General features: G+C 42.8%; 1 pseudogene; it reads right to left on the reverse strand.

The window, feature by feature from the left end:
• Positions 1-3,459: 3,459 nt before the first annotated feature.
• On the reverse strand, positions 3,460-27,201 carry LOC145395188 (uncharacterized; annotated as a pseudogene).
• Positions 27,202-72,089: the final 44,888 nt, after the last annotated feature.

Consider the following 72,089-nt stretch of genomic DNA (forward strand, 5'->3'; position numbering starts at 1 on the left):
CTGACAGTTTAATTTTCTAGTTATTATTATTATTATTATTATTATTATTATTATTATCATTATTAATATTATTATTAGTCTGTCACTTTGTTTCTTCGATTTCCATGATACCTATTGAGGATGTACTGTACAGCACCATAACCCTTTTACACTGACCCAGTTTCAGTGAGCATGACCTACTTTTCAAGGTCACAAGTCCAAAAATGTACAAAAATCACGAATCAGATTACTTTACCCCCAAACTATTATAGGTGCATGAACACAGAAGGAAATCCATGATCAAATTTTATTCCAAATATTTGTTTAGAAAAATAATGAAAGTCATTCATGCATGACACTGTGATATTTCGAACACCCTACTTTAAACAAAATTTTCAACTACTCTTTCATACATGAAAAACTAAATAACAAATAAGGCACTTCTTGGTCCTAGAAGTTTTTCTGTATATTTTTGAGTGGCAGTTTGACCAACTGTTTTGAGTCATGACAAAAATATAAATTCAGCAATATTCCCATAACTGACTATCAGTATCTGTCTGACAGTTACTGTCTTATTGTTATTGTTATTTTCATCATCATCATCATCATCATCATCATCATCATCATTGTTATTATTATTATTATTATTATTATTATTATTATTATTATATGGAGAGGATGGAGGGTGAGAGACTGACTAGGGGAGTATATGTGAGTGAGGCGAAGGGGGAGAGGGAGGGGGAGGCCGAGGATGAGATGGAGGGATGGAGTGAAGAGGTATATGAGGGAGGGGGGTGCGTTGGGAGCAGGGCAGTGAAATGGCTGGGGACAGGGCGACGTGGAGGCGATTTGTTTGTGGCCACCTCGTACGGGATTGAGGCGTCTGGCAATAGACAGATAGACAGATAGATTATTTCGTCACTTTTCGTCCTCGATTTTCTTCATACTTATTGAGCACGATGACCCTATTACAATGACCCAGTTTCAGTGACACTGACCTGCTTTTCAAGGTCACAAATCCAAAAATATCGAAAAATCATGAATTTTCAAGCTCAATTTACTCAACATCTATTACAGATACAAGAACATGGAAGGAAATCCAATGATAGAATCCCCATCAGTTTTATGGAAAAAATGTGAAGGTCATTCATGTGTGATATTGCGATATATATATTTTGGAAACCCCACTTTTCAATTATTCTTACACACACACACACACACACATACATACACACACACACACACACACACACACACACACACACACACACACACACACACACACACACACAAGGCGCTTCTTCGCTGTCGAAGTTTTGTCTGGTACTGGACCAGGTCTGTATACTTTTTAGTGGCAGTTTGACCGATGGTTTTTGAATTATTACAAAAAACGAGTTTCACTGATTTTCACCTACTTTTCAAGGTCGCAGGTAAAAAAATCATTAATTTTCAACTCCAGTTTACTCCAAAACTACTATAGACAAATGAACACTACCCCGTCCCTAGTCCTTTGCATACCCAAAAAAGTTACACAATGTATGCAAACATGAACCCTAATCCTATTGAAACATCTAACTATACACAAAAAATCTTTCAACTTATCAGGTCTTCTCCTATGCCGCTTCTGACGACACCCCTGCTCCTCCACACAGTCCACTCCTCTTTTAATGTCTTGATTCTCTTCCTGATACACTTTTTCGGTTGGGAAACTGTCACAATCCTCTTGTACTTCAGCTCCTTGGTCCTCCTCAAAATCCTTGGCTGTGGGAGAGCACGATTCCACAGAGACGTCCCACCTGTACTGTTCTGGCCCATGATACTGCCACAGACGATTCACGTGTACCACCTTATGGCGAGATTTCCTGCCTCCCCGAATCCGGGACGTTTTGTCTGATAGGCGGTCCAACAAAGTGTAAGGCCCATCCCTTGAGCTCTGCAGCTTCGGTGAGTAGTTATATCCTGCCCATTACTGCACATGTGCTGTAATGTGAAGGATTGAAATCGGGCCATCACTCCTCCCCCACTCCACCACCACCACCTATACGTACTACCGGGCATGCCTTCAGGGAAACCCCACTTCAACCCCCTGTCCAGGTCTATCCACGCTTAGTCCTGGACACTTTCTAATGTGCATCCCCCTCCCCGCGATTGCGTACTACTGGGCATGCCTTCAGGAAAACCCCACTTCATCCCCCTGTCCAGGTCTACGCACGTATTGTCATGGACACTTTGTAATAGGCATCCCTCCCCCATTATTAGGTCACATACCTCCTGTCCAAACCTACACAGAATGAAGGTGTTTTATTCATGAGTGCCCATCTCACAGGTCCACCTTCTGTGGTAGGTGGTGGGTAAATGACCGAGGGAAAGCTCCCAGTGAGTGGCCTTGACAAACTTTCATAGGCCAGTAACCTTCTCTCTCTCTCTCTCTCTCTCTCTCTCACTGTTTTTCTCCTTATTTTTTTTCTTATTTCTTCCTATTACCACAGTCAGAATCACTGTACGGCTAAAATTAACGACCAGTAATATCACCATGAATGGAAAAAATAATTAAACAAACTAACTGGCTAAGAACAAGAACAGTAATCTCCCGATTCCCCTAGTTCAACCCTGCCCAGGTCTAAACCGCGTAGACTGGACAGGGTTGAACTAGGTCTCTCTCCCTCTCAGTCTCTCTCCCTTCATTCTGTTTTCTGTCTAATTTCTTATTCTCCAAACTATTACCACTCTTATTACCTGATTTAAGAAACGTCTTTTCATATAAAGGACAAATAAAAAACACAAGTGAAATATTAATCATTAATGTTTTTTTATTTCCTATACTCTCATTCAGCTACACTGGGATCTGTATTTCTCTCACCTGCCCCCCCCCCTCACTAATGATTTTAGGTTATGAAATTTTAACCATTTGTCACTTAGGCTGTCACCTGGCAAAAATAAATAAATCATTTGGAGCACTTTTGTCAGGGCCGCATTAAGGTGTGTGGAGTCCCCTGTGCACAAGGCTATGTGGGGGCCCCGAAAGTGGTAAGGCAAATGCGAGGCCCGAAGGGCCGAAGCCATCTAGGCAGGGGGTCTGGGGGCCGCTTTAGGCCCCCAGAAGCCAACGGTTCTAAGATGCTCCGAGATGCATTATGAGCATTTTAGGGATACTTCTGGACAGGTTTTGGTGTGTGTCACTCAAGAACAAAATGGAAAAAAAGTATGGTATTCTTACTTCCCAGTGCTTTATCCCCTATTACAGCATGCACGCTAGCTAAAGTCTTTAAAAGTAATATCATTTTAAGAAAAACAAACAATTTTCTTGTGTTTAATCAGTGAACAACATAAAATCTTTAATATCTATTTGAACAACACACAATGGAGTAGAGAAACACATCATCTGATAACCAGGATATGAAGCAATTACTGTATAACGGATAATGTTAAAGTAATTACATCACCTGAATCTTAACTAACACTTACTGAACTGAAGCTCACTCAAGACAGTCCTTGGACTTTGCGAGCTTTCTTGTTTGCAAAGTCATGTATGACATCATCAAAACTTATCTGTCGCAAAATGTCATGCTCACTGCTCATCAGTGTGAGGTGGTTGAGGCGTTCTTGTGCCATTGATGTGCGTAGCCTGTTCTTGATTAGCTTTAGCTTGCTAAAGGATCGCTCTCCAGAGCAATTGCTCACCATAAGAACAAGGTAGAGTCTAAGAACAGTCTCTACATTAGGAAAAGTGTCCTGGACCCCTTTCTCTATAATCAACTTGTGCAAGAAGTGTTCATGAGATATTTGGTCTGCCTTGTCGTTTACAAATATCCTGGCAAATTCACTGAATTGGACAAGCTCTATGCCAAGGGTCATGTCCAGGTCTTCACTGTATGTGTTCACAAGCTTTGCAGCAGCTTGTTCAATCTCAACAGCTGTCATGGCATCTAGACTGCGCAGGAAACTGAACAGGGAGCATATTCTCGTATATGCGGCCAATCGTTGTTTCATGGAAACCACAAATTGGTCAATGACAGGCAGGAAATTTTCAACTCGGAATTTCTTGCAGGAGATAGTTGTGCCTCTTTTCCTCGACCATAATCTAGTGGATTCAGTCGTACACTTGGTGGGCGATTGCGTGTCTGCCTGTAAGTTGTTGTCCCTGATTTCTCTGCTCCTTTGGCTTCATATTCACTAAACAAATCACGCTTGTCTTCAATGAACTTGCGGAGATATTATCAGATGTATTCATTTACTGAACAAAAGTTACTTTTTGCTTTCAACTGAAAAGTGTCTTAATAGGATACAATGAATGCATATTATAACAGTAAGTTTGAATAATGGTACGTCGTATACAACAACACATTTTTAGTGGCTCTTTTGTCGTTTTTCTCATTAATGAGGATGTTCAAACGAGGTTCTTTTTATGAAAGTGCCAGGCGCATGTCGTCCAAAAACAAAAGAAAAAAATAGTTTCTTACAGTATGTTCATCTGTGATAAGAACACAACGTTGCAGTTATACGAACTACGTCAATACGATACCCAAGAACTGATGTGGACAACACTAACCTGCTGCAATGAAAGCCAGAACACAAGTGATTGTGTGAACTTCTGAAGCCAAGGATCAGAGCCAGGTCCAGTACAGAAAATGAACGAGAACCGTACGAGATATCAATAATGAAACCATAGAAAACGTAAGAAAATTGGTTATAGCACTAACTTTTAAAAAGTACTTCAGACAATTATAGAAAGAGAAAAATTAGGGAAATCTATGTTTTACTTTCTCATGGCAAGTATACAGTACCAATGCACTGGCTAGCGATACATGCGATAAAGAACAAAAAATCATTCACGGACACACAAAACAAACAAAACAAAACAAACCTAACCTAACCTTGAACAAAAGCCTTAATGTAAGCTTGTTCAAGGTTAAGTTAGGTTAGGTTTGTTTTGTTTTGATTTGATTTGTTTTGTTTTGTTTTGATTTTTGTTTTGATTAATTTTTTTTTTTATTAATGATGGAGTTTTACTCTCTCCAAACATCCAAACTTTTTTTTTGGTGGGGGCCCCCTTGATGTGGGGGCCCCTGTGCACGTGCACCTTGTGCACAGTCCTGGATGCGGGCCTGACTTTTGTGATAGTTGTGAATGATAAATTTCAGTAAAAAACTCTCTCCTCCATCTCTTTCTCTTCTTTTTCCTATTCCCTGCTTTCTACAGTCAAATCACCCTTCAGCTAGAATTTAGTAGCTTTATTATCATTATTATAATTTATTACTATTCATCACTACTGGAAAAATAATTAGTCTCTCTCTCTCTCTCTCTCTCTCTCTCTCTCTCTCTCTCTCTCTCTCTCTCTCACTCTTTCATTGATTTTCTTCCTATTACTATAGTCAAAATCAATATTACAGCTGAATTAACGACCACTAATACTTACCATGATTGGAAAAAAAAATAATTAAACAAATTAAATGGCTAAGAACAGTAATCTCCCTTTGTGAGAGTGTGTGCATCTGTAAAAATCTGACCACAGCTCGAAAGGACCTATGTAGCTCACAGCTGGCAACTGAGGCTCTCAGGATTTATAAAGGCACTGATAAACTCTTGTGTGGCTCCCTTTCATGATGGTACGTCAAGAAACACGCTGTGAGAAGTGTGGCAACAAGATTAACATCAAAACCGCCCATACCTGTGTGAAATGCCCAGGTTGTGAACAATTTATCAACATATTCTATCAGCGTTATCACAGACAGTCCTGTTTACAAGGTGACTTATCATAAACACTGAAGGGTACCTCTTCTCGTTAAACTGTTTCACAGTATCATTGTATGTGACCTTCATGGATTTGAAAAAAAAGCATGTGTCAGGGGGGGATAGACAAGGATTGTGGGGAGTATTAGGAAATACATGGAGTAGATGGGAAGTTGCTGTAGGTCGTGAAGAGTAGGTATGAGGGTGCTAAAGCTGCAATGCATGTGGATAGTGAACTGAGAGAAATTTTTTCTATTTGAAAGTTGGACTGGAACAAGGATGTGTCATGTCTCCATAATTGTTCAGTCCTTATATGGATGGGGTAATAAAGAGATACAAGGTAGGGCAGTGGATGTTGGAGCAGCCCTAGTGAGCGAGGGCAGTGTTTGGAAACTCCCTGTACTGTTGTTTGAAGTTGATACTGTGTTATTAAATGAAGACAAAAAGGAGCTGCCAGACTTGCTGGATGAGTTTGGGAGAGTGGAAAAGGAATGGGAGGGGAGATCAAGGATGAAATGGGGGATGGAGTGAAGAGGTATATATATGAGGGGGGGTAGGGGGGAGCTGGGCTCAGGGTGACATGGAGGCGATTTGTTTGTGCCCACCCCTTATGGGAGTAAGGCATCTTGCAATAGATAGATGGATATAAATTATCAGGAACAAAACTTAAAGCAAAAAAAAAAACACCACTGTTCACAGGCGGAGTAGGGGGGACTTTAAAGCAGTTAAGACGACCCCCATCTCCCTGGAAAGACAACAACTGATGATGATGATGATGATGATGATGATGGTGCCACTGCCTCTACAAGTAGGGGCGACGAACATACGCCTTCATCATCTATACTATCAAGCTTAAGGTCATATTTAAATGGCCTTTTAAAGGAGGTCAGATTTACCCCTCCAGGAGAGTACTCTCAAGACCCTCTAGTGTTCTTAACAGATTTGGCTACATTTTTCAGTCGCCACAATCAAAATGTAATGAGGCAGATGCAAGCACCATCTGTTGGTATATATTTAGTGCTGGCAGTTGTTTTAAGAAGGAAACCTGTTTTAAAGGGGAAGATACAACCAGAACTCACTATATTCACACTCACGAGTTTTCGTTACTCTCAACTTTATAGGACAAACACTGGAGGAGCTGAATCAGTACATATTAAATCATATAGAAATTGTACTGTCGAACACAGAGGAGAGTAGCTTTATTTTAGACTACATCAAATATTTAGAAATAAATATAATAAAAAATTTTGTTCCTCAGTCTACAGGTACATATGTAGAATTCCCCACTGGAGTAAGAGGAAGGAAGCAGATATTTAATCCTCGACCTATAACAGGAATAGATAAAGATGCTTGTATAATACAGTGTTTGGGTGCTCATATTTTCTATTCATAATAAATGGAAGGATATGCAGCGTTGAGTGGATTCATGGGAGAACTGTAGTACTTTAATAAAGTTTCCTCGAGGGAAATAGATTTCTTGGTACTCTCTTGATCAGTTAGAAACTCAAAATCAAATAAGTATTAATATTTATAGCTTGAATGATTAACATCCCTACGAGTTGGCTATAGCCAGAATAGGGAGCAAGAAGTATGAGGACAAAGTAAATTTACTTTTATTAGACAACAACACTGTTGTCTGATAAAAGATTTAAAGAAATTTCTTCAGGCTTTTCTACATAAACGTCAACCTATGAGTCCCTTCTTCTGTGAAGTGTGCTTTTCGGAATTTACTGGGAAGGAGAAGAAGGTTTCACATTCTCAGTACTGCTGCTCTCGACAGAAAGAAGTAATTCCTGACGCGGGTTCCACCATTAAATTTAAAAATTGGTGGAAAACAGTGTCCCCTGATTCTGTGTGCTTCTGTGATTTTGAAGTCCAACTGAAGGATGGGGGTGGTAAGGATCATATTGTCAACACACATCACGCTATAGCATATGACTCTATCATTGTGGATAGAGATGATAATTTAGTAGATTTTTATACACACTGTATGTTGGGCCCGACGCAGCCACACATGTCATTGATAAAGTAACCCTCTCTTATGAGCGGTTACAAATTCACCACAAATTTCCCATCCATATGACAGACGAGGATGAGGAAAGCTCTCAAAGGCAAATAAAGTGTCAGTTATGTGAGTCAGCATTTGTTACGGTTGCGATAAACACAGACACCATCTACATTATAGGCAATTTAACAATTATGTTGGGGATCTGTGTAAAAAATTTAATATGCAGATAACTGTTAACTCTAATAGACTAATCACCATAGCTCATAATTCGTCCTATGATTTGGGGTTAGTCATCAAGGAAATGAAACAAGACCTTCCCATTAACCTGCTTTGCAAACAGTCACTTAAGTTTTTTAAGGTTGATATTGGCAAGCTGAGATTCACCGATAGTTATGGGTTTATGAGTGGGAGTCTTGCTGATTTGGCAAATTCACTAAGGAAATACTTGGACAAATGGATGAATCCTTAAAAGAAATACTAATTTCTGGGAAGCAAGTATTTTAATTTGAATATCTTTCTGAGACTGATAAGCATGAAGATCATAGTTTACCACTCATTGATGCATTTTACAGTTCATTAAAAGGAAGCTGCATTACAGAGGAAGAGTATGATCATGCATCAAAAGTATGGGCAACAGCGGGTTGCTCTAGCTTGAAGAACTATCTCGTGCTTTACCTTAAAGTAGACTGTGGCCTACTAGCTGATACGTTCACAAACTGGCGTAGAACTTTGCAGCAACAATACCATTTATATATAGTTAATTATGTCTCCCTCCCTTCTTTCAGCTTTGATAGCTGGCTGAAATCTTGGGTAGTGTTGGAAAATTATATCGGGCTGCCCCCAAAATAAACACTCGAGTGACTAAAACAGATGTGAAGAGATTTTTAAAAGGTTCTAGAGTTTATACTTTGCATAAACTACAAAGAAAAAGATTCCCACGACGAAACATTGTAGCAGCAGGACCCCGCATTATTCTGACATGTGACCTGGCTGATTTGAGGCACTTACAGGGGGAAAATAACCATGTTCAGTATTTACTGGTATGTGTAGATGTCTTCTCACGTTACATGTTTGTCCATCCCATTCAGTGAAAAACTGGAGCTACTGTAACTAACACTCTTCAAATCATTTTAAGTAAACCAAAAGCACAGGGTTAGGACGGGCTTCCACCATCTGCCCGTGTTCACTCTTCTTATTAAGGTGGACGAATCTACACACACACGCAGGGTTACTCAAGACTTTTCACAGACAGGGGGACAAAATTTTATAACAAAACTCAGGAAACTTACTTTAAGAGGAAGAATATTACTCTGTATAGTGTTTACTCGAGACACAGGCTAGTCTCTGTGAGCGTGCCATAAGAACTCTGAAGCACAAAATTTATCGGTATTTAACCGTATACAACACTTTAAACTACCCACCCATTCTAAGTACGCTGGTAAGCACGTACAATCTCACCCCTCATCGAGGCTGGAAGGGCAAGACGCCTAATGAAATTCACAAGCTAACAGACCCCAGAGACTGGCGAAAGCAGTTTACAATAATGTATGAAAAGCCTATCAAACGTAAAAAAACATTTAGTTCAGACTTGGCTGTAGGGGACTTAGTACGAATAGTAACTTCGTCCAGGAATAAGAGCTTTGCAAAAGGATTTACTAAACAGAATACGGAAGAGATATTTCGCATTACTAAAATACTCAGGAGTAAGTCAGGAATTTATGCCTATTAGCTGGAAGCCTGGGGTGGAGAAGCAATCAAGGGAATATTCTACAGAGAAGAAATAATCCCTACTTTAGCCCCAGAAACCTACCCCATTGAAATAATAAAGAGGCGGAAAAAAAAGACGGGTCTTTGCAGTATTATATTCACTGGAAATCATATCCAAATCGCTTTAACGAGTGGATAGATGCCTCAGAGATGCAGAAAACCACTGATCGCCCGCCATTGTGAATTTATTCAGTTTCTGAAAGAAACCAAACCAAAGCTGAGGAGGAAATTAATTTCCAGGTGTTGCAAACCAGAATTAGACTGCTTATCAGAGATATTTGCGAATTTCTTGAAGAAATACTTAACAAGAGATACAAAGGTAATAAGAAAGCTTCTTCCACATCAGTCTGTAATTCGAAAGATTCCTTTGAAACAAACACCTTTAAAGAGAAAAAGGCAGATCCTTACCTCTACTACTGGGGGGTCAATTCTAAGCATCATGCTATCCATTGCCACTACCATATTAGGGAGTCTTCTTAAATAATGACAGTCAGAGAATTCTGTCTAGTACCAGGTCTCAAGCGGAAACCATTCTTTATGCATCTACCATTCAAAGATCCCAGGAAACTGCTTATCCTAAATCTTCTCATGTAATTGCCCCCATTCAGCCTTCAAATACAGAACATCGTCACTCACTCGAGGACACAATCAAAATACTACTCAAAGCAGAACTCCATCACTATGCTTTTGGAATCTTATCATATTTACGACAACACCCTTTAGTACACCGGGATGATATGGGCTATCTGATGTCTCCAATTCGCAACATTAATATTATAGATGTAATTCAGTACTGGGTAACTCGAAACAACACGTTTGATTCAGGTAAAATAACTGACTTACGAACTTTGGTGAAACTTGTAGATTTACCAGAGGCTTATAGCAAGAATCCAAAGGCAAAGAAAAAACTATACGGGGGTGGGGTCACATCTCATCATAATAAAAAATAAAGGAAAGCTTTAAGAGGTGGGACCCATATTAAGTCTTTCATTACAGCCTGCAGACACAGTCTGCCTTGAGATGTCGAGCAGAATGGATGTCTGTGGGAGAGGCTTGCAAGTCCATGATCGATTAAGGGAAGTTCGTGTGACCCACGCTCTCGCTAGACATACAGTAGGGCCACGATTATCAACTCCCTTTTTGAGACATAACAGACTAGTTGGCAATCTAACAGAGGATTACTATAAACAAGATATAGATTTAGATGTTTCCACTCTAAGTCTGAATGATAAGGATATAGACACTCAACTTCAGTATTATCAACAACAATACCATCGTTATAGAGAGGTGGCTCTGCAATTTTTGTCTGTCAAGTCTTTACTGGATGATCTTCGAGCCATACGACAAGATTTGTAATTTAACTACCTAGAAAAAGAAAAGGGGGAATTCCCACCCAGTTACGACCTTGAAAGAGGTGAGTGAGTGAGTTTGTTGGTTACCACTCCCCATAAAAGGAAGGCTCCAGGAGTTCAGCCACCACACTTCGCTCTTAACACTCGCTCACACTTAAGAGGCTCGGGATGGAGGCTGAGGGTACATTCCTTCAAACAGTGCACGGGGAAATAACTGACGATCAGTATGACGTCAGAGATAATGCTATTTGTCTTATTGTTAATGCAGCGGCAGTACGAAATTACGGCCTTTGTGTGGCAATAGAGAGTTGGCCTGCAGTCCTAAAGGACCTGGGTTCAAATCCCGCTGGGGCAGGGAACAGTTTAACGATATGAATTTCATAAATATCAGACTTTACTGATCTACCAGAAGACCCGCCGACATGTCGTAAAAATACCTCCGCTAATACCAGTACACCAGTCCTGTATGAGACAGCCCTAGCATGTATTCAATATGGACGGTGGGTGTTAGCGCCGAAGTGGTGACATGTAGAGGTGTGCGGTACGTAGGAGGACTACTGGGCCTTGAAAGCAGGCTGTGAAGCCTATGCCGAGAGTCGGTCACATAAAAAAAAAAAAAAAAAAAATTCTGAGAAGTACCCTTATGCTAATTTATATTCCGCTCTAAAATCCCTTTATAATCTTAATAGAGCCCAAGTCAAATCACGCAATAAAGTTGGGTCTGTTAGAATTTTCAAAGGAAGTAACAGACCCTATATAATTACTTTAGTTGCCCATTGGGGTCCTGGCTCTGAACTAGAGACCAGCAAGTCTGCACAAGAGTTAACCCCTTAAGACCGCAATTGTTTCAGGCAGGGTACCTCCCACAACCGCAATTCGGTGGTGTTTTGGCGGCTTTCACCAAGGGCAAATTGACTGTGTTCTGGCTAAAGAGGAAGAATTTACACACCTGACAACGCAATCCTTACCCCCATAGACTAATGGTTACCGCACAATCGCGCGTCAAAGTTCAAAAAAAGTTTATGATACCCCTCGAAAACAATCGAAAACATGAAAATTTTGGTAATTACCTATTATTCTTATTGAAACAGGTAATTTCAAAATGTTTTGTCACACCAACCATGAAAACAGGTGTATGTAGGTGTGGGGAGATTACTGGACTGTGGGGAGATAAAGTAGGCTGTGGAGAGTAGGCCTATAGGTAAGGGGGTTGGAAATAATCAGGTTTTCGCATGAAGAGAAAGCACTTCATTGTGTTCTGTAACATATACCATGAAAACAGGTCTGTATGTAGGTGTGGGGAGATAACTAGTGTGGGGAGTAGGCCTACAAGGCCTTGGTGGTACCTGGGGAGAAAAATTTTGGCAACAACCAAATCCTCTTGTGGAAACCCTCCATTTCAATGGAATTTGTCATACCAGCCATAAAAACAGGTGTGTATGCAGGTGTGGAGAGATAAAACAGGTGTGGGGAGTAGCCCTACAAAGCCTTAAAGTCATTCCAAAACTAACACAGACGCATATAAATGTTTATAACCATCAAGGACATCAAAATAAAGTTGAATAATGCTATAAATGCATGCATAAGAAAGAAAAAAAAAACAATAATTTGTTTCCGATTTCTCTTTTTACTGTCCCAACTTCTCGTTACACATTTATCACACCATTACAATTATCACATTATCATTACACTTCATCACACTTATCATTACAGTTTCGGCAACAACCAAATTCTCTTGTGGAAACTCTCCATTTCATTGGAATTTATCACACCAGCCATGAAAACAGGTGTGTTTGTATGTGTGGGGAGATGAAACAGGTGCGGGGAGTAGCCCTACAAGGCCTCATAGTCTTTCGAAAACTAACACAGACGGACACTACTCAGAGGTGCTAATCTGGGCAGGTAGGGAGAATGAAAAAAAAAAATAATAAGATGCGTCGTATGTAGTACAACATACAGCATTCTCCAACTACGTACGTACAGAAACTGGTAGGTACGAAGTGAGAAATGAACAGAGTTAGGTGTAAAAATCTGGGAAGAAATAGAAATAATATGTATCAGGTACGCACATCAGGCCTGACACTCGGGGGCCTGTTGCGGGTTGGAAGGGTAGTGAGGGACAAGGAGGGAGAGATGGGATGAGGTTGGGGGGGGGACGAGGCTAGCAGGGAGGGAGGAGGGACAAGAGAGGGGTGGGAAGGGACGCAGGTTGTTGTGGGAGGCGAGATGCAGTTGCGTGGAGGGGTGGAAGAGTGATGGGGGACAAGGAGGGCGTGAGGGAGTGGAGTAGAGGGTGGCATGGAGGCGGCCGAGAGGGGGGTACCCCCCCACCGCCTAGGTTGGTCCGATACCCCCTCACACTACATCAGGGGCGAATTCTCATTGGCCTGAAGCCATGTACAGTCGTGGCCATAAATAATCACCTATCCTCCTGTACCCCGTTCCTCAGACTGGCTGTTTATGCGCGGCAAGTCACACTGGAGTAAGAGGGGCTGAGAGGGAGGTGCCAGAGAGAGAAGGGAAGGTGGGTGGGGGGACGAACGATGGTGCTGGGGTGGAGCTAGGGAGAGGAGGAAGGGTAGGTAGGGGAGGGAGAATGAAATGCGAAGTTATGGCCACATACTTTGTCTATTTTCTTTCATTCAGGGCATCATATAAAGGAGTTACTGTTCGGTTGATAAAGCTGCATTACACCTTGTATAGCAGCGTCAGATAACAAGCTTTAGATAGGTGGTGATATCAAGGACTGGCTCGTGAGAGAAATACAGTATACTGACGTGACAGATCAAATATTAGTGCAGAGCCATCGAGACTGTGTGGACCCTGCTTGCCAATGTGTGGAAGCCAGAGAACGACAGGACACAGGCCCGCCTCCTCCAGCACACTAAGGAAGAGTGGGAGCTGTTAAGACGAAATCAGCAAATCATCAACAACCTTGTTTCCTCGGTTTCGCGAAGCCTGCATGAGGATTTTAAAGGCATGAGGCCACTGGACTACTTACTAAGGCATTCCTGGTTGCTTTGGCTTGACCAGTGTTGGTAAACATTGACATAGCTTTATTTGGGGAGTTTGGGTAGGATTTTGTTTCATTTTCCCTCTAACAGATTATAAGAGATACCGTTACCATATCCACCCATGAGCACAGACATCAAAAATACTTCCCTTTTCTGCACAGTTATTTCAAATTGCCTTTTCATATACAGATGTCATTAATTAATTATTGAACTGACATGATGGTGACTGTATAGACAATGTATACTGTAAAGGTGATCATATCTACTGTGGACACAGCCATATCAAAGGATGCATATAATACTTAGTTCCAAAAATTAATTACATGTAAGGGTAGAGGACGTTTCTTACACATACATTACGGAAGTAAAAGCCACCCAGATTCCATTCTGCTTCTGAAGTCAAAATATAAGTATAAACACAAATATCTGGCTCCGCATTGATGTTTGATCTGCCACGTCAGTATATTCCTCATGAGCCAGTCCTTGATATCACCACCTATTTAAAGCTTGTTATCTGACTCCGCTATATAAGGTGTAATGCAGCTTTAATTGCCTAATAGTAACTCCTTTATATCATGCCCTTAATGTAAAAAAATAAACAAATTATGTGGCCACAACCTCCCATTTCATTCTCCCTCCCCTACCTACCCTCCATCCCCTCCCTCACTCCACCTCGGCACCATCACTCGTCCTCCCACCCACCTTCCCTTCTCCCTCTGGCCCTTCGCTCTCAGCCTCTCTTACTCCAGTGTGACTTGCCGCGCATAAAGGAGCCAGTAAGAGCCACGGGATACAGGAGGATAGGTGATTATTTATGGCCACGACTGTACCTGAGGATGTCGAGGAGCCTCTCCCGTGGCATATACTTAAAGAACATCGGGGTTGTTGAAATGTCATCTATGAGCCATTAATCATGAATATTATGCTTTTTGATGTGAGGCATCAAGATGGTCAATCCTAGCCAAACATACATCTTACTAACATTCGTCACTGTCCATTCTTTCATTTTTGCACTCTCTCTTATGTGTGAAGTTTCACTCCAATTGCAGCAGAATTCCTTGAATGCATTTATTTCTCTCACAATGAATTCCCTGACTGCTGTCGTGAAAAAAGCAATGAAAAAATCAACAGCAGTAAATGATGGATCAAGGGAATTCTAGCTACACACGTGCGTTTGTGTCATCAAACACAGGTGCAGCTTCATTCTGAAGTTTGTACTACACCCATTGTTTAAAGCGCTAGTCTCGGCCCCTCCTTCCCCGGCGACAGGTTACAGCTTCGAACCTCCCACGAGCATCCAGAATTTGATTAGTATCGAAGCAGTGTCATTCGCTCACCAAATGTTAAATGATATGAAAATGTTATTTTCATACTCTTAGCTATCATTCGATCTTACTGCTGATTTAATTATGAAAGTAAGTTTGTATTCGCCTGCCTCAGAAAATATAATACAATAATAAATAGCAGAAAAAGCACGTAGCCTACCAGAATGAGAAGGTCGGCTATGAATCAATGTAATTAAGCGAGCTAGTGGGTTATCATATGTCTTACTCCCTAGACACAGGCAGTATTTCAGCGAACCATCTTAGCTTAGTATCTATGAACAGTTCTACAGCTTCAAGGAAAATCCAAGCAGCCAAAAATAATTTGTATGCAGTCAAGATCTTCAAACATTTAAGAAACATCTGAACAGCTAAAACTCATATTCATACTCAAAACTAGATGAAGACGATTGGTGGAGTCTAAGGAATAATGGAAATCACATGTTTTAACATGAAGTAGCTTACATGATATTTCCCCTACATAACCGTCGGTCTCTCTCTCTCTCTCTCTCTCTCTCTCGGGTGTGGAAGGGGGGGGGGGTCAGCCGAGGTATTTTGGCTATCCTCTGTTCATAGGCTTCATGTGCCCCACTAAGTCGACGTGAATCGGCGAGACGGCGAATTCGTGCTTAGAGGTCAAATTATCGCACTACGTGATTATGGCTTTTCCATCAGGGTAATAGCGCATCAGCTTTGCCTCAATACAAAAGCTGTAATGAAGTGGATAAAGAGATGGGAGGTGCATGGCAACCTTCAGGACCAACTTCGATCATAAGTCTTTTGTATTACAGTAGAGTTATACTAATAATGAATAATTGTGAACAATAGCTCCCCATTATATTCCAGTGCTAATAGAAACTGAAAGTAGCTTTCGCTCCCTATGGAAGATTTCGGTGAAAATAGCTACGGTATATACAGTAGCGTAGGAAGGGGGCAGAGGGTGGGAGTGGGTTTGCAACCTTCTCGAGCATGAGTTTTTGGGAGGGTGGCAAATTACATCCTGAGTATATAATAAACGTTCCCATTTTATTTTTTGACGTAGTGTGGGTGACTAATGGAAAGAATCTGCAACGGGTGTAAAAATAGTTAAAATTATTATGCATTATTTCCATGGCCAGGTACCCCTGCACTACATCCACATTACAAGTGGCTGCCAGAGCCAGTGGGCGGCGTCACGCACGGTGGCCGATGTTCACTTCTCTTCTTTTGTTACTTTTTTCACGTCCACACACCTCACACCTGAATAGTCATTATGCCTAGTAAATTCATGACTTACATGCAATACATAATGGTCCGTGATACTTTCCCAGCCAATGTTTGCTGGACTTTGTTTTGGTGTTTCACAAAATATCAGATATCGGTTCAGTGATGCATTGCCCACACTGGGTGTGAGGGTGGGGATATGGAGGTGTGGGTGTGGGTGTGTGGATGTGCGTGTGGGAGTATGGGAGTGTGTGTGTGTGTGTGTGTGTGTGTGTGTGTGTGTGTGTGTGTAATCTCTTGAAACTCTCTGTATGGCACAAGGGCGAAAATTATAGATTAAGGGCATTGGAAATGGGACTTCTCTTGGAATGTGTGTGGAGTGAGTAAAGTGGGTTGAATAAGGAATATTATGAATTGAGAAATTGTTGGTGTGAGGAAGCTTGTTGATAATATACAAATATATAGTTGGCATTGTCATTAACAGAGAATGGATCTTGATAAGGTGGTGAAAAAGTAAATTCGAGTTTGAAAGCGGGCGGAGGTTAGGATGTTGTAATTGTTGTTATTGCAACTCCAGATTCATCTTGTTGCGATCCCAGTGGAAATCGGAAGCTTCTACCGGTCGCATGCATAAGTCTTTAGTTGAGGTTATACTGAAAGACCGTGTTGCAATAGTAATGTGCATGTGATGAATGAATGTGCTGTGGCGAGGAGGGCTGCCTTGCAGTGTGGGCAAAGCAACTTGTTTGTGACTTGTATTTTGTGTCGGTATCGTACCAGGGAACGGTGGTGACCACATCTCAGTCTGACTACTCTCATGATTTTTTTTACTGAGGCGAAGACGCACTTGACAGGTTGGTGATGACTGGCTGAATGCGACATGTCCGAATAACATTGTTGTATTTCAAATAATTACCAAGTAACGTGTCATTACCTGGTAATTATTTGAAATATAAGGATGAAATTCACACATGTTGCATTCAGCCAGTCATCACCAATCTGTCAAGTGCATTTTCGCCTCAATTAAAAAAAAAATACTGAGTATATGTGTTCTCGCGCCTCTCTGGGTAGGGAACTTTCTGAGGCGTGAATGTCTAGTGGTGGTTCACGAACGACGTTGTTTGGCTGAAGGGATTAAAGGGCTATAGTGCCTAACAGCTAGGTGTTTATGCACTGTATGTGTCTGTGATTTACAGTGTTGGGCGATCTATGATCTATATTGTTCGATGGAGAGGGGCTAAGTTGTCAAGATGCTCTATGTTGTGTTGGACAATTGTTCGTTTGTTTATTTTTTGATGGAGGTGATGCAGCATGAAATTGCAAGGGTGGGATGGGCATTGAGCTGACTTAATTCACTGTGTGTCTCTGGTATTCATATGATCTTTGACAATATTTTTGCTTCTTGATGAAAGTGATCTATACTTACGATTTTGATGCATAGTGTACTTATTCTTTAAGGCTTTGTTTTGTGATGATGAAGCTTATCCATGTCAGATTCATGTCAGACCAAAGTATGCATATTACACACACTTTCCAGGTTTAATACATAGTGCGCTGATTTATAATCTTTCTTCTTAACTCTGCTGACTCCCTTTGGCCTCTCTCTCTCTCTCTCTCTCTCTCCACACACACACACACACACACACACACACACACACACACACACACACACACACACACACACACACACACACACACACACCACTGTTCCTCTGAATTCTCTGCTTGCATCTCTCCCCCATTATGACGGAAAAGAGGGACCAGCCTTGCCACACCCTCTCACCCGCTGTGTAATGCAACAGTTAACTGGTAATCTGCCTTTCTTGTTTACGACTGGTTATTTGTTGAAATGTCTTAGCATGTCTTTTTCCAATGCAGTGCCACATTATTTCAAACACAGTGTGTCCAGGCATCTCAGTGGAATGGATATTTGTGAGTTTACGTTTCTTTGGAAGGAACTGACAGGGTTTTGACTTAGCTATGACGGTCACATACAAATCAGTCCTAATTATTCAAAGAACGAAACTTCAATTCCCATCTCCTTATGTAGCTGTTGTTGTTGTTGTTGTTGTTGTTGAGTAACCCTGGTCTGTCTGGACGAGCTGAGCCATGAACCGCAGGCAAGCAATCGTCTCTGCAGGGTTGTTCCATGCAGTGATGGGGTGAAACTAGGATATCTTGCCTTTAGCAGCATTTAGCTTTGCTACACCACTAGCTTTATAGGCAGCAGTTTGTTTAGTACAACTGTTGCCCTTGTAACAATATTTACATATCAAATAATTTATTTTAACACTAGTATACATAATGTTGTTTGCAAACTCAACTTCCGGCGTTGATTTTTTTTAGTGCCATATTTAGTAATAGCAAATACTTTCTTGACAGAAAGGACGGGAGCCCCTCGAAGAACCACCCAGGCTGAATATGCTGCTATAGTCGCGCCAGCAGAGGCAACACCTCTTACGAACGCGGTGGCGGTAAGGGACAGTATTCATTTAGAAGTGTCTGCACTGACTGTCAGGCGAAGGCTGCATAGCCCTGGCATACACCTTAGAAATCCAGCAATGAAGGAACTTAGCACAACAGCACAGAGCGGGGAGGTTAGTTTTTGCTCAACGCTGTTCCCAGGAAAACCTAGACTTTTGGTCACGTGTCATCTTCACGGATGAGAAGTGTTTCTCCTCCACCTCACATGGCAGGGTTCACTGCTGGAGGGGAAACAACACCAAGTATATGATATTACCATTTTTATTACTGATAAAATTCCCTACTCTTATTGCCCCCCTCCAGCCTCTGTCTTTGTTGCAGTCATCTTTTTTCTGTCCACCTCTATTACAATAGTTAACCGATATTCAGACCTTCATGTATGGAACAGGTCAATTATAAAACTGTCTTCCGCAGTCTGCAAACCTCTCCGTCCTTCAACTCCAGTCTTTTAAAGACAGTATGGTCCGACACCTAAGAGAATCAGGATTTCATATTTTGGTCTTATCCTGTTCGGATTGCCCAAGAAAAAGACATGATTCCTTCTAGTCTTTGCCTTTGTTTTCTTTGCACAAAGACATTAGCACCAAAAAAAGTTTGATGAATCAATTCTAAATAATATAAGGTCAGGCAGGGGGACATGTTATCAACTAGTATTGTCAAATGGCTGTAATAAAAAATAAAAAAAAGTAAATATATATATATTCCACATGCAGATATGAGAGGGTCAACATTTGTGAGGAGACACGATCGGGTCACGTTACCAGTAACATCTGGGGGATACCTGACTCTACATGCCCTGGGTGACATGTTCAGCACGAGGGGCGTTTTACTGCAGACCAATACGTCCATATCCTGGAGAATGTTTCCTGTCATCATTACGGGCAAAGAGTTTCCTGTTCCCAGATGGACCTGTTATTTTCATGCATGACCGGTGCCGCATCCACACCGCACGTGTAGTACAGCAGTGGTTTCAGAGACAGGACACACTTCAGCTCTTAGACTGGCCTGGCAAGGGGGCCAGTGTAAATGTAACAGAACATGTAGGGCTGAAATGGTTAATACCCGGCAGCTAGGAGACGAGAGGACAAGAAATGGACTGCTCAACCACGTAATCGCCCAGTGGGAACTTTGCCGACGCAAACACGACTTCATCCGTGGCCTTGTAAGCTCCTTGCCTAACAGGTTGCAAGCAGTGATTGAGCAAGAGGGGAGCTGTACCCGATACTGATGTGAAAAGCCAACAGTTACCATTATATTTAGGATGTAGGCATTATTACAAATAATGATATTTTATATATAATCTACAGTGGTATGAAATTTTGCCTTCTTTTCCTTATAAATATCTTATAGCCCTCTCATATATATATATATATATATATATATATATATATATATATATATATATATATATATATATATATATATATACACACGAGAAAGGATAATTTTACGGATGTTTGAAAACATCCGTATAATTATCCATATTATTTTATTATCAACCGCCTGCTAGAAGCAAGATCACTCACTCGTAATAACTACGGTATATTGTGTTCCATGGCCTTTCCACACAAATAGGACGGATGAAGTAGACTACTTCAATGTATTTTCCTCCATATGCGATTTGTTTAGGAGTCGGCGGTGATGGTGGTGGATGTTGGCGCGTAGCGATGGTGATGGTGGGTGGTGGCAGCGACTGTTTTGGTGGGTGGTGGCGGCGGTGTTGGTGCTGGGGTGGTTGTCGGTGGTTGCGGTGGGTGGCAGGTGGTGGCGTGGTCGGTGGTTGCGGTGGGTGGCAGGTGGTGGCATCGGTTGTCGTGGTGGCTGTTGTTGTTCGTGTGTGTGTGTGTGTGTATGTGTGTGGTGTTTCAGTGAGAGACTATTAAACTCATAAATCATTTAATGCATCATATCAGACATTATATTCATTTCCCTCTATTTGTGTAATTGAAATTGTTATTTGTATACATGTTTTCATCACAGCTGCAGAATGTTCAGGTATTGCCTTCATTAAGGTATAGAAACATGCTTGTACCTAGTATTTAATACATGTTCTTTTTATTATTATTTCTGTAACTGTAAGATCATAAATCTCATTTATGCTGTGCTAGTTCTTAAGAATATTTGTACATGTTGTAAGTAGAATATTTGTATATGTTGTAGGTGAAGTTTGCTGGAGGCTTACGTGGGATATTTGAATGGCGTATCGTCTGTACTCATTTTCTATTAAATCAGATTTGATGCACTCATAGCAAAGTCATAATGTTGTCGATTAACATGCTTATAGAAGAAATAATATCATATAGAGGGGGAAAGCCGTTAAAAATTTTAGTTAGCTAATACCCGAGGACATGACGTAATAGTTGGGTAATGTATTCCTCCGCCGAGAGGATGCTAGCGACCGCTGTTGATTCAATTTACGACTCTTCGTGTGGGATAATTAGAATAACTAAATTTTCCCTGTCAGATTGAGAGTAAAGAAAATTAATATCTGTATCCGTTCAGAATCAGAAGTTTAGAGTTGTGACCCTCATGGGGTAAAGTAAAAAGTACCCTACACGTCATTCACGTCGCTTAGTTTCCCGCATTTTGAAAAGTAACAGAGGGGAGACTCACTTTCAGTTTTGCCCTCGCACTATGTACAGATGCTGTGAAAACGCCACCTCAAAAACTCGCCTCTAACCGCCATATTGTAACTGCCCTAGCAAAGTTCGTTAGGATTTAAATTGTACACTCATCATTTACACAAAACTCAGTGATTAGTTCTTTTGATTATGTAATTGTTTAGTAAATTTATCTTGTGAAAGGAGAATAGTCGTGATTTTTTTTTTTCTGTTGGTATATAGTGTATCACGTGAACTCAGAGAGCACCCTAAGTCCCCAAGGCAAACTCCCTCGCCTGATGTGCTCGGAGAAAGCCTATATGCCCACGAGTGTACTGAATATGGGGAAATGTTTATGTTAAGTTTCACTGATGTTGGGGAGGAGTGAGACCTAATGAGTAATAACATTTGTTGGCTAACTGAGGTATATGACCCTGTATAAAATTCGTTGTGGAGAAAATTCTGTGTACTGTGAATAAATAAAAATGTTAAATGATTGAAAAATCTAGAGTTCTATCAAAAGGTAAAGTTTCATTTAGAGGAAAAATCAGTTTAAGTTGTCATTTATTAATAAGTTGAATAGTATAATGTAATGTGATTTAAAGAAAGGAGAGAGATTAGTAAATTCAGCATTTTGAGAAGTTTATTGAGTTTCACTCATTCCATTCTTATATCTCTCAAATCCTGTATAACATCTCATATCCCACGTGCCTTGGTGGGAATTGTTTTCGACCCCTGTGCTGAATCGGTTTTGGGAGTATTTTAAAGTTCTGTTATTGCAGTCACGCTACCCAAAGTTTGCTATTGTTACGCTACCTAAAAATTCTTTTATTGTTACGCTACTCACGATCAAGCTACCAACTTTCTTTCCTATTAGTAATGATTTAGAACGGCCAATTATCCTTGTGTGTGATATTAGATAGAGAGAATTAAATTAATTTTGAATAATCTCAGATCCCAACCGATTCCACAGTTAGTCCAACAATATCAGGATAAGGGTCGAACGAACCCTAGAGATATATTGTGGTGCTCGTTGTAAGTCAGACTCAAACAACAACATCCAATAAAAGGGATCGGGCATCACATGAATACTAATGTGTGGACCGTGTATGAGTCAAGTAGATTTTGATGATGTTCAGCTCAGATGTTATTCAAATTCACCCCTTTCCATTATCATTTCTTCGTTTGATTTCGTTCAGTTGATTTTCGTTTTGTTGTTTGCTTTAAACACACACACAAAAAAAAAAGTCAAGTAAACAAGTTGCAACTCACGAGTAGCGCCAAGCCTGTGTCAGTGGTGACAATGGTACCAGACATTAGCAGGCAAAATTGGTCACACATAATGTCTCCTAAGATCATTATTTCTGCTTTTCTGTTTAAAAGGCAAACATTATGCTTTCTTGGATACCCAGTCAAATGAATAACTATAAAAATACCTAACTTAAAATTCCTTTTGAAATAATTTTTTTTTCTGGTGAATTAGGAAAAAGTTATTTCACATGGTCATGTTAATTTTCCGTGATGATTAATAATATATATATATATATATATATATATATATATATATATATATATATATATATATATATATATATAAAATTTCATTATTCTATGTATTAATATTTCCACAAAACTGCAATATTAGAGTTGCCTCTATTTACACCCCAGCCACCTGCTGGCCTGGGGAGCAAACTTTGTATTTAACATCGTAGTAGTATAACAAATCGCATAGGCGGCTTGGCAGCTCCTCTTCCTTTGCGATAATTTTGAATATTATCCCCTAACATTGTTTTATGATATACTATTTTAACAGGAGCCCCAGCTTTCATAAATAATATAGAAGAGAAGACTGAGGTGCACATGTGCTGAATAATTGCAAAAGAAATGTTAAGATATTTCAAAAGACTCATAAAATACATGCCCAAGTGTTCTTGATCGCTCGTTTCATTCTCCTTTAAACAATAGAGGGGCATTACCACCAGCAGCAGGTTTAAATATCCGGCAAGGCTCGTTTTCGGATAGGTTCAGACTCAACACATAAGTTCCTCAAATATTACACTATGTGTACTTCATTCTCGTGTCATTTCGGTTATTTTCTTTTCAGATGCTTTTCACCAGGTAAGAAACTATACTAAGCCTCTCTCAGCATAATATCCACCAAGATGCAGTGAGAAATAAAGGTGTCAGGCAGAAAGGGAGAACCGACGAGACTACCAGCCAATGCGTCACTGCGAGAGGCAGGGATAGAGGAGCTCAAGGAAGAAGACGTGGAGACTGATGGCTGCTCCTCCCACCACCACCACCAGCGTCCCCTGTGATGAAGGATATGAATAAGTCTCTTGCTTCTCAAATGATGGGTCACAGTGCAGAGGAAGGACAGAAGGAATTTTCATGGGTTGTAGAGACATATAACAGACCTATTGCTTTTAATGTGTCTTATTTACTACACCGAAATTATGATTAAGAGGATTTCACTAATAAACAAAGATAGAATTTATACTGGTTACCTACTCTGCGTGCAAAATGTTATTACAGCTGTCATCTCAAAATCAAAAGGAACGCTTCCTAAAATTTTCTCCCCCTCCATATAAATAAATAAATAAATAAAAATAGATAAATAAATAAACAAATATAGATCCCCATACACCCCATTAACACCTGTCCTTGCAGTTTCCCTCACCATTCCAGGCATTTTCAATCACATATCTAATTTATCCATCAACCCTGTTTTCGGATTTCGCCTCCAACCTGCCAGCTCTCCTGCCTACATGCTACAGTTGCTCAGTGTTAGTTACCCAGATGTTTAGTGACCCAGCTGTTTAGTGACCCAGATATTTGGTGAACCAGATGTTTAGTTATCCAGATGTTTTGTAACCCAGATGTTTAGTGACCCAGATGTTTAGTTATGACCCAGATGTTTAGTGACCCAGATGTTTTGTAACCTAGATGTTTAGTGACACAGATATGTAGTTACCCAGATGCTGGTGATGCTGAGTGTAGTGCGAACAGTAGTTTTCTTTGGAGGGTTTAAACAAGCGGTGTAGTTGGGTGTGTATGTTCTAACCCACAGGTCATTAAGGCCAGCTTCCTGTACCTGCATTATTCTGTTGATAGAAACTTGATTTATAATATTAACCAGTCGTAATATAATTTTAATCACTCAACTACTTTATTAATCACTTATACTGTAATATTAATCGCACTATAATATTGCTCTCACTGTAATATTAATCACACTGTAACAATCACTCACTCTGTATTATAAATCACACTCTATAATATTAATCACTCATTATATTACTCACACTATATTATTTATCACTCACACTATAATAATCACACTATATTACTCAATATTCACACTATAATAATAGTCATTCATGCTCTAATAATAATCACTCACACAATAATATTCATCACTCAAAAATATGTCTTAACCTCACTGCTAAAAAGTATGTTGCCCATACTGAAAAAAAATATAATTCTTCATATTTCTCTCCAGGCAGGTCAACTCACAAGGCACAATACATAATGCAGATCCAGTCAAATGAATCAATGAAGCTCTCTCTGCCTCATTTAGCTGTCCGCACACCGTACTGTAAAATTAAGCATGCAATATTTATTATTTTTAAATCACTTCCACGACTTTACTCATTATCCAGTGTCATATTTCAGCACCTGTATGATCTACATCAGAGGGGGGTATCATGAGGACGGCTTGTCTGTGCAAGCTCCCTGCGCCAACTTGTCTCACGCCACACTCTCCTGTCATCCTCACCCTGCAACAGCCTTTCCCACCTGACCAGTCCAGGACAAGGGAGGGCACGACTGACTCGTTGTGACACGCCCAGCTGCACTCGCACAGCATGTCACTTAAACTTGAGACAAAGGCATCAACACTTAATTTTGAAAGCGGTATCATGCTGGGCCAGGATGCGAAAAAATTTGTCTGTATTGCTTTCCACCAACCTAATGGATTTTCTAAGAGTTGGTCTGATCAACGACTACACATTACTGTACAGCGTGCTCTCCCAGCATCGTGGTCCTCAGGACAAGTTGCTTTACATCAGGTGAAATATAAAGATCAACAGATAATGAGGGCGTGAGCTGACGGTAGCTGGGGTCCTTGTGAACAGTAAAATTACCCAAATGATCATGAAGACTGGCAGGTGCTACACAGGAATCTATCTCTGGCACTGTTATATCTCTTTTTCTTATATATGAAATTGCCATTATATTGCCTTGATAGGGGTTTTATACTATTAACTACAATCGAACCACAGTAGTATTTGTAAAATGACCCTAGATTATAATATGGATTGTTATTATGGGCACTAGTTTTATCAGGTGTTCATGTGTATAACAGGGAATTGACTAGCACTAGTTGAAGAGGGATGTACCCCCAAGGTGGGTGGAAAGCTAATGATAGGGAGAGAACGTTTAATCAGCCCTCAAGACTAACTTCTGACCATCCCCTTTTGCTGAACATTTTCAGTGTATCAGTAACACAGAGTAAGCCAACAGACTCTCCTACACAGTTTCCTCCACTTATCAGCATCAAACCACATGCATACTTCGTTTTCTAAATTTAAAGAAAAAAATGACATTTCAACAAGCAGCCTCGGAGTCCCCGTTGGAGGGGGGAGAGGGGATAAAAAAAAAAATCCGCCCCTCGCCCGGTGACGGCTAAGATGGATGCTTGCAACCACTGTCTGACTCACCTCTACATTTCTGTAACATTCACTTCATTTCTTCTAAACTTCTCTCTGTTGAAGTCCACCTGTCTTCCTTTAAACCTCACCTTCTCTTCATTATTAAGATCGAGCTGTCTGAGGCGACTGATACCAAGCCCTTCTCCGTATCCTCCTACTTTCTCTGAGGTAAAACCTAGATAGCCATAGTCAGGGATTCCATGTTCCTGTCCATAGGCTAGTGGTGAGCCCTCTCCTCTCTTAGGAGGTAGGGGTGAATTTTGCATCCCTTTCCTGTAAAAAAATACAACCTCCTGTGAAATAAAAAGAGGAAGAGGGATAGAGGTCAGTGCATCTTGCCTGACCCTGACCCAGTTTTGCTGGGGGGGGGGGTCTTTCCTTGGGCGCTGGCCTGGCAGGGCTTTTGGGGCACTGTCATGCTGGCGCCCATCATGATGGTTGCTGAGTAAAGCCTACAGGACCCCAGCAACTGAATAATGTGGAGGGGGAACCCCCAACCCCAGACCCAGCTTTTTATTTGCGTCATGGTGCTGTAGAGGACGCGTGAACATGATGCTCCAAAACGGGTTTAACCTTCAGAAGGCGCTGCTGGTGGGAGCTTGGAATGTTCTAAGCCTTTTTTTTTTTTTTTTTTTTATTACAAAAGATGGGGGCAACTGGGGGTTGGCATCACTGAACTCTCTGAAGTGAGGCGACCAGGGCATGGTGAGATCAGTAGCGATGGTTACACATATTACTGGTCTGGCTGTGATGATGGTGCCCATCTTAGGGGTGTCGCTGTGGCAGTTGCTGCTTTTTTTTTTTGGTCTTGTGTTGACAGCATATAATGCTGGTGAGACTGAAGCATTTCTTGGACTTCACCTCTCTTACTGCAGTGTACACTCCAGCTACCGGTAAGATGAGTGAACTTGAAGAGAAAGAGTTATTCTACAGAAAACTTGACAATGTTGCAGAACAATGCTCCTGATGGGATACACTCCTGGTCTTGGGCAACTTTAATGTGGTCTTCAGAAACTGTGTAGATCTCCATGGCTCTGGAACCAGGAATTTCAGTGTCTCTTATCTTCTGGATTTTGGTAATTCCTGTAAGTTAGATATTACTGAATCCTGGTTCTAGCTGCCAAATCTTCACTGCTGGACTTGGTTTGTTAGTACTTGCTGGAGGATCCTTCAAAACTGAAGGATTTTCAGGTGTGCAGAGCTCTTTGCTGCTGTCACAGTCTTGTTGCTACTTTACGGCTACAAATCAAAACAGAGATTCTCAAGATGCCACCTGAAAAAGTTCCATTTTGAGAAACTCAGGGATGAGGAGTGTTCATATGAGTATGCATTGACAGTCTCAAATTGGTTTGAAGTTCTCCGTACTGTTGAGGATCCTGTTGAATGATGAGATACATTTAAGTGCACTACCCTGGCAGCAGCCGATGAGTGTTTTGGAGACCGCCAGATATCAAGGAGAGGATTCTTCTCACAGGGGAAGCTGACCACAATTGAGGAGAGCCGTGCTGCCAGACTGGCTGGGGATCAGGAACAGCACAGACTTTGGTCTCGACACGTACAAGTTTCGCTGAGAAGGGACAAGGAGAGCTATGTCGGGGAAATCGCTGAGGAGGTGGAAGGCCATTTTCAAGCAAATGACCCTCAACCCACCTACCGAGCCCTGGAGAATCTCCACTCCAGACCCACCTCACAGGTTAACTGTACTTAGACAATAAATGGACGGCTTGTGTCGGGGGCAGGTGAGTGTAGAGCTCCTTGGGCCTAGTACTTTGAGCAGCTGTATATGGCCGAACCTCCCAGTGGAGAGTTTCCATCGGCTGGTGTACAACTGTTGACAGCTGTCCCACCAATTGACGAAGCTGTGCCTTCTCTAGATAAAATTAGTAAGGCAGTGGCTAGGTTGCAAAGGGGTAGAGTAGCTGTTGAATGTGACATCCCAACAGAATTGATCAAAGCTAGGGGTGAATCCATGGTCAGGGGGTTACATGCAGTCATAGAAGCCGTGTGGCAGGCTGGCATCATTCCTTCTAACTGGACAAAGTGTTTGGTCACCCTATCTGGAAAGGAAAAGGAGACCTGCATGACTTTAGTAACTACTGTGGTATTACAGCGCTCAGTGTGGCAGTCAAAGTTCTTGCTCACATTCTCCTGATCTTATCTGGGACCATTTGCTAAAGTTTCAGAAGCCTATGCAATCCGGATTCATGCTGACTGTATCCTAGCTCTTCAAGTTCTTGTAGAACACCATCTTGAGTTTTGACAAGGTCTGCTAGCAGTCAATGTGTATCTCAAGAGGGCGTTTGACTCTGTAAATCGGGAGGTACTATGGGAATTTCTGTGACTCCATGGGATCCCTGCAGAGATAATCTGAATGATTGGTGGTTTGTACACAAACGCTGAGAGTGCTGTCAAGTGTGGGGGGTGGGGGGACATCTGGCTTCTTCCCAGTAAGTTTTGGTATAAGACAGGGATGTGTCCTTGCCCCCACACTTTTAGACACATGCATGGATTGGGTACTGGGCCAGGCTGTGAGTCACTGTGGGGCATCAACTGGCAATTTCAGGGTTACTGACCTTCACTTTGCTGATGACATGCATTTATCCTGGCAGAGTCATTGGAAATACTACTGAGTGCCCTTCAGGAATTTCATGAGAATGCAAAGCCATTGGGATTAAAGGCCTCTTGGACCAAGACCAAGGTCCAGGCATTTGATAGCTTGTTGGATGAAGCACTTCAGTTTGCCCAAGCTTGTGGTGAGGTTATTGAAGTCTTGGAAAGATTTGGTAGTGTGATCCAATGGTAGATCAGACAGTGAGATCTCTCGTTGCATTGGTCTGGCCTACGGGGCTATGAATTCACTCAATTTGGATATTTGGTGCTTTCACTATTTTTACAGAATGAATAAAGTTTTCAACTTCAGGGCGATGATGCTCCCTGTCTTACTTTATGGCTGAGACATGGACACTAAACAATGGCCTGAAGTGGTGAATTGACTCTTTTGGTACTAGGTGTCTTTGCAAGATCATGGGATATCATGGGTACAACCGGGTGTGTAATGAGTGACTACTCCATGAGAGTAGATCGAGGCCTATTACCAACATAATACATCATTGCCAACTCCAGCTATATGGGCATGTGGCTTGCTTTCCTCAGGCTGAGTCTTCTCACAGGGTGATCTCTAAACGAGTTAACTCAAGATATGGAAGAGTCACTGCCTGGAGGTTGGAGAGAGGTCCCCGCATGGGTGGAGTCGGAGTGTGAGTAAGGCTGTGGCCCCACAGTGTTTGCCCCTTCTTGACTGATGGATTGATCTCCATACTCACTTCAACACCAAAGGTGGTTGTTGTGATTATGTAACAACAAATCTTACTGTCTTGTTCCTGAACTTGAATCTCCTGAATTACACTACTCTCTGGCTTTCGCTACCCTGTCATTCTCTGACAAAATATATCTGTTTTGTTTACTTATCCCCTGATTCTGCTGACTATAAAAAAATTCTCTGACTATCATACTTCTAAGTAGGAACACATATCAGTTTCTCCATTCTCTGAAATTTCCATTCTAGGTGATTTCAACGTTCACCACATCTTTGATTCTCCTCTCCTTTCACTGATCCACTTGGTGGCAAGCCCACATTTTTTCTATTCTTAATGACCTAGAGCAGCTTGTACAGCACCCTACCCATATCCCTGACTACTATGGAGAGAGTTGTAGCATATTTGACCTTTTCCTTGCAACTACCCTTCTGCTTATGCTATAATCTTTTTTGTTGGGCTCCTCTGATCACAACCTAATCACCTTAACCTGTCCCATCACTCCAGAAAGGCTGTGGACCCTCCCAAGAAGCGTTGGCTGTGGCACTTTGGAGCAGCTGATTGGGAAACCCTCAGGCAATACTTCTTTGACTTTCCCTGGAATGATTAGTGCTTCCATAACCAAAAGCTATCTAAGTGTGCCCTATGCATTATGGAGGTCGTTCTCTCGGGCATGGAAGCATACATTCCTTTGGTTTATCCTGTGACGAATGCAAAAAAGAAGGGGGGCTTAACCCTTATGCTGCGGGTCCCATCAAAGGATGGATTGAATCATGGCCCTGGGCATGGCTCCTGCCCAGTCCCTCAACACGTCCACTTTCACACCAGAGTTTGAATGTGTGCCCGGCAATTTTCCTCACCTATCCTTCCCCTGTGATCAGCTGATACAGCAAAGCATGTCCCTTGAACATATCAGTTACTGTTCCACCACCACAAGTGAGTATTATAATGGAGCAATCTGGCACATCGTCTGGTTCTCACCCCCCCCCCCACCAGGCCAAGCGACCTCTACACCGACAAAACAACCTCCACCCTTGACAGCACGTCTGCAAAGGCTGTGAGAATCTCTGTGAGGGCTACTTTGATATAGTCATACACTGGAAAAATTGTAGAATGAGATGTGTGTTTGTATGAATGATAGCAACATTGGTGTAATAATAAATAATAGTGACGTTTGTGAAATATATGATAGTGACGTTTGTGTTATATTTACAACAGTGATGTCTGTGAAATGTTTATTGACAATAGTGACATTTGTGAAATATTTACGAGTGTGACGTTTGTGTACTATCTACAATAGTGACATTTATAAAATCATTACGATAATCACGAGAGTGATGTGTTTTCATGAAAAGGGAAAGTGATTGGTGAAACATATGTGACAGCGACGTTTGCATTATATTTACGAATAGCTACAATAGCGACGAAAATGAAGTGTCATGAAAGACAAAGCGATTTGTGCAATATTTATCCTGTTTGTAGTGAATGCTTGGAAAATGGTCAGCTGGTTACTACCTCAGTCAGTGTCATCAAAGTAGAAATGTAGATTATGACAATAACGTGTGGGAGTGATGCCTTTGGAACTCTGATGACAGTGGTGCTTGTGCGTGAAATTGTAAACAATATATATAAGTGTTATGCTAGGTGTTTTTAGGTCGACTTTTCATCCTAAAGACACTAGCTTCTGAGCTAGGGGTCTATTTCGAGACCGGAACTAGAATACACTGTGAGAGAAACAGGGCATAAAAACTCGGGTCAACCAACCTTACATGTATAGTATCTCAAATTCACACAGCACTGAATACAATGTAAATACAAATTAGACACAATACACTCTACGAGTTCAAAGGAACTATCTGGACTGGAGGATTCTGTCAGGGCTGCTGAGACCTCGGGCTGTCTATAGGTGTTGGCCAGGTGTGGGAGGGGTCCCATCAGGTGTGCCTTCCCTTAGAGGGCACGGGACTACTCTCGGGGGCCGCATCATCCGGGATGGGCTGCTGAGCAGAGTGGTGAGGGGCCCGTTCCTTGTGGGACCTCGGTGGGGAGTTTGGTCTTCAGGACTGGGACCGAATAGGGAGAGTAGGCGGGCTTGTCTGAGCCCACCCTGAGGAGGTCGTCGTCCAATAGGGCTGGGGAGGTCACTCCCTGGGTTTCTGGGGGTGCATCAGTGAGTCCAAGGACTGCAGTCTCCCTCAGGTCGGGTCACCGTCAGGGGTGGTCTGCAGCGTCCTCTCCTCTGGAAGTCCAACATTGGGTCGTCTCGTCTGGGCACCAGGTGGACTGCTCGAACCCCCGGGGTCACGATGGGGTCTTACCAAACCTCTGCCAGGCGTAGCTCCTCCTGGGGACTGCCTCTATGGGGAGAAAGGGAGGGGTGTCCCACTTGGATGCAGGAGGGGTTGGCCAAACAAGAGACGTCCTCTGGAGGGGAAATCACAGGGGGCGAGAGACGGGTGGTGCCTGTTCTCTTCCTGGCGCGGCTAGTGGCCGTCGTTGAGGTCTTGAGGGCAGCAGGGTTAGGGTGGCTGGTGGCCATCCCTCTCCTACTGGTGCAGCCAATGGCCATCACTGGGGTTTGACTTCTGGATATGACTAAGGGCGAGATGCGGCTAGTGGACGTCACCTGTCCACTGGTCCGGCTAGTGGCTGTCACCGGAGTCCTATTGGGAGAGGTGTGGCTAGTGTCCATCCCCTGTCCTCCAGCATGGCTAGTGGCCATTGCCAGGGCCTCGTTCCAGTGGACTGTGGGCTGGGTGAAGCTAGTGGCCATCACTCATTCACGGGTGTGGCTAGTGCGTCACCATGGTCCTGTGAGGGGAGGGGACTGCAGACAAAGTGCAACTAGTGGCTGTCACCTGCCAGCTGGTGTGGCTAGTGGCCGTCACTGAGGTCCAACTCCCAGAGGCAGCTGCAGAAGGAGAGCAGTCGGTGACTATCTTTCCCCTAGTGTGGCTAGTGGCCATCAATGGTTTTTGTAGAGGGGAGGGGATGCAGCTATAGAGTGGCTAGTGGCCATCACTCAGGTGCTGTCTGGGACTGAGATATCAGCCCCACCCTGAACCTGGCGAGGGCTGGTCTGGCTGGAGAGTAGTGCACCAGCACTGTGTAGTTCTTGTCAGGTCTGTTGAGCGGAAAAAGGGTGCAAGGTAGTTGAGGACATAGGCCCATACTGCCTGGGTATTTTGCCCGCCCTCTGAGCCTCTCCATGGTCTCCCCCTGGGGTTGGTGTTGTGATATCCCTGTGTTATGAGTCCATATTATAATTACAAATCATAATAGATAGATAAATAGATAGATAGATAGACAGAGCTCCACACAAGCCTGGGAAAGGGAAATGATCTTGCAAGTTAACTGAGGAAATATTGACCATACACAGGAAGTAACAAGTCAGGGGATGATGTAGGTAGTGTGTCAGCGAGATAGCATACGAACAAAGCCTAATGACATACACACATACTCACACACAGGTTTCTAGAACTTTCCAACCACAGTGTAACACACGTGACACGACTACAAGAAATCGAGAGTGACAACTAAACAACAAAACTTCTCTACACGTTACTACAAAGTCTTTTATGACATTTGGTGACACCAGGCACTTCTCACCCACTACTCATTACTCATTATTCATATAGCTCCTACTCATACTCATTTATTTCCACAGTGTTGAGTTGGAAATTCGACGTACTATGCTGAGGTTTGCCTGTGACAGCTGTTAACCACCACAAGCACCAGGCCATGGAATTTCCTGAGTAATATCGTCCATCAACACAGCACTAGAATTATCAAGAAATCTTCAATCAACCCTGTATTTTTCTTCCGAGATCGACAGTTACGTCGACACGCCTCTACGATCTGTATCAAGTGGGTAAAATTATACTTACTCTTTTCTTCACAGTGCTAAAATTAGGTATATTCAACTCCTTTACTTATTCCTATATATACACTTATACACTCACTATCTATCATTTATTACAACTCATTTACTCATCTATTTAGTTAGGACATAAATAAACAAAAGGCGTATTTCATAACACCATATCTTAATGACAGGGATATTTTCGCCACCACCCACGTTAATGCCAGATGAAACACAAATAGCTCCAACAAAAGATTCACAATTAGGAGAGCACCAAGGCAACTCACCCATTGTACAAACCTCACCACAAACTAAAAATCAAGAAACAAATACGTCAGTTCCAGATGATGAGCGGGAAACCCCCTCTGACGTAGCAAGTGAGGACTTTGTCGCTGACTTGCACATGTATGCCAGTACACTTAACAGGGTTCACCGTTCCGGCCGAATATATTCCACCATTTCCTCACACAGCGATAAACAAGTCCAAGTTAAATTAACAGAGCAAACAGCGTAAATGAATCATGAAACAAATACTGCGGATCTAACATCCCCACCTCATGTTTACGTTTACCATGAAGATAAAACTGCCCCAAAAGTCTCTGGCACAGAAAAAGATCGCATTGACGTCATTTCATTGGACAGTCAGTGCGAACAAATGTTCATTAAGCGCCACATACTCGATGAACAAGAGAAAATTGCCAATTTTTCATCTTGCATAAGCCAGGAAAGATGTCCAGCAAGCAATTTATTTTGATCAGACAAGCTCCTCAAGGCTAGGACATATGATGAATTTAAAACTGAATTTTTGAAGAAATTTTCTGGATATATGAACTTCTTGCCAGGTATAATTCCAGAATTACATAAGATTGTAGATCTTGTAAGGGAGCACACTACAAACCATGTGCTCAGTGAAATAACTGCTGATGTCTCCACAATCAAAAGAACATTGTTAGTTACTTTGGAAAACTCAAATTGGATAACAGATGATGGAAAGATGTCCCCAGACCTCATCGTGGACATCATTGGTTATGTAACTGCCTTGTGTAAATTACCTGATAGGACCCTTAAGATCGCCAAGACGATCGCGTACACCCCAGGCATGTGCTTACTAGACTTAATGAACGAGGTAGTAGGGAGAACGAGCCTAGCAACATGGAAGAGAGAGAGAGAGAGAGAGAGCAGGACAGGAGGTAGCTCGCGGGACTCTACTTAACTTCACTCATGTGTGAGAGACTTTGTTAATATTTCCAAGACAAATAAAAATAGTCCCATACTATTCTTTACCTCTCCTGTCATTGCATGAAAAAAGGGAACCAAGATTATCTACGCACAAAGCTACTCACGTATAACAACCGCTCGTCCACAAGTATAATATATATATAACTAGTCTACAAAACTTCTCTACAAGTTTATATAAAGTCTTTTATGATATTTGGTTGGCAGCGAAAGTACAGAGCTCGTCTTCGAATCAACAGTGAATTTCTACAAAAGCAGGCGAGACTCTACAAGATTAGCTTCAGTTCTACAATGAATTCCTACAATATACATGCCCACGAGTGTACAATTGATTCTGCATTATCAAGATTGAAGAAAAATACCTCACAACCAACAACTCACAACCAGCTCCTGACAGTATTCTCTCCAACCAGCCCCCTCCGTCTCCCCAATCATCATGCTGATGTAGAGGTGAAGAGGTCACAGGACGTCTTGCCAGTAGTTTAACAAAGTACTGATACAAACAATCTTGCAATTTCTATGACGAACGAACGAACGGCAGTCTTCATCCCACAACGAGTAAATCACAAGAAAAAAGGACAGTGAATGCATCGAGAAAGAAAAACAAAACAAACAAATGAAGAGTGAGACTCGACTCACAACTCACAACCATCTGACCTCACCCTCCTTTCTCTCCTACCTCCACCCAACCTTCACCGCTGACGCAGGAGTGAAGGGGTCAAGACGACGAAGCAAATACCAAGCCCATATTCACAACTCATCTTACTCACTCATCTTCACTCAAGTTACTCATCACTACTCATTTACTCACCACAGCTACCAGTGTGGGAAGTCGACGTTACCATACGTGTTTGCTGACAGGACCCCAAGCCGTGTGTCTGACACCCCACAACACGTCAATCAACCCGTGAAGAACAACGCTATCACAACGTGCAACACCAATCACACCATTTCCACCACGGTAAAAATTACTGAGTTACTTCATTTATACACTACACAGTGATAGACAAAAAACTTCTGCACAAACATATAAAACGTGCTGTATAGTTACAACTTAAATACATATACCTACTTCAGTCATTAAATACTTGCACCAACAATAAATGTTCTACACTGTATATATTCATTCATTTATTATAGCATTTATTTACTACCAACGAGTGTTACCATTTATACCTACATAAAATACGTGTTTCATACATACAGCTATACATTATTACATCTACAAAGTGATAAAGAAAATATACCATCACAGTTACTCAGTGAGCTATCAAAAGAACTGTATTAAACATTTATTAATTAAAGCTACCTAGTGGAAACAGATAAATTAAGCTACAAGGAAAACCAGAAAAAAAAATGGCCAACACAAATGACGTTAGCAAGAATGAACATCTTCAACACAATCGTGAAGACAAAGATTTCCACACAGTGCTGACACATATATTGCCCACGATAGGTACAAGTGAACAATAAGTCAGTGTATATAGTTAATACTGTATATAGTGTATATATATTTTTTATATAAAATAACAAAATATGGGGCTATATAATATCATTTTCAGTAATATCTGTGCAATATAAACTAAACCTTAAAAAAAGGGTCCCAAGGGAATTAACCAGCAATTATGCAACCATGAACAACACCGAAAAAAAAAAAAAAAGCGTAGACAAACGAAGAAAAACAAACTATACAAAATCAATACATACAAAAAAAAAAAAAAAAGAATGAAAGAAAAAGAAAGAGTAATATCACATAACAAACAAATGAAAATAAGTGTGTTACTACAAATGCCAAAATACCACATAAACTACAAACAAAAAAGCAAATTGTTGTCTCCACAAGCTATTGGCATGGCACATCATATCATCGACCGCAGCATGACCGGATTCAATGTCAGGACTGCAATTACTACAATTATGTAACGACAAACGATTGCATTATATTACACTTGCTACAATTATGTAACAGTTGCATTAACAAGATGTAACTTTTATGTAACTTTAACTACAATTATGTAACTACAAACAATATGTAACAATTATGTAACAGTTGCATTAACAAGATGTAACTTTTATGTAACTTTAACTACAATTATCGTAACTACAAACAATATGTAACAATTATGTAACAGTTGCATTAACAAGATGTAACTTTTATGTAACTTTAACTACAGTTATGTAACTACAACAATATGTAACAATTATGTAACAGTTGCATTAACAAGATGTAACTTTTATGTAACTTTAACTACAATTATGTAACTACAAACAATATGTAACAATTATGTAACAGTTGCATTAACAAAATGTAACTACAATTATAAGGCCAACACAATTATGCATTACCACAATATTATGTAACAATTCATAAAATGTTACAATTATGTATTACCACAATATTACTACAATATTATGTAAAGTTATACGATTATACCACAATTCTGTATTACCAGAATCATCTTACAAGTTAGGTGAAATGTTAGACATTACTAAAGGGATAACTCAATATGTAATGTAATAACCTAGCAGTATTACCATTGCACAGTTATATGTGTATGTCTGTTATACATACACATCTTACAAAATGTCATACAACAACCATTGCATTTATTCAAATATGTATACAACTTGTTTAAAATGTAATATTACTAGATCATTGCAATTTACTATGAATATTATATGTATACAATATTATAATCCATATTATGTACTAACAGATTAGCATATGTCAATGATAATTGCTGTCGGAGGACCTTCAGCGGCGTGGCCAAGCAATGTTTTGAGTCCATATTATAATTACAAATCATAATAGACAGATAAATAGATAGATAGACGGAGCTACACGCAAGCCTGGGAAAGGGAAATGATCTTGCAAGTTAACTGAGGAAATGTTGACCGTACACAGGAAGTAGCAAGTCAGGGGATGATGTAGGTAGTGTGTCAGTGAGATAGCATACACACATACTCACACACAGGTTTCTAGAACTTTCCAACCACAGTGTAACACACGTGACACGACCCCTGCTACACCAGAATTTAGGAAGCAGAGCTCAGAAGGAGACAGGCCATAGAACTGACAGGAAGTGGAGAGTGAACAAGAAAGAGGGGCCCAACTAGACTTACTTATTATATTGTCTCTGTAAGACATACCCTGCTCAACTTAGATTTTCTCTGAAGATAATAAATTAAGATCAACTCACTCTATTCATCTTTAATACCTACTACAAGAAATCGAAAGTCACAACTAAACAACAAAACTTCTCTACAAGTTACTACAAAGTCTTTTATGACAGCTGTTTTGTCTCTTGGTGGGCATTTTCACCACCGTCTTGGGGGGGGAAAAGCCACCTCCCTGTGGCTCGAGGTAGTAGGTGTCCGTGGTGGTGGTACTGTGGGCTGGTGTGAGGTGATGGAAGAGGGTGGTCCAGTGGAGAGTGGCTAAATCTGGATCTCGGTGGTGAGCATAGGTGATGTATAGGGTGGAGGTCTAGGATGTCTCCTGAAGGAGTTGGAGGAGGTGGTGCGTCCCATGGATGCATTGTTTCTTCCCGTGGGCTTGGGCCCAGGTGATACGCTGTACCTTCATGGCTGGTGGTGGTAGGTGGCTGGTATCTCCTGGCTGAATACTGGCGACTGGTGAGGTGGTCAGGGATTTATGAGGTCGCCGAGAGTAGGTGCAGCTCTTCTCCCTGGAGAGTGGGGATGGCAGAAGTCTCCATTGGGCCTGGTGTAAATGCGGTGTTATGGGGTATTTGTTGGGTGTGTAGGGGGTGGGGGCAGGCTGTCCTGATGGTGTAGATGATACTGGGAGACTGGGTGAGGGTGTGATTGAGTATCTGGCCAGTGGGCATGAGAGGCGGCGGTATCAGGTTGTGGTAGTGTTGAAGGTGGGTGTGGGTGGTGAGTGGGGAATGCGACCTCGTGGTGCGGTGGCCGGGCGTGCTGGTGTGGCCCAGGTGTTTGGTGGCGGGGCTGTGAGGTGGTGGTTGGGGGGTGGGCTTGTGGTGTGGGGCGTGCTGTGGGTGTGGAGCGAGGAGGAAGAGGGAGAGGAGATGGTCAAAGTGTAGCGGTGGTGGCTGGTGGCGTGTGGTGCTGGAGACATGGTGGAGTGGCCGAGGGTGGGCTGCAGGTTCTTGGGCTAGGTGGTTGGACTTGAAGTGGTGGTGTGGTGGTGGGAGCTGGGGTCTGAGGCGTGGCGAGAGAGTTGGTCGGAGAGGAGGGAGTGGGGAGGATGGTAAGGAGTAGGAGGGTGAGAAATAACAGGTGTATGAGTCTGACGGAGAGTCTGGAGCAGTGAGTGGTGGTGAAGTGGTATGGCAGGTGGGGGTAGGGGGGTGGTGTTGTCGGGAGGTGTCAGTTGGGAATGGCCATACGTGGCGGTTACGATAAGTGTGGGCGGGGTTATGGTAGTCGATGGTGACATGGTAAGGGTTGGGGACATGGGTAATGGTGTAGGGTCCCACAAACCATGGTGAGACTTTGTTGGGCGTTAGTAGTTTGGCCACTAGTACCGAGTCACCTGGCTTGTAGGAGTTGGAGGGGGTGACATCCAGTTGCAGGTCTTGATGCTTCTGCAGGTGATGCAGTCATCGCTTGAGGTGGTGAAAGGGGTCAGACGTAGGGGAAGGGGAGGGGGGCTGGAGGTGCTGTTGCAAGGGTAGGAGGAGGGGGGTCTCCCCGAATACCTGTTCGAGTGGGGAGATGTCATCGTCTCGAGGACAGGAAATCATCCCCCACTGCATGATTTTGACGTGAGCTGGCCAGTCCTCGTCTTTGGTCTCTTCTATTCGCACCAGCACCTGGTTGAGGAGGGTGTGATGGCTTCTTTCACATATTCCGTTCCCTTGGGGCCAGTAGGGAGAGGAGTGTGAGATGTGGTAGCCAAAGATGGTGGCAAGTTCTTGCCATATTGCGCTGGTGAACTCTGGGGCGTTGTGTTAGTGCAGGGCCTGGGGAATACCAAAGTATGGGAAGACGTGGCAGACAAAGGCGTCGGCCACGGCGATGGCATGGTGTTTCTAGGCTGGACAGGCAGTGAGGAATTTTGAGTATGTATCCACGAAGGTGATGACACTTGTAGCCAGCTTTAGCTGTTAAGGGGCCTACTACGTCCATGGACAAAACTTGCCATGGTTTGTGGGCAGTGATGCTTCCCGACGGGCCAGGGATTCGGGTGAGGTCCTTGCCTAGTGCACAGGCCCGGCAGGCCTGGGTGGCTCGTTTGGCCAGGTTGGAGGGGCTGGACGTCCAATAGGTATTGTTAAAGACTTCCAAAAGATTCTTAGTGCCGAGATGAATCTCGTTGCTCGAGTGGTGGTGGGTCCTGGCGTCGAGGGCGGTGTCAGGGTCGAGCACTATATGCCCCAACTGGGTGAGCAGGTGATCACCCTGTTGGTGGAGTTTGGAGAATACCTGTGGTAGTATCCAGTGGGGACAATCCTTGTTGCACCACTGTTGCAAGAGATTGGGCTCGACATGGATGGAGTTAATTGGTAGTCGGGACAGGGCGTCGGAGTCGGTGTGTAGTTTGCCGGGGCGATAGGATATCTCGTAGTTAAACTCCTAGAGAGTTTTCCTCCACCTGATAAGTTGGGCGTCGTGGGTGCTGGACTGGCATAATCATTGGAGCGATTGATGGTCGGTGATGATGGTTACGTATGTACCGGAGAGGTAGGCTCGAAAGTGCTCGGATGCACGTACGATGCCTAGGCATTCCTGTTTGTTGGCGGTGTAGTTTCTCTTGGCTTGGTTGAGGGTGCGGCTGCCACAGGTGATGATGTGCTCCCGCCCTTCTTGCACCTACACGAGGAGGGCGCTGATCGCTACTAGAGACACGTCTGAGTATAGATGGAACAGCAGGGTGTAGTCAGGGAATCCGATGATCGGGGCAGTGATGAGCAGCGTTTTAAGGGCGTGCAATGCCATGCTCCACTTGTCGGTGCAGGTGAAAGGCTTGCCCTTTTTAGTCATATCGTGAAGGGGCTTGGCAATTTTGGCGAACCCTTTTACAAAGCGCTGGTAGTAAGAGGCACGGACTTCGTGGACATCTCGGGGTAGGGGGAGGTCTGTGATGGCACGCAGCTTGTCAGGGTCCGGTGCTATTCCTTCCATTGAAATAATATGCCTCAGGAAGGAGACGGTTTGTGCAGCCAGGACACATTTCGGTTGTCTGAGTTGGAAGCCAGCCTGGTGAATGCGTAGGAAAACCTTTTTAAGGTACTGGAGATGGTCTGTTCATGTCTGGCTGAAAATGATTGTCGTCCAGGTATGCCAGGCATATTTCCCAGGTGAGGCCACTGAGGACTGACCTCATTAATCTGAAAAACATGGCGAGGGCATTACAGAGTCCGAATGGGAGGACGTTGAATTAATTGTGTTTTCCATTACCAGTTGAGAAGGCTGTTTTCCCCCTGTCCTCGGGGTGTGCGGGGACTTGCCAGTATCCTGCTTGCAGGTCGACGGTGGAGAACCAGGATGTTCTGTATAGGGAGTCAAGGGAGTCATCTATCCTGGGTAGGGGGGGGTGGCATCCTTGGTGGTCACATCGTTCAGTTGTCTGTAATCTACACAAAAACACATGGTGCTGTCTTTCTTCTTGACCAGTACGACGGGGGAGGACCATGGGCTGGTGGAAAGTGATATGATGCCGGCACCAGGCATTTCCTGGACCTGCTGGTCTTCCTCAGCTCGTTGTTTGGGTTTTTTCCACCATTATGGTTGGAGAACAGGTAGTCCTGTAGTGTGGATTGCACGTGTCAGGTACGTGGTGTGGCTGATGTCTGTGGGTCCTGATGCGAAAAGGTCTTGGAAGTCCAGGAGGAGGCGGTGGAGGCTGTCTGCTTGGTGGAGTGAGACGTGTTCAGGTAAGAGGGGTAGGGCAGCAAGGGGGGGAGTGGGGGGTTGCACAAGGCTCTGCCTTTGCCATTTCTCCCACCACTAATCCTTTGGGCAGGGCCAGGGTGTTGGTGGAGACATTTGCGATGCATACTACCTTGCTGTGGGAGGGAGGAAGGTGGGGGACAGTAGGCAGGATGAGAGGGTTCTGGGCAGTAGGTTGGGGGAGAACAGGACAGGGGCTCTGGTGGGCCTATTCAGGTGTAGCCAGGCCTCGTGCTGAGGGGGAATCATCAGGGCAGAGGCTATGGTTGCTGGGAAGGTGGGGTGTGGAGGAGTGGCGGGAGGGGTGTAGGTGGCAGGGTGGAGGAGTGGTGGGGGGGTGTAGGTGGCAGGGTGGAGGAGTGGTGGGGGGGGTGTAGGTGGCAGGGTGGAGGAGTGGTGGGGGGGTGTAGGTGGCAGGGTGGAGGACATGGGAGGGGGAGGGGGTAAGGTGAGGAGGGGGGCGGGGTGTGCACATGCAGAGTGCTTGGGGGGAGGAGTCTAGAGGCTTCTGGAACTGGAGCCATTGCTTGTGACAGGCGATGTTTGTATGTAGCTTCTGTAGGAGGTCCAGCCCCAAATAACCGTCATATGCATGGCAAGTTGAGTCAAAAACGATGAACTTGCGTTGGGCAGAGACTTGCTGGTGGGTGTCGGCATGCAGGGCCTGGGTTTCCTCATGTATGGGCAGGGGGCCATCCTCTGCATGTACGAGATGAGCAGAGGCACGGAAAAGCATGCTGAAAGCCGATTTGTGACAGGAGTAAAAGTGGCTGTAGAGGCAAGACCTGGCTGCTCCCATGTCAACCAGTAGCCTCGCCTTCACCCCATCCAGTCTCATCTTATTGTAGACTGAGGAGCAATATTTCTGTGAGGTGGACCCCATCACCCTGGGGATGTGCGGGGTGGGCCTAAAAATCCAGCTGCTGCAGGATCTCATCTTCCTCTGGCTCCCATTTCCCCAAGGTCGGCGCATTCAGCTGAGGAGGCATCATCCTTGGCGCCCTCGTTATCCAGGGAAGAGACCTTCCAGTGCCACTGGGTGGCTGCCTTGCGCCAAGCAGTTTCGAGCTGCTCTCGAAAGTCATGGAGGGGACATGCGTGGCTGCAGGCAGAGAATTCCCACAGGTTGATGGAAATGAGGTTTGTATTTTCCTTGGGGGTGGGGCGTCATTTGGTGGGGTGTGCCCTGGGTAAGTTGGATGTTGGTGGAGGGCTTGCCTGGGCTGGGGGCATCCGTGGTTTGTGGGGTGGTGCCGTCTTCTGTGTGGGGAATTTACTCACGGCGCCGATGTGCTGTGGGGTTGAGCAGGCAGCTAGGAGATGTCGTACGAGTTGGATATCTCTATCTAGGTCTCCTGTTGGGTCATGTTTTGTAAAATGTTCTCTGATGATACTGGGAAGGATCCTTAAGAGTGTGTTAAATGTGTTGTTCTCGGGTTGCTGTATCAGTTTCCGGGTATACGGCAGTGATGAGCAGCATGGCCTGGATGAGTGTATCATCCAAATTGCCGTCGTAAATTAAAGTGTCGAGCTGTGATGATGTTATGACTTTCCCCAAGGATGGCGTGATGGCTTGGGTCACTATTTGGGTGAAGTTCGCCTATGTCAGCTCCAGGACAATCTTGGGTGCAATACTTGCCACTGCTTCGCCCAGGTGAGGCAGGGCAACTGCTATCTTCTGCCTGTCATCCTTGAACCTTAGGTCCTGGAGAGGTTTGACCATGGATAGGTATGTGTTAATATCACATTGCTTGGGGTCGAATTTGGGTAATGACACGTTAGGTTTGGTCGCCATTTTGCTAAACTTCCCTGTTTTGCTCCTCTCTATTCTGATCGGGTCAAGAACCACCGCTGGCCACCAGTGTTATGCTAGGTGTTTTTAGGTCAACTTCTCATCCTAAAGACACAAGCTGCTGAGCCAGGGTTCTCTTTCAAGACCGGAACTAGAATACACTGTAAGAGGAACAGGGCATAAAAACTCGGGTCAACCAACCGTACACGTATATTATCTCAGAGTCACACAACACTGAATACAATGTAAATACAAATTTGACACAATACACTATACAAGTTCAAAGGCACTGTCTGGACTGGAGGACTCTGTCAGGGCTGCTGAGACCTTGAGCTGTCTATAGGTGTCGCCCAGGTGTGGGAGGGATCCTGTCAGGTATGCCTTCCCTTAGAGGGCACGGGACTACTCTCGGGAACTGCGTCATCCGGGATGGGCTGCTGAGCAGCGTGGTGAGGGGCCCATGCCTTGTGGGGCCTCAGTGGGGAGTTCGATCTTTAGGACTGGGACCGAATAGGGAGAGTAGGTGTGCTTGTCTGTGCCCACCCTGAGGAGAAGGTTGTCGTCCAATGGGGCTGGGGAGGTCACTCCCCAGGGTTCTGGGGGCGCCTCAGTGAGTCCGAGGACCGCAGTCTCCCTCGGGTCGGGTGGCTGTCAGGGGTGGTCTGTGGTGTCTTCTCCTCTGGAAGTCCGACAGCGGGTGGTTTCGCCTGGGTGCCAGCTGGACTGCTTGAAATCCCAGGGTCACAATGGGGCCTTGTCAAACCTCCTCCAGGCATAGCTCCTCCTGGGGACTGCCTCTGTGGGGAGAAAGGGAGGGGCGTCCCGCTTGGCCGCAGGAGGGATGGGCCAAGCAAGAGACGTTCTCCATAGGGGAAGTCACAGGGAGTGAGGGATGGGTGGTGCCTGTTCTCTCTCTGGTGCAGCTAGTGGCCGTCGCCAAGGGGTAGGGCGGGTGGTAGCCATCTCCTGCTGGTGCAGCTAATGGCCGTCCCCTGGGCCTGACTTCCGGATAGGACTGAGGGCAAAATGCAGCTAGTGGCCGTCACCTGTCCACTGGTTCGGCTAGTGGCTGTCACTGGAGTCCTACTGGGAGAGGTGCGACTTGAGGCCATCACCTGTCCTCCAGCATGGCTTGTGCGCCATCACCGGGGCCTCGTTCTCCGAGTGGACTGTGGGCTGGGTGCAGCTAGTGGCCGTCACTCGCTCATGGGTGTGCCTAGTGGCCATCACCAAGGTCCTGTGAGAGGAGAGGATAGCAGATGAAGTGCAGCTAGTGGCCGTCACCCACCTGCTAATGCAGCTAGTGGCCACCACCGAGGCAGCTGCAGGAGAGCGGGCGGTGGCCATCTCTTCCTTAATGCAGCTAGTGGCCGTCACTGGTTTCTGCAGGGGGGGGGGACTGCAGCTATAGAGCGGCTAGTGGCTGTCTCTTGCCTAATGTAGCTAGTGTCCGCCACTCGGCTGCTGTCTGGGACTAATATATCAGCCCCACCCCGAACCTGGCAATGCCTGGTCTGGCTGGAGACTAGTGCACCAGCACTGTGTAGTTCTCGTCGAGTCTGTTGAGGGGAAAAGGGGCGCTAGGTAGTTGAGAACATAGGCCCATATTGCCTGGGTACTGTGCGCCATCAGAGCCTCTCTGTGGTCTACCCCTGGGGTGGGTGTCACGACGTCCCTGTGGTGTCTCGTCATGGCGGGCATTTCAATAAGTGTCTGAATATAATAGCTACACATAGAAAATAGTGATTTAGTCATAAGCAAAAGCAAGTAAAATACCTATTTGCAAAGTATGAAATTAGTTTACTTTGCCATTGTGCGATAAGGAAGAGAATGAGAAGTTTCTGTAGAAAACCTGGTGGGGGAATATTTTCTCTAGCAATATGCAACATTCATGTAGGTTATTTGCAGCCACACACATCTCAGTGCACAGTGGCAATACTGCAGCAAGGAACAACTGGAAAAAAAAAGAGCATAATCATGAGCTAAGGCAACAAGGTGATGAGACATCACCCAAGACAGCAGAGGGGGGAGACAGTGAGTCTTGGGAAAGACTAGGGTTTTGAACGTGGTGGACCAGGGAAGGAGCAAAGCATGAGCTGGCTTGGCTCACACACATGCACGCTAAGGCCATGGCTGGGTGCATCCATCTGAACACAGCCATGCCAAAAGCCAAAAAATTACTTCCATGCAAGTCCTTCTCATTCCAAAATGCCACCATCTACCTACCCTAGAATATTTGCGTTGGAAAGAGGAAATGCTGGTGAGTATAATATGCTTATCTGAACTTCCTTTGTTGTGTGGTTGCTGGGCTATTGGAATGTGAAATAGAACTATTTTGAGACATTTGTTGGTAAGCTGTGGGAAGAAAGTGTGAAAATTGGCAGTAGCCTAAAGGTTAACCCAGGATGTCCCCTCAACATATGAGTACATCACAACTTTTTTTCATACTGAGACCCCACGACGTACCGGTACGTTTTGCAATAGCGAGGTCCGTCGTTTGAACATTTTTCAAGTTTCATGCGTGATTTTTGGTAGACATACGTGGGAGACAATCCTCTACCCACTGCCAGGTGGCGACACTGCCTGACCCCACATGACCCCCCCCCTACCGCACGGCATTGTCTCGGCAACTCACCTGTTAACAGTGACCTGGCCAGTAAAGACATATTGCACCACGGTAAGAAATTCAAGACAAGAGTGATTCCCCTATCGATGACAATGTTGAGGACAAAGATTACATGGTGCCAGAGGAAGAAACGAGCAGAAGTGATGAGGAGGTAACATTTTCAAGTAAGATGCGGTATGTTCATGTGTTCAGTGAGTGAAGTAATGCTTATATCACTTATATTATTGTGCATAAACCAATATATTCTTGTACTACATATAAATTCGTACCAATTGAACAAATATCTACCTATTCTGAGTAGTTTGCAATAGTTATCATTACCATAGAAAACAGGACAGCAACAGTGCAGCTCCAGAGAAGACAGTACCAGGTGTGGGGAGGATCACCAGTACAGCGCATTTCTAAGCTCAGGTGAGCACTTTTTTGTGATTTACCATTGTTTCTCATAAAAAAGTGGAGGTTTGAGCAAGAAAAAACAAAAACAGTCGGTCGGGAATGGGGTGGGGGTCATTGGTAAAAAATCAGTCGGGATGCTGCAGGTTAATCACGCTTGTTCTAATGTTATCCACGAGCAGGACAGGGCCTTCAAAGGTACCAGAGCCAACCCATCCCCGAATCTCATCTCACTGATGTTTCTGTCTAGAACTGTGTTCTGATTAAAATAATTTTATTCATACAAAATGCTCTGAGCTCTCCAACTCAAGTTCTTCCCACTCCTTCTGGCTTCTTTACAGAAACCTTTCTAACAATTTTTCTTCATCATCCTTCCCTCCTCTCTTCCGTTCTCATAAGTCTGCAGCTGCTTCTACTGATTAAACAGAACTCTTCTCTCAGACTTTCTCCTCGAGTTCCATCTTAGACAATTACAGTGCTGTTCCTCAATCACTTCCTTCCTCTGACTTCCTCATGGCTGACAATAAAATTTCTTCAGTTGATGTGTTTTCTGTCATCACTGGCCTCACTTCTAACAAGGCATATGGATTGATGGGGTCCCTTCTGTTGTCCTTAAGAGCTGTGCTTCTGTGATTATACCCTGTCTAGGTAAACTCTTCTGTCTTTGTCTGTCAACTCGTACCTTTCCTTCTTGCTGGCAGTTTGCACTCATTCAGTCAGTCCCCATGAAGGGTGACCATTCCCAGCCCTTCATTTATCACCCAATTGCTTCAACATCCTGTATTTTTAAAGTTTTCAAATCTATTCCTAACAAAAACATTTAAAGGACCTTTCATATCGTAACATTCTTTCCAATCACCAGTATGGGTTCTGCCATGAATGCTTCACTGGTGATCTCCTCACCTTTTTAGGTTCTTGCACATCCTCTTTTGGGGACTTTGGTGAAAGCTTTGCCATTGCATCTATAATCTCAAAGACTTTCGATCGAGTCAGGCAAAAATCTTTAATTTCCAAATTGCTCTCTTAGATTTCTATGCTTCCATCTGTACCTTCATCCCTAGGTTCGTTTCTGGCCATTCTACCCGTCCCATCCCGGAGATGTGAATTCACGTCCTCACACGATGTGCACTCATATCCCGGAGACGTAAATTAACGCGGCAACATTGCAAGGTCCCTAATTTGCACAATTTTCAATTTTCGTGAGTGATTTTTGGCACGTGTACACGGGACACCTTCCTCTACAAGATGCCAGGCATGGACAATGCCATACCCAGCATGACCTCCTCCCCCCCCCTGCATGACCTAATCTCAGCAATTCACCTGTTATCAGTGACCTGGCCAGTAAAGCCATGTCATGCCACGGTACGAAATTCAGGGCCAGAGTGATTCCCCAATCGATGACAGTGTGGAGGACAAACATTAGAGGAAGAAACAGTCAGAAATGATTATCAAGTAATGTGGCAAAAAAAGGTCAGGAATGGTGATGAGCTAGTGAATGAAACAATGCTTATAATGCCTATATTACCGTTTGAAAACCAATATACTCTCGTACTACATATAAATTTGTACCAAATAAATAAATAAATACCGTTTATGAGTGGTGTAGAATAGTTATCCTCCCATAGAACTCGTTTTCTTTGCAGCCAGCCTGATAGAAAACCCTGTAAGGTAAGGAGGTACTCCTACCTGGATCAAGTATTTTAAACCTCAGGTGAGCGATTTCTCTATGAATTTTCGATGTTTGTCACCAAAAGCGGATGTTTGAGCCAAAAAAAAAAGGTCCAAAAATGTCGGGACTAGGGCATACCACTGCCCAGAAAATGTTGGGATGAGGGGGGGGGGTAATCGCTGTTGTAGACGACCACCATTCTTCTCCTAAGGCTATCATTAGTGGTGTTCCTCAGGGTTCTGTCCCATCATCAATGATCTCATCCTTCTATTGATCAATAACCTTCAAAGCTGTACATCTAACTCAGTTCACTCATATGCTGATGACTCCACCTTTTACCTTTCCATTCACTTCCCGCAGTGTCCATCGCAGCAGTTACTTCAATAAACAAGGGATGAGGCTATGACACATTGTCTGACTTGGCTTCTATCTCTGATTGGGGTAAAAGTAATCTTGTTTTCAATGCATCAGAAACATATTTCTTACATCCTTCAACCTTCGAAAATCTACAGTACGAATATCATCTAATTTTTATCAATTCCCAGCTCAATCCTGCATCATCTTTGAACATACTTGGGGTTTCAGTCTCTCGGGAATTATCTTGGAAAGATCATCTTGCCTGTTTTGTAAAATCTGGTTCCAAGAAATTATGTGTGCTATGCCTGCTCCGTGCAATTGTAACCCCTGTACAGTAGCTGACGTTATTCACGGGTTTTGTTTATTTAAAAAAAAAAAGAGGGAGGGAAAACAAATGAATAAAAAATAATAATCCATACATCAGATTACAAGTGCTTTCCATTCATTAAAAATCTGTAACAGTTGGACATGAGCAGCAGTAGGTTGAAGTTTATGGGGAAACCACTCTGGGGAAGCAATTTCAAAGAGATGCAGTTCAGGAAATAAAAGAACTCTGAGAAGCAGAAGTTCTGCAATGTAGCTGTGAGACAGTCCAGTCACGAGCGCTACCAGATGAAGTGTAGCATGGGGGAAGGCATGGAGAGGTGGCACAATGGATGCAACTTCGTCTGAGAATTTGCCATAAATGTGTCTGTAAAATAATGGAAGGGAGGCAACATTCCTTCTTACTTGTAGGGGAGGTATTTCTTTTGTAATAGTAGGGTTATTAATAATTCTAACAGCTTTATTCTGAAGTTTGTCTGGTTGTTTTAGTGCAACGTCTCCACATCCATTCTACTAGGGTGAGCAATATTCCAGCTGAGAGCGCACATGACATAATTTATAGCTAGCTGCACATCAGTGAAGAAGTTACGGACTCTGTACAATAATCCAAGTTTCATTAATGTCCTTTTAGCAAGTGATTTAATATGACAGGTATGAATATTAGTATCACTGAATGTAATATAGGAATCAGGCAATATCAGTCCTTGAGTAAATTGTATACATTTAGTTTTACTAGTATTAAATGGGACAGTGTAACTTTGTCCCCTTTCAGTGATCTTAGATAAGTCTTGAGATAATGAGATTGCAGTACTGAGTTGTGATTTAGAGATACTGAACTTAATGACTGGGTGATAAATTTTTTTTTATGCGAGGAAGAAGGAACCAAAGGCCGCTAGCCAGCAATTATTGTTCGTTCCAAGAGGAAAACGAAAAATACAAGAGAGAGCCAAATTCAAGATCCTATCATTTTGAGATGCCTGGACACACTGTGTTTGAAAGACTGGAGATCATAGAAAGCAGGAAATACAGACAGAAGGAGACAGTTCAAGAGTTGACCTGTTGCATAAATGAAGGACTGGAAGTAACGGTTAACTCTTGCATTAGAGAGTTGGACAGAAAAGGGATGAGAGTTTGCTGCTAGACGGGTGCTACGCACTCGTCGTACAGGTGGAGGAATGCATGTGGACAGTTCAGAGGAGCAGTGACCATTGAAGTAGCGATTGAAAAGAGATAAAGATGCAACAGTGCGACGAAGAGACAGAAGCAGAAGGGAGTCAGTAAGAGGAGAGTTAGTGAGTCGAAAAGCCTTTGACTCATCCCTATTGAGAAGAGCTGTATGTGGGGAGCCTCCCCACACATGAGAGTTGTACTTTAAACAGGGGCGGATAAAACCCTTGTACAGGACATTGCAATTGGAACGTGGAATGTAAGGGGAGCAAATGATGAGGTGAAAGAGAGAGAGATTGTCCAGGTGCTTGAGGATGAAAAAAAGTGGATGTATGTGGAATAACTGAAACAAAATGAAGAGGAGAAAGTGTGAGAGAATGGGAGTATGGATGGGGTATATGTGCAGGAGTAGATGAGAATGAGAGGGGAAAGGAAGGAGTATGTATAGTTGTGAGTAAAAGATGGAAGAGGAGCATAAGACAGTATGGATCAGTTGGATCAAGGATTGTGTGGGTAAAGTTGAAAGTTGGAATACAAATGTGGGCGATTGTGTGTGTGTATGCGCCAACGCAAGATCGTGCTAGAAGAGTGAGAGAAGAGTTCTGGACAAATGTAGAAGTGTGCATGGAAAAGTTTGGAAGGAATGAGAGAGTGTTTTTGATTGGTGATATGAATGGTAAAGTTGGGAATGTGAAGGTGGATGGAATAGTTGGTGAGTGGGGTGTGCCTGCTGAGATAGATGAGAATGATAGTGCGTTAGTGGACATTTGTGCTGGGAGGGGGTTGGTGATAGCCAATACCCTCTTCAGGCATAAAATGATCCACAGGTATACATGGCGAGTGATGAGAAGGGTGGGTGGTGAATTGAGTGAAAGGAAGGCAATGATTGATTATGTGTGTGTGGATGAAAGGATGCGAAGATGTATATTGGATGCAAGAGTTTATAGAGGTTGGGGGAGTGGACTTTCTGACCACTACTTGGTGGTGGCCAGAGTTAAAGTTCAAGTAAGATGGAGGAATAGAAGAAGGGAAAGACGAGAGGAAGGAGTAGTTGCAAGGAGAGTGGAAAGGCTACAAGAGGATGAGAAAAAGGCAGAGTATAAGAGAGAAATGGAGGAACGATTGGGCAAATATGAGTTGGAGCAGATGGGGGACGTGGAAGGTGTGTGTAGAATATTTACAGAAGAAATATGTGCAGCATGTGATGTGGTGTGTGGAAGGAAGAGAAGACGGAGGGGGGTGCAAGGAACAGCGTGGTGGACTGAAGAGGTGAAACGGGCTGTGGCACAAAAGAAGAAAGCATACAATGAATGGATAAGAAATAGGGGCGTGGAAGAAGTTGAGAGGCGGAAGAGAGAGTTATATGTAGAAAGAAAGAGAGAGGTGAAAAGATTAGTAAGAGAGAGTAAGAAGAGAGTGGATGAGGAATTTGGAAGGAATTTGAGTGTAAAGTGGAGGGACTGTAAGAAAATGTTCTGGAAAGAGGTGAAAAGAGTAAGACAGGGTGGAAGTGAAGTTAGCAGGGGAGTGAAAGATAAAAATGGTAGATTACTAGTGGAGAAAGGAGAAAAAGTGAGCAGATGGAGAGAACACTTTAAGGAATTGTTGAACGTGGAGGATGGAAGTAATGCGAGTATAAGTGGCTGGGGAATGGCTGGAAGAAGGAGGAAGGTGAGAAGACAGGAAGAAATCAGTAGGATAGAAGTTGTGGAAGCAATGAAGAAAGTTAAATCAGGGAAAGCCCCAGGAATTGATGGAGTGTGTGGTGAAATGCAGAAGCATGGGGGAGAGATAGTAGTAGAATGGATGTGGAAGATGTGCAGATTGGCCTGGGAGGAAGGTAGAGTCCCGGAGGATTGGAAGTCAGGTATAATTATTCCCTTGTACAAAGGAAAAGGGGAAAAAGAAGTGTGTGGTAATCATAGGGGCATTTGTCTTCTTAGTATAATAGGAAAAGTGTATGGTAGGATACTTATTGACAGAGTTAGAAAAAGAACAGAGAAATTAGTTGGAGAAGAACAGGGAGGCTTTAGGAAGGGAAGAGGTTGTGTAGATCAGATATTCATTCTCAGATCTTTAGTGGAAAAGTTTCTAGAGAAGGGAAAGAAGTTGTATGCGGCTTTCATGGATTTGGAGAAAGCATATGACAGGGTGGATAGACTAGGATTGTGGAAAGTGTTAAGAATATATGGAATAGATGGGAAGTTGTTGAATGCTGTGAAGAGTATGTACGATGGTGCGAAGGCTGCAGTGCGTGTGGATGGTGAACTAAGTGAATTTTTCTCTTTGAAAGTTGGATTGAAACAGGGATGTGTCATGTCTCCATGGTTGTTCAATCTGTACATGGATGGGGTAATAAAAGAGGTACAAGGTATGGTAGTGGATGTTGGAGTGGCCCTGGTGAGAGAGGATAGTGTTTGGAAACTCCCTGTACTGTTGTTTGCAGATGATACCGTGTTGTTGAGTGAAGACGAAGGGGAGCTGCAAGGCTGGTGGATGAGTTTGAGAGAGTGTGTAAGAAACGGAATCTAAAGGTGAATGTAGGGAAGAGTAAAGTGATGGTCTTTGAGAGAGGTGAAGTCAGTGAATGTACAGCAAGGTTGGATGGTGAGGAATTGGAAAATATGAGTACGTTTAAGTACTTGGGTAGTGTGATGAGTAAGGATGGAGGTTTGGAGAGTGAAGTGCTTGAAAGGGTACAGCAGGGAAGAAAGGTTGCTGGTTCTTTAAAAGCAGTGATAAGAAACAGGGAAGTGAGCATGGAAGTGAAAAAGTTACTACATGACAGTATTGTGATACCAACTCTAACGTATGGAAGTGAAGCTTGGACATTGTTGGAAGGACACAAGTCAAGAGTGAGAGCAGTGGAAATGAGTTATTTAAGAGGAGCCTGTGGAGCCACATGGAGAGACAGGCTGACGAATGAGGATATAAAGGAGCGTTGTGGTGTTGATGTGGATGTGATAGGAAGCGTTATGAGGAACACACTGAGGTGGTTTGGCCATGTGGAGAGGATGGAGGGTCAAAGACTGACGAAGAGAGTGTATGTGAGTGAGGTGGAGGGGGAAAGAGGGAGGGGGAGGCCGAGGATGATATGGAGAGATGGGGTGGAGAGGTATATGAGAGAGGGGTGTGTGAGTTGGGAGCAGGGGAGTGAAATGGCGGTGGACAGGGCGACTTGGAGGCGATTTGTTTGTGGCCACCCCAAACGGGATTGAGGCGTCTGGCAATAGATAGATAGAGACAGAGTCAACAATTGTGCAGGGGTAAAGAAGGAACGGAGTCGGCTTAGCACACCTAATTTCTTGGAAGCAGATTTTACAAGAGATGTAATATGATCTTTCCAAGATAAGTCCCAAGTAAATGAAACTCCAAGCATGTTCAAGGATGATGCAGGATTAAGCTGAATATTATTATACATTAGTGGGTATACCTGTGGAAGATTATGTCTGGTTGATTGATGTAAAAACTGAGTCTTTGATGCATTAATAACAACCAGATTATTTTTACCCCAGTCAGAGATGCGAGCCAAGTCAGACATTAGGTGTGCCATAGCCTCATCCCTTGTTTGTTGAAGTAACTGCTGAGATGGATGTTGCAAGAACCAAATGGAAAGGGGAAGGGTGGAGTCATCAGTGTATGAGTGGATAGGGTTAGATGTACAGCTTAGAAGGTCATTGATGAATAAAAAGAAGAGAGTTGGTGATAGGACAGAACCCTGAGAAACACCACTGTTGGTAGATCTAGGAGAAGAGCGATGGCCGTCTACAACAGCTGCTGTAGAACGACCAGAAAGGAAGCTGGTGATGAAGGCACAGATAGAAGGATAGAAACCGTAAGAGGGCAGTTTGGAAATTAAAGATTTATGCCAGACTCAATCGAAAGCCTTTGAGATGTCAAGTGCAATGGCAAAGCTTTCGCCAAAGTCCCGAAAGGAGGATGACCATGAGTCTGAAAGGTAGGTGAGAAGATCGCCAGTGGAGCGTCCCTGACGGAACCCATACTGACGATCAGAAAGAAGGTTGTGATAGGAAAGATGCTTCAAAATTTTTCTATTAAGAATTAACTCGAAAACTTTTGAGATACAGGATGTTAAAGCAATTGGACGATAATTAGAGGGTTGGGAATGGTCACCCTTCTTTGGGATTGGCTGAATGAGAGCAAACTTCCAGTAAGAAGGAAAGGTACAAGTTGACAGACAAAGGCGAAAGAGTTTGCCTAAACAGGGTGTCAGCACAGAAGCACAGTTCTTGAGAACAACAGGAGGGACTCTATCAGGCCCATATGCCTTATTAGTATTGAGGCCTGTGTTGGCAGAAAATACATCAGCTGACGAAATTTTAATTTCAGCCATGAGGAAGTCAGAGAGGGGAAGTGATGGAGGAACAGCACCGGAATCGTCTAAGGTGGAATTGGAGGAGAAAGTCTGGGTGAAGAGATCTACTTTATCAGTAGAAGAAATAGCTACAGAGCCATCAGAGTAGAAAAGAGGAGGGAAGGATGATGAGGTAAAGTTGTTAGAAAGGTTTTTGGCAAGGTGCCAGAAGGAGCGGGAATAATTCGAGTTGGAGAGTTGAAAGCATTTAGTACGGATGAAATTATTTTTAGCAGAGCGAAGAACAGACTTAGCACGATTCCGGGCAGAAACTTATAAAAGATGTGATTCAGGGATGGGTTGGCTCCGGTGCCTTTTATAGGCCCTCTTCTTGTTGAGGACAACATTAGAACAAGCGTAACTAAACCAAGGCTTTCTTGCATTAGTCAGAGGATATGAGAAAGGAATGTATGTTTTCATGCCCGAGAGAATAACCTCCGTAATGCGCAAGGCACACCCAGATGGCTTCCGGCCATGGAAGCAATAATCATTCCAGGGAAAATCAAAGAAGTACTGTCTGAGGGTCTCCCAATCCGGCTCCAAAATGCCACAGACGAAGTTTCTTTGGAGGGTCCACAGGCTGTACTGGAGTGATAGGACAGGTTAAGGTGATAAGTTTGTGATCGGAGGAGCCCAATGGAGAGAAAAGATTAAGTATAAGCAGAAGGATTAGTTGTAAGGAAAAGGTCAAGTATGTTGGAGCTTTCTCCAAGGCAGTCAGTGATACGGGTAGGGTTCTGTACAAGTTGCTTTGGTCATTAAGGATAGAAAAGGTGTAGGCTTGTTCACCAGGTGGATCAGTGAAAGGAGAGGAGAGCCAAAGGTGGTGGTGAACACTGAAATCTCCTAGAATGGAGATTTCAGAGAAAGGAGAAATGGACAGAATGTGTTCCAACGTAGAAGTAAGATAGTCAAAGAATTTTTCACAGTCTGTGGAATTAGGAGATAAGTAAACAGCGCAGATATATTTAGTTAGAGAATGACAGGAAAGCCGAAGCCAGAGTGTAGAGAATTCAGAAGAATCGAGTTCAGGAACACGAGAGCAAGATATGTCGTTGCATACATATACATTTGGCTTAGAAATGAGTATAGAGAAAGTAGGAGGATACAGAAAAGGGTCTGCTGTCAGTTGCCTCAGACAGCTGCATCTCAGTTAGAAAAAGAAGGTGAGGTTTAATGAAGGAGAAATGGTGCTCAACAGAGCGAAAGTTTGAGGAAAGGCCGCGAATGTTGCAGAAATGAAGAAGAAGAGAGTCAGACAGTGGTTCCAGGCAGCTCGAGTCGTCACCGGGAGAGGGGCGGAAGGTGGGGGCATTTATGGTCCCCCCCCTGGGGACTCCGAGACCATGTGTTGCGCTGCCATGATTTCTTAAAATTTTGGAAAAGGATGTGTAGTGTGTACTGTTCATGTAGTTTGGTGTTGATAGAAAAACTTGTATTGGAGCGGATGCTGGCCTACTCTCTGTGTTACTGAGACACCGAAAAAGTTCAGCAAAGGGGGATGGTTGGGACATAGTCCCGAGGGCTGATGAAACGGAAGCTCCAGCTCTTCCTGTCTTCAGCTTTCCATCCACCTTGGGAGTACTGACCTGCTCGACTGGTGCTACAGTCTACTCCTCTCTGTGAAATACTGAGTTATCTTGCATAAGAATGGATGGGATTATGTGTGACGGATAAATGATCTTAGATAAGTCTTGATATATGGAGATTACAGTGCTGAATTTTGAGTTAGAGATATTGAACTTTATGAATGGGTGTTTAAGTGCGAATGTACTGTGAAGTGTTGAGTCATCTGCATATGAATGGATGGGATTATGGGTGATGAATAAGAGATCATTAATATGAATTAAGAATAGAGCTGGAGCCACAACAGATCTTTGTGGCATGCCGGCCTTTATCGTGTGGAAATTGGAATAGACATCATCTACTTTAACTCTTTTCTCTCTGTCACTGAGGTATGAAGAAATCAGAGGAACGAAAAACATTAGTCCATAGCAAGGGAGTTTGGAGAGCAGGGAACGGTGCCACACTCTGTCATAAGCTTTATAAATATCAGGGGCTACATCATTATTTTCTCCATGTTCGTCAGTTGACTGATGGATGGTATGAGTCAGGAGATTATGTCAACAGTGGATCTTTCGTGACGAAAACCACACTATCACTAATTAAGTTGTAGAATTCACGATGATTAACTGTATGCCTATTAATTATAGTGTCAAATACTTTACCAAGATAAGACAAGATAGTTATTAGTCCGTAGTAAGAGGGGTCAGAGAAACTTCCTTTCTTTGGAACTGAGTGGATATTGGTTCTTTCCAAGAATCAGGGAATGAAGAAATACATATACATAGTCCGAATAATTTAGCTAGAATAGGAGTGAGTCCTGGGAAACACTTTTACCAAACAACTGAAGGAATTCCATCTGGACTTGGAGCTTTATTGGTTCGTGTATTGTCGAAGATGGATATTGCATGTGTCATTTGTATCTTAAGTGGAAAAATTTCGGGAGAGTCAAGTTCTAGAACAGAGGCATTCTGGCAGACTTCCTCTAACCCATCCCATCTGGCACATCTTCCTGCGAACCCTTCCATCAGACGGGCATTCCTGAGACAAATCGTGAATAACGTCTATTTTTAAACCTTCATATCTTAGTTAATATTTAACCAAAAAAAACAAACAAACAAACAAAGTCATAATACTCACTAATCCTACGACTTTAAGCTGATTGCATCAGATGGTCCGTGAAGTGCGTGTAGGAATATTGACTGAGTAGGGAAAGGGGTCATTTTTTTTTTCCCGTGTCTGTATGTGTGGCAGAGGATTAGGTGACACAACTAAGGCTTAAACTAGCCCTACACAATAGTGACACTTTAATAACACTTCCAGAAGACCAAAATCCATCTCAAACGCTATTCGCTTCAATAATTTTACATAAGCGGTCGTACTTGCTGCTGGGACTTGAGCTGCCTGGAATCACTGTCTGACTCACTCCTTCTTCATTTCTGCAACATTCACGGCCTTTCCTCTAACTTTTGCTCTCTTGAGCACCACCTCTCCTCCCCTAAACCTCCCCTTCTCTTTCTAACTGAGACTCACCTGTATGAGGCAGCTGACAGCAAACCCTTTTCTGTGTCCTCCTACTTTCTCTATACTCATTTCAAAGCCAAAGGTGGATGTTGTGTATATACATGCAACGACTTATCTTGCTCTCGTGTTCCAGAACTCGATTCTTCTGAATTCTCTACACTCTGGCTTCGGCTTTCCTGTCATTCTCTGACTAAATATATCTGTGCTGTTTACTTATCTTAATTCTACTATCAGAAATTCTTCGACTATCTTACTTCTACGATGGAACACATTCTGCCCATTTCTTCTTTCTCTGAAATCTCCATTTTAGGAGATTTCAATGTTCACCACCACCTTTGGCTCTCCTCTCCTTTCACTGATCCACCTGGTGAACAAGCCTACATCTTTTCTATCCTTAATGACCTAGAGCAACTTGTACAGCACCCTACCCGTATCCCTGACTACCTTGGAGAGAGCTCCAACATACTTCACCTCTTCCTTACAACTAATCCTTCTGCTTACACTGTTAATCTTTTCTCTCCGTTGGGCTCCTCCGATCACAACCTTATCACCTTAACCTGTCCTATCACTCCAGTACAGCCTGTGGACCCTCCAAAGAAATGTCGTCTGTGGCACTGTGGAGCTGCAGATTGGGAGGCCCTCAGACAGTACTTCTTTGCTTTTCCGTAGAATGATCATTGCTTCCATGGCCAGAAGCCATCTGAGTGTGCATTACACATTACGGAGGTTATTCTTTCAGGCATGGAAGCATACATTCCTTTCTCATAACTTTTGTCTAATGCAAGAAAGCCTTGGTTTAATCACACTTGTTCTAGTGCTGTCCGTAACAAGGAGAAGGTCTACAAAAAGTACCGGAGCCAACCCACCTCTCAATCACATCATCTTTACGTTTCTGCCCGGAATCGTGCTAAGTCTGTTCTTCGCTCTGCTAAAAATAATTTCATCCGTATTAAATGCTCTCAACTCTCCAACTCGAATTCTTCCCACTCCTTCTGGCACCTTGCCAGAAACCTTTCTATCAACTTTACATCATCATCCTTCCCTCCTCTTTTCTACTCTGATGGTTCTGTAGCTATTTCTTCTACTGATAAAGTAGATATCATCGCCCAGACTTTCTCCTCCAATTCCACCTTAGACAATTCCGGTGCTGTTCCTCCATCACTTCCCCTCTCTGACTTCCTCATGGCTGACATTAAAATTTCTTCAGCTGATGTATTTTCCGCCATCACTGGCCTCAATACTAACAAGGCATGTGGGACTGATGGAATCCCTCCTTTTGTTCTCAAGAACTGTGCTTCTGTGCTTACACCCTGCCTAGGTAAATTCTTTTGCCTTTGTCTGCCAACTAGTACCTTTCCTTCTTGCTGGAAGTTTGCTCTCATTCAGCCAGTCCCAAAGAAGAGTGACCATTCCTAACCCTCTAACTATCGTCCAATTGCTGTAACATCCTGTAACTCAAAAGTTTTCGAGTCAATTCTTAATGGAAAAATTTTAAAGCATCTTTCCTTTCACAACCTTCTTTCTGATCATCAGTATGGGTTCCGTCAGGGACGCTCAACTGGCGATCTTCTCACATACATTTCAGACTCCTGGTCATCCTCCTTTCGGGACTTTGCCAAAAGCTTTGCCATTGCACTTGACATCTCAAAGGCTTTCGATCGAGTCTGGCATAAATCTTTAATTTCTAAACTGCCCTCTTACGGTTTCTATCCTTCTATCTGTGCCTTCATCACCAGCTTCCTTTCTGGTCGTTCTATAGCTGCGATTGTAGACGGCCATCGTTCTTCTCCTAGATCTATCAACAGCGGTGTTCCTCAGGGCTCTGTCCTATCACCAACTCTCTTTCTTTTATTCTCAATGACTTTCTAAACTGTACATCTAGCCCTATCCACTCATACTCTGATGACTCTACCCATCACCTTCCCATTCGGTTCCCGCAACGTCCATCTCAGCAGTTCAACAAACAAGGGATGAGGCTATGGCACACCTAATGTACGACTTGGCTCGTATCTCTGACTGGGGTAAAAATTATCTGGTTGTGTTTAATGCGTCTAAGACTCAGTTCTTACACCTATCAACCCGACAAAATCTTCCACAGGTATACCCACTAATGTTTTAAAATATTCAGCTTAATCCTGCATCATCCTTGAACATGTTTGGGGTTTCATTTACTTGGGACTTATCTTGGAAAGATCATATTACATCTCTTGTAAAATCTGCTTCCAGCAGATTAGGTGTGCTAAGCCGACTTCATTCCTTCTTTACCCCTGCACAATTGTTGACTCTATGCAGGGGTTTTATCCGCCCCTCTGTGGAGTACAACTCTCATGTGTGGGGAGGCTCCCCACATACAGGTCTTCTCAATAGGGTGGAGTCAAAGGCTTTTCGTCTCATTAACTCTCCTCCTCTTACTGACTTTTTTCAACCTCTGTCTCTTCGTCGCACTGTTGCATCTTCAATGGTCACTGCTTCTCTGAACTGTCTGCATGCATTCCTCCACCTCTACGACGGGCGTGTAGCACCCGTCTAGCAGCAAACTCTCATCCCTTTTCTGTCCAACTCTCTAATGCAAGAGTTAACTGTTACTCCCAGTCCTTCATTTATGCAACAGGTCGAGTCTGGAACTGTCTCCCTCTGTCTGTATTTCCTGCTTCCTATGATCTCCAGTCTTTCAAACACAGTGTGTCCAGGCTCTCGAAATGATGAGATCTTGAATTTGGCTCTGTCTTGTATTTTGTTTTTCTTTTGGAAGGGAACTGTTATTGCAGGTTCATGGCCTTTGGTTCCTTCTTCCTCACAAAAAAAAAAAAAAACATAGCAACGACCTTGAGGCTGGCTGCCTGCTCATCTCACCACCACCCTGCCTTACAGACAGACAGACACTCGTTCTCTCTCTCTCTCTCTCTCTCTCTCTCTCTCTCTCTCTCACACACACACACACACACACACACACATCAGGCGCCAAACAGGGCGGATGCACTTCACCACCATTCCATACCTGGCCAAACCAGCCAGTGGCTATATCTAAATTAGTATCTTTATATGAGTCAAGCTCTGTGCCAGGTCAGACTAAATGGTGTCCTAATATGAAAAGAAAACTTTTCAAGAACTGTTGTTCAAATAGTAAAGAAAACAAAGTAGCGCAAGAATGCGTAAAATCAGCTGATAAGTTGTTTGTCTGCGACTCTGCGCCAAGGAATGTACTGTAAGTAGAATCTGTGCTCTTAGTACCGTAAGGTGGCCACCTACTTTAGTAAAGCAAATTTGAAAAAGAAAAGGGGTAAAGGTAGAAAGCAGGATGATGATTTCTGCCAAGAACTGGTTGAAATGGAGACTTACAATAAACTGGCAGAATGAGTAAACAGACTAAAGATGGCTTTTCAGAATGAAATGAATGAAATTAAGAAACAGCTGCACTTGCAAAAGGAATAGAAAAATTAGGAAAGGAAGTCAACAAGAAAGACACAACAATAGTGGGCTGACAGTAGAGGTAGGTTCACTTAGGAGGAAAATTAGTGAAATGGCAAGTACAGTAGTCAACCATGAGAGTATTATGGAAGAGTTCAAAAATGATACAGAGACAATTATGCAAGTAAGCAATCTGATAGAGCAGAACAGTGATATTAAGGAGAAAATAACACAGGTAAATGAAGCGGTACAAAGCTACAAAAATGATGTGGAAACCACTTATGCTGATATGGTGAAAGTAAAGAAAGACTTAGAAACAATGGTGGAAGAAGAAAGAATTTAAAAGGAGGTGAAAAGAATGATCCAAAACAATCCTAAATTGGTCAGAGATTCAGTAGACATCAACAATTCTACAGTATAGTAATCACTGGTATAGAAGAGGAAGAAATAAGAAACAAGATTTCGAGAGACAAAAAGGAGATGGCAAGTGTAATGAGCATACTGAAGGAAGTATCAAAGGAAATCTGTAATAAAGATATAGAGGAACACAAAAGGTTAGGAAATATGAGAGAAATAAGTCAAGGCCACTAAAGGTAACCTTCCAGAGTGTTAACACTGTGGAGGAGATAGTAAAAAATGCAAAGAAACTCATGGAAAAATAGGATTTCAAAAATGTATGGATAGAAAGATGCCTAACTCAAGAAGAACTGGAATTACTAGGAGACAAGAGGGAGGAAGCAATAACAAAAACGAGGGAAGATCAGAGGAGGAGAAGAATAAATTTTTTTACAAAGTAATTGGATTGCAGGTTCGAAAGTGGTACATAAACAGGAGGGAATAAAAAGGAGGAAGGTAGTAGAACCAACTCATGACAAGTATGTAAATAAGATGATTAAGTTAATGTACTCAAATGTGGATGGAATGATATCTAAATTATTAGAGGTGAATGATTATTTCAGAGAAAATTAACCACATATAATATGCCTAACTGAAACAAAATTAACACCAAGGATATCAAATGACATCCTAAACGTAGAGCAATACAATATATGGAGAAGAGACAGGAACTTAAAAAAAGGAGAAGGAATTATAATATTAACAAAGAAAAATCTAAAAGTCAAAGAACTAGAACTAGATATACCCTCATAAGCAGAACTGATTGCAGAAGAGATCAGTACATCTGAAGGGAAAGTAATTGTAACCAATTTGTACATGCCACCCAGATCAAACACATGGGAAAGAGGCGAATATGTGGATCTGGCAGAGAGTACAATTCAGAGACTAGGAGCACTACAACATAGAATGGAAGAGAAATCGGAACGAATTATACTAACTGGAGATTTTAATACATATATAAGTTGGAATACTCTAGATATAATAAGCCAAGAAAGCTGTTGGAACCAAAAGCTCCTAGATTTCGTGCAGGAGTTTTTCCTAACGCAACATGTTAGGAAAAGCACCAGAAAAAGAGGACTCGATGTACCCTCAGTGCTTGATCTTATATTTACTAGGCAAGAAAACGATATTGACAATTTAATATATCACTCTCCATTTGGCAAAAGTGACCATGCAGTACTAAATTGCATCTTCAGGATTGCATATGACATAGTTAACGGTAATGAAAGTTATAAAAAGAGCTTAAATTATAAAAAGGGAAACTACCATGACCTAAAGAAGTGCTTATTAGAAATAGATTGGGAAAAGGAACTTAGAAGACAAGACTTAATACAGAATGTAAAAAATCAAAAGAAAAAGCGATTTGTTGTGGAATAGATACAGAAGACAATAACAAGAGGGCATATAACAACTATAAACAGGCAAGAAACAATTATACAAGAATAAGGAGGGAAGCCCAAAAACAGTTTGAGGAGGACATCGTAAATAAAAGTAGTGATCAACCGAAGCTATTTTACAGCTACATCAGAAGCAAAACCAAAGTAAAAGATAAAATACAATCCATTACGGATAAGGGGATCGCCTATACAGAAAAGAAAGATATTTGTGAAACCCTAAACAAGGATTTCCAATCAGTTTTTACAGAAGAAAATAATTTTGAGAGGGATGGTATGGAACATGCATGCCCACACATATTACCAGACATACAAATATCAGAAAAAGAAATACAGGAGGAGTTAAGTAAATTAAACATAAGAAAAGCAAATGGTCCTGACAAAATTTCGTGTTGGGTGCTACATCATGCAAAGGAGTTAAGTTAACCATTATTTTTAATTTTCAAGAAATCCTTGAGACAGGACAAACTACCTGATATTTGGAAGAAGGCAAAATTGTTCCCTTATTCAAGAAAGGGAATAGACAAAATCCACTCAGCTACCGACCAGTATCATTGACCAATGTTGTAAGCAAGGTATTAGAAAAGCTGATAAGAAAATTTTGGGTAAATCATCTAGAAGAGCACAATATGATAACAGAAAGACAGTTTGGTTTCAGATAGGGAAAATCATGTGTTACTAATCTGTTGAGTTACTATGATAGAGTAAAAGAAACATTACAGAAAAGAGAAGGATCGATGGACAGTATCTATTTAGATTTCAAGAAAGCATTTGACAGAGTACCGCACCAACGACTTTTATGGAAACTGTACCATCAAGGTGGAATCCGAGGCAAACTGTATTGCTGGATGCAAGATTTTCTCAAAAAAAGAAAAATGAGAACAGTACTAAGGGGAAATTACTCATCATGGAGGGAAGTGACTAGCGGAGTTCCACAGGGCTCAGTGCTGGCACCAATCATGTTTTCAGTGTATATAAATGCCATAGATAGCAACTTTGGAAATGAAACCTATCTAAATATGTTTGCTGATGATGCAAAAATACAAAGGACAATTATTAATGCAGACTTTTGTAAAGAGCTACAAGAAGAATTAAATAGACTTCATGAATGGAACAATACATGGCAAATGGATATGGAGCAATACATGGCAAATGAAATTCAATGTGGACAAGTGTCATGTAATCAAGTTTGGTAAAAGTGGAAAAAGACCTGATTGGAATTATAAGTTAGGAAATAAAAACCCTACACACATCAGAAAGAGAGAAGGACCTCGGTGTGATTATTAATAACAGACTATCTCCGGCTGGCCACATCAGTGAGAAAGTACGGAACATGTATACACTGCTTGCAAACATGAGAATAGCATTCACATACATAAATGAAGACATGCTAAGAAAGATAATAACATCATTCATCAGACAAAACTTGGAGTATGCATCAGTAGTCTGGAGTCCTAATCTCAAAAAACACATAGATAAGATTGAAAAAGTTCAAAGGGCCGCTACAAGATGGGTACCAAACTTAAGGGATCTAAGCTATGAAGAAAGACTAGAAAAACTGAATCCGCCAAAACTACAGGAGAGAAGGAAAAGAGGAGACATGATTATGCTATATAAATGCATATCAGGGAAGGAGAAAATAGACATAAATGATTACATAACCAATGGGGATGCATCAGCAAGAGGACACTGCAAAAAACTGCAAAAAAAGAGAGGCGATAAAGACGTAAGGAAATTTAGTTTCCCAAATAGGGCAACTGATCAGTGGAATGCACTACATAATGAAATAGTGTTTGCCAAAATAATTCATAAATTTAAGGATATGCACGATAAAAATGGTTTAAGACACGGGACAATACGAGCTTAACTCATTCCTATAAAGATACAATTAGAGAAGAGCAATTAAGTAATGTAAGAACACACACACACACACACACAGACGTATGTTTAGCTTGCATTGTCCCTCGATTCTGGCACTGCTGTGCGACTGGAAGTCTGAAATTACAACTACTACAAATAATATTATTACTACTACAGCTACAACTACCACTACTACAACTACCACTACTACAACTACTTCTACTACTACTACAACCACCACTTCTACAACTGCTACTATTACTACCACACCTACTACACATACTACCAGTTTTCTTTCCTGTGATTTGTACTTTATCATCATAACAAAATTTGTATAAGCACAAAAATTTTCAATATAAAATAAGGCAATGATTATATCATGAAACAAACTTTCTGCTTCCATCATTCACATAAATATATCCAGAGCAGTAAACTCATTTTTTCTACTAATACAAAAAACAACATACTGGTATGTACTAAACTAACACTAACTTGTGCATAATACCTAGACTTCTACCACTCGGCCTTTGAATGATATTCGAAGAAACAAGTAGTGCACAGTGCCACCTCACATTCAGCACACCATCACCTGGTCATACAGCATTGCTGAGGTCGGTGTGATGAATTGGTGCAGGCATAGCAACGCTGGAAGGCTTCTTTGCTTGAAGGTGTTGGGGGCAGTGCTTCCATATAATGTCTACTGAAGTAGTCCCTGCATGCAGCTGGTCAGGCATTTCCCAGAAGGCATTACTTTGCCATATCTCTCCAGAAGGCCGTAAATATTAATCCTTCTCAAAGTATCTGAGGGATGTGCTGGTCTGTGTAACATCCTTGTACAGAATGAAGGCATTCAGTACACAGATGTCAAACACATGAAAGAATGCTTTCTTATAGCACTTACAGCACCTCCTCAGATAGTCGATGGTGCCGATCTGCATGTCAGATCTGTCGACGAGTCGCATGTTCACATTATAGTCAATAACGGCATCAGGCTGGAAGACTGGTTGCCTCATTCTCCTATCGACCTTGCCTGTGTCTACCAACTTACCTTCATGGATCGTGGAGAGGATATTTACCTTTCTCTTACCACGCCAGTGAATAGCAAGGAGTTTAACAGATTTCTAGGTCCCACATTCCCCCTTCATGGTCATGGTGCCCTTGGGAAAGGATGGCCAATGCTTCCTCTTTGCATGGACAATGCCAAACGATCCAAATTTGTGTTCTTGCAGGTACTTTGCAAGACTTGGTGCCGTGTAATAATTATCGGTGAACAGGATATTGTTGCCACCGAAGTACCTGTCCATCAGCTTCTTCACAACTGAGCCAGAGAAGCCACTGGGGTCGTCCTTCGATAACACTGCATTACTCGCTGTACACACAATAAAATCTAAGAAGTACCCAGTCTTATGATCACATAAAACAAAATTAATTCCCAAATGTTGTCTCTTTGAGGAAATGTACTGAATGAAGGCAAGACATCCCCTGAAGAGAATAAGTGACTCGTCGATAACAACCTTCTGGAATGGCCTGAAATACGATCAAAATTTCTCCTTCATTTCCAGAATCAAGCAAATTTTCCACAGCCTATCATTCAGATGTGGGACCATATTCTTGGAAAAGTGCAGGTACGGTACCTGAGGATATCAAGGTAGCGGTCCCATGGCATATACTTACCGAACGTGGAGACAGCATTGATATCATCCACGAACCAATAATCATGAATATTGTGTGTTTTTTTTTTTTATATGAGGCATCAACATAGTCAATGCTAGCCAAACATACATCTCGCTGACATTTGTCAATGTCCATGCTTCCATTTTCGCAATCTTTCTTATGTACGAGGTTTCACCCCAATTGCAGCAGAATTTCTGAATACATTTACTTCTTTCACAATGAAATCCATCACTGCTGTTGTGAAAAAAACAAGGAAGAATTTCACAGCAGAAGAAGATGGATTACAAGGGAATTCTGGCTGCACACCTGCATTTGCGTCATCAAACACAAGTACCTCAGGTTGAAACCCCATCCCTTCCTTCCAGGCAAATGTTTCAAACTTACCCCCCTTGGTTCCTGCCTCGTCTAACGTGCACGTGGCCTACCCCATGCCCTGCCATGGCCCCTAGCATGGCGGTGAAGTGGCGAGTTCACTGACTTATCACTATAGGTGAGGCAGGTGAAGGTGGTGGTGATGGTGATGATGCTGGTGATGGTGATCATGGTGGTGATGGCAATGGTGATAGTCTTGGAAGGGCACATGCCTGCCGGCATGCACCTGGACCAACATAGCCCAACATACTTGGCTGTGGTGATGAGGCAAATGGTGAGACAGGTCAAGGCACGTGGTAAGGCAGACTGGCATGGTGAGGCATGTGGTGAGGTAGGCCGACGTGGTGAGGCACATGGTGAGGGAGGCTGGCAAAGTGAGACACGTGGTGAGGCAGGTCGGCATGGTGAGGCATGTAGTGAGACATGCCAGCATGGTGAGGCACGTGGTGAGGCTGGTACAGATGCAGGCCATGTGGGAGAAGCTAGTGTTGAGGGAGGATGGGTGGAAATTTCCACAGTAGGCTGTGACTCACGCTCTGGTGAGTGGCTCAGCTTGGGGCATTTTTTTCCTCCTGCCATCCTCCACCTCCTCCCTTCTTCACTCCCTACCTCCACTTACATCTCCATTCTGTGAACATCCCCCTCTGCAGAATCATCAATATCATCTGATCCTTTAACATCATCAGAAAAGGCTGATGATCGTGCAGAGGGAAGATGTTGCCGCACATTGGAGAACTCATGGTCACTCTCCTCATCTGATGCGTACATTTCCACACTCAGCATGGCGAGGTTACTTTCATCAGAGGAGGAGTCACTTTCCCCACTCACGATTGGCGATAATGGCAGGTCCAACTCCTTCCCTATCGCACTATCACTTTGGCCTTTCCTTTTGGGGCGTTTAGACTTCATTGGTGTTGACGTCAGTGGCCACGGGCACTCACCCAAGGGTATGGATACAGGAAAAACTTTTTGTGTAGGTCTATCCATGACGGAGGTAGGTAGGCAACTGAAGCGTGACTGGGATGGTTGTTGGAGGTTGCCAGTGGCTGTTTGTGGTGGAAATAACTAGCTGAATATTCAAACAAGGGCGCAAATTACTAGATCATATATACATGTCACCTGTTTGGTCCCAGGAGGACATGTATACATGACACCTGGACGAAATGGGTTAAAGTACGATTACTGGCAAATGTATTACTGGGAAGGATGTTCACTTTACAAAGTAGGTAATTTGTAGTGTTACCATCTGAAGATTGCAGTGGGGGAATGGGTGATGACTTTTTAAAAGTTATTATTGAAAGAATTGAGAGTTGACCAGAATATTCTCTTGTCATTAGGATTGTTTAATAATTTAGATGTGTTGTTGTGAAGAAAGTTTGATTCAGTGATATTTATTGCTGCTTTTGCATGGTTTCTAGCAATTTTAAATTGACTGAGCAATTCAGATGTTTTTAATTTTAAGTAAGAGTTATAGGCTAATGATTTTGGGGTAATTGCTCTGGTACAGTTACTATCAAACCAGTCTGGGGAGTCTGATCTTTTAGTGAACTGTTGACTTGGTATGAACATTTACATAGCAGCTTGTATTAATTCAGTAATGTGGGACTAGGTAGAATTGATGTCACTGGAAAAGAAAGACTGTCAAGGGATATTAGCAAGAGTATTCCTGAATCCATCCCAGTCTGCCCTAACAAAGTGCCATCTGATCACCCTGACAGGTTCAGAATGGGGAGGTTTGTGGGAATTGAGGCTTTGATGAGATTGTGGTTCAGAGAATTCAGGTGGTGGCAATACTCCTATCCTGTATTCATCTGGATTATTTATCAGGAATAAATTCATGAGACAGGCATTATGGTCAGGATTATCAGGTATTCTGGTTCGTTCTTTTACCAGTTGCGTGAGATTAAATGGTTCTGCAAACAGCTCGCACTCTACACCAGCATTGTCAGCCCTGCAAGAATGCAACAACCTTTCTGCATAATGACCATCAACCTCTTCATACACGATGATGTGTTTGTCATCATTAGGGTGTGGCTGTGCCCATACACTTTGACATTTTTGTCATCATTAGAACATAAAAACTTTCAACGGAGAAAGAGTTTTCGGCCAATCAGCGTCATTTTTGGAGGCGTCATAGCTTCACTGCTCCTCATCAAAAGTAATGAGTTGGCAACTGTGGGTCCCGATACCAGCAAGAGAGTGGACAGGTTATACAGTACCTGAGCTGTGTGTGGGAAAGGTACTGTGTAGTTCTATCCCTTTAAATTTCAACTCTTACCCCCGTCCCGGCTGTGCAAAATATTTCACTATACCAGTAGAGCTTGTGTATAGTGTTTGGGCACTGTTGTGATTAGATTTGGTGTTTGCAATAGGAAATTTGGTGTTTGTGAAGCATTCCTGGTCATTATCAGCCACTGGCCCAATGAAGATTGTGCTACTGTTTCTAATCAACTACACTGCCTCTACCCTGCACCAAATATGAGTATTCAACTATAAAAAATATGGACAGTGAATCATGGCATATCTAGTGTACAAAGAATTGGTGAAATATGTGCAGTAGCTTAGAGGAAGGCAGGAAACCGCCCTACAGTCACGACACGGTGTGGGTACACTGTAGTTTTTTGCATTTTTCTCAAAATTATGGAGACTAGTATCACCGTTTTGGTCTCAAATGAACGCCAATGAAATTCTCCATAGGATGATAAAATAAAAACATAACAATGGCGAGAAAAGTTTTTTGCTAGAGCTCCCCGAATAAAAAATCTGTTGTTTGTTGGAAATGGGTTTTATTTTTTCGCTTATTACTCGAACACCATACCTCGTATCAAACTGGGACCTCCAGCATTCGAAAGCTAAAATAATTCTCTTTCCAATGATGGTATAACATGTAAAGATTGATTAGTAAACATTTGACTTACGATGTTGGGAAGTGAGATGTATATTCCTGAATGTTTATTCACACGGCTGTAATGTAGGTATAGTGTTTTTTTGTGTGTGTTTTTTTGCTTATCGTGTAGGACAAACATCGATGAATAGGAAGATGTGGGTATTGTAGCAAAAAATATGCTTGGGTGGTGAAAATAAGCTGAGAATACTTTTTTTTGGAGCACATGGCAGGTAGGGAAGAGGGGAGAAAAGCCGATGTGTCATGGCACAGAAAACTTATTAACTTATCTGCATGAAGAAGGGTTAAAATCACCCAAAACTGTCCTTTCAGTGCAGTGGAGGAGGTTAAGGTTAGGCAACTGTATAGATATGAAGTCAAATACATTGGGTACTGAAGAAACATTTGGGAGAGCAATAAACTACACAGATATATTCGGTAATCATTATCACTGTCATCCGAACCTCCTTTCCCACCCTAGGGCAGGGTGAGATGCAGCAATGTCCAGACAGTCTGTGTTTGCCCAGATCAATGGGTCATGCTTCCATTCATTCACCATTCAAGCCCACAGAATCCTGGCTTCATCAGATAGGCCAAAACACTGTCTTCATGTTCTGTAGCTTCATATATACCGATCTGGTTAGGGTCAGTCCGAACACTGTCACGTTAAAAAGGGGTGACAAATCCCTGGTTATACGCTTCTCTGCACAAAATTCATCGAACCAGCTTGGTCTCTTGTCCGACCCTTAGCCTCACCAACTTCCATATCATTCTTCTTCACACACTCATCCCCCATATCCCTCTACCTCTTCTTGGCGTACCTCGTCTCCTCCCTCCTTCAAATTCGCTCAGATATACCTCTTTTGCCACTAAATTGTCATCCATTCTCTCCGCATGACCAAACCATCTCAGAACACTCTTTTCAGTTATGATGTCCACAGACTTCCTTACTCTGCATCTTTCATGGATCACATTATGTCGTATCCTATCACTCTCTATACTCTGCATACATTCCTCAGCAGTCCCAGCTCCACTCCTCTTACTTTTGACTTTTCATTTTCATGCCACACCATAATTTTACATCAGTTGGTTAATGTTTGCACTAACACTCCTTCATGTAAGTGCAGCTGCAACACTCCAGCCTGTTTTTTATCAAGGCCTTCATGATAGTACCAGCTACTTTTCTTCCTTGAGTCACTCTACTTTCCACTTATTTTGCACATTTTCCTGTCTTTTCTGTCACTCTACTCAGGTATTTGAACTCTCTCGCCAATTTCAGTCTCTCTCCATTCACTGTAACATCACACTGGGAGTCACTTTCTCTCTCAGTAACTACCACTTTACTCTTTTCTACATTTACTCTCAAGGCACGATGTCCACAGACGTCTACAAAACTCTGGACTAATCTACTAAGCTCTTGTCCGGTACTTGCAAATAGCACTGCATCATCAGCATACAATGAACTTAGTATTCCATCCATCACCATTCATTACCAGCGCCGTCCCTCTCTCTATTACTAGTGTTTTTACTTCTTTCATCACCACATCCATATATGTATTGAAAAACTAAGAGGACATAACACAACCTTGTTGCAGGCACACATTGATCATGAACCTATCACTTAACTGCTGATTTACCCTTATACATTCCTCGCTACAATCACAAAAATTCTTGACGGCATCTGCAGCTTAACATTTACACTGTACATGCACAAAACCTTACACAGTCCTTCTCTGTCTACTCTGTTGTATGCTTTCTCCAGAGTTACAAATGCCATAAACACCTTATAGTCCTTCTCACACACCTCCACTGTCTGTCTTACTGCAAATATTTGATCCACATATCCTTTGGTAATATTTAATTTAGTTGATACTGTGAAGAACCAAAATTAGCTGCAGCAAAGTTAAAAAAAGGGTCAAGAAATTTGCCTCTGTGTAGAGTACATCTTTCCTATGTGGAAACGTTCACCACATGCAGCTCTGCTCAAATGAGGGGTCAAAGGTTTTTCATCTCATTAACTGTCCTCCTCTTACTGGCTCCCTTCAACTTCTGTCTCTTCACCCTACTGTTGCATCTTTGTCTTTTTTCTATCCCTGCCTCAGTGGTCACTGCTCCTCTAACTTTCTGCTTGTATCCCTTGAAAACAACGGCGGGCACATAACACCTATCTAGCAGCTAACTTTCAACCCTTTTCTTTCCAGCATTCTAATACAAGAGTTAGCTGGTACTCCCAGTCCTTCAAGTATGCAACAGGTCAACCCTGGAACTGTCTTGCTCTGTCTGTATTTCCTACTACCTATGACCCCCAGTCTTTTAACCCCTCAATGGCTGTGGGTTCAGGAATTTGCAGGCTCCCCCGGCCAGGCTCAGGACCATTTTATAAGAGTTTTAAAATTGATTTCTTTTTCTTACAGATTTGAAGAGAATCGTCTGGCACACCTGGCAAAGTGTTATTTAGCTTCTTAAACCCATCTTGTGATTTGCTATGAGGCAAAGATGATACCATAAAATGGAAAACAATCACTGCGCATGTAAACATATGGGCGAAAACATTCGAGTAAAAAGGATTGCTTTAATGCTTGGGATGGTAGAGTAGGGTTGGATAAACATACCAGTGACCTTCGTTCCCCCTCCCATAATTGTTTGAAGTTTTTCCCGCACTACTTTGGTGTCAATGGTACATTTGTGGTAAAGTGTCGCTCATTGCCGGCAGCCATTGAGTGTCCAGTGTGTCCAGGCACCTCGAAAAGAATAGGTCTCGAATTTGGGTCTCTATTATACATATTTTTTCTTGAAGGGAACAATTTGCAGGCTTCTAGCCTTTGATTCGTTATTTCTTGTATATAACA

The sequence above is a fragment of the Coenobita brevimanus genome, chromosome 30 (assembly GCF_032717465.1).
Source record: "Coenobita brevimanus isolate Jiangsu-jjx chromosome 30, ASM3271746v2, whole genome shotgun sequence".
Classification (NCBI taxonomy): domain Eukaryota; kingdom Metazoa; phylum Arthropoda; class Malacostraca; order Decapoda; family Coenobitidae; genus Coenobita; species Coenobita brevimanus.